Raw genomic sequence first — 72,089 nt, 5'->3', positions numbered from 1 at the left:
GAAAATCACTGGCTGTGCTGTGTGCATTCTGTGGCTGGGTGGCATTGTTGTAATATTCGCTATTGTAGTGTTGGGCTGTCGGCTGTTAACAGCGCATAGCGTTGCGCAGTTGGAGGTGAGCCGCCAGCAGTGGTGGATGTGGGGAGAGAAATGGCGGAGTTTTGAAATTTGTAAGACTGGAAGTCATGAACTGCTATATATATTATGACTTTTGAACACTAGTAAGGTAAATGCATTGTTTGTTCTCTATCAAAATCTTTCATTTGCTAACTATGCATATCAGTAGTTAGTGTCTTCAGTAGTTTGAATCTTTTATTTAGCTGGCAGTAGTGGCGCTCGCTGTATTGCTGTAGCTTGAGTAACGAAGATTTTTGTGAGGTAAGTGATTTGTGAAAGGTATTCTTTTATAGGGATTACTGAAAGTCAGATTGCGTTGCGCTAAAAAAATATTGTGTCAGTTTAAGCGCAGTCATGTATAATTGTGCAAAGGGGACGTTTCATAGTTTCTTCGCCATCATCGAGGGAAACGGATAAACTTGGGCCACGCAATAAGCTTTGCTTAAGACATATGTATCCAGTATTCAGACTTCCTGGAGCAGAGTAAGAGATCGCCTTTCATGCTCTAATATTGCTCCCTGATTTTCTTCCATAACATACTTTTAGTTGAGCGCCGCCATTTTGAGTGGACAAGGATCAGTGAAGATACCGAGAGACGTATGCCGATCCACCGCAGTGGCCCATGGAACAACCGCGTCATCAAAATCTCGCAAGGGAGGAAGCTTGCATTTACCTTCATTGCACCTGAACTCCGACAAAAATCATCGATGACAGCCTTCAGTCGAGGTATCTCACAAGATTGCGAAGTAGAACCATCACGTTATCCGCGTGTGCACGAACAGCTATAGTCCCGCCGGGAAACGTCCAACATGTCAGCTGGGATGCTAGCATCCGAAGTAGGGGCTCCAGAGACAACACAAACAACGTCACTGACAGCGGGCTTCCGCTTCCTTGAGGCACTCCACTACGGATATTTATTGGGGGCTTCAGTTGGCCATTAACAACCACCGAAGCCGAAATACCCGTGAACAGATTTGAGAGCACTCGCCGTGTGTCAACAGTGAAACCAACGGCCTTCAGAATCCGAATCAGAAAGTCGTGATTAACACAATGAAATGCCTCATAGAAGTCTAGAAAAGCAAGGGCACAAGGGACGGACGTTACAGCAGCAACTGAAACCACGTCACGATACTCGACTACAGGGGTAATAATGGTACGACCAGGTACACAGCTTTGATGTTTTGCAACAATCGCATCCATCAGAACCGACATCCTATTATTAACTGACCTCGTCGCAGTCTTATAATTAAAGTTTAACAAAGTATGTGGACGAAAGTCATCACGGGCAGCCGGTCCAGTGCCTTCGGGATTAAAACAATTATTCCCACTTTGAACGAGGGCGGCACTACTCTACCCTGTAACACTTCATTCAAAAGGGAGGTAAAGGTAGCACCCAACAACGGCAAAAGCGCACGTAAAATTCCTTTGGAAGTCAATCTAGACCCAAAGACTTTTGAGAAGGCGATCCCACAATTTTGTAAACTTCCTTGGGATGAAAGGCAGTTAAGAGTATCATTATGTTCAGGTCGAATTGTCGTATCCAAGATGCTGACAAGTGGCTCGTAAAAGGTTCCACTGGACTCATTGATGTCGTAGATGTCTACATAGTACTGGTGTAAGATACGCACTACATCAACTTGCGCCATTACGATACGTCCATCATGTGTCTTGGGAGAATGAATATAAGCGCGTCGGCGATGGGTCTGATGCCGAAGCAAATGATATAAGGAAGTCAGTTCTTCCGTCACCAATGAACGCGGCTTCGATCGGATTTTCCAACCTTTCATTTGTATTCTCTTCAAGGTTAAAAATTTTGCCTTTACATGCTTAACATCCTCAAGTCGCTGTGGGGCGTGATCCGAAGCAGCATGAAGTTCACGCAGGATGGAATAGTAATATTCATAAGTTCTCCGAAAGTATCGCGCTTCGGCAGCACAGAAACGTATCAAAGTTTGCCTGAGCCTCGGTTTTGCTAGCTGTGTCCACCAGCCAAGGGTGGAAGAGTATTTGCCAGTGGACCGTAGAGTACGCTCCCACACGACTCGCACCACGTCATCGAGAGGGGGTCAGCTAGGTGAACGACGTTTAGCATCCACGGAGGGCGAAACAATTTGACTGGCTGCCGGTCAAGATTGAGAGTTGTGGCCACAGCAAAGTGATCCATAAAGGAAGCTGTGATAACTTCAACATTAAGAATACTATTGCTTGGGCAGTCCGATAAGTAAAATCTATCTAACCAGCTACCAAAAGTCGCAGTAAAGTGGGTAAATTTAACTAACGTCGGGCATTTACATATCCAGGCGTCTTTTTGGCGTAAGGAACGGACCAATTCATGTCATTCGCGACAGAAATTAAAATTTGGAGAGTGATCCGCAGGACGCAATACACAGTTAAAATCACTTCCCAACAGAATACCCGAAGGACTCTTACGCAACAGAAAACAATAGCCTCTCTATAAAAGCGCGAACGATCCAATGCGCGAACAGTGCCAGAAGGGGGCCTATAAAAGAACCAAGGTAAGATTAAAAAGTTGACAACCGATGCCGCTGCCAGAATCCAACATTTCCACCCCAGCAATAGGAGTGCCTTCGTGAAAGAATAAGGCGGTCCCCATAGAATATTCGGGTGCTACTGTACATTGAAGATCATGCGAAAACCAGGTAGGGAGAAATTACTAAATAACGCCTCCTGTAAGAAAACTATGTCCGCACATGAATCATAAATGAACTGACGCAGCGAAGCCAATCGCAATTCTGATTCCACACGATGCACGTTTAAGGAAAGGAGGGTGTAGACTAGCGTCATTGATCACAGCTAGACTGGGATGTACGGAACCTCCGATTAGAATTAGGTAGACTGCTGAGAGTCAAGTTCCATTGAGGAATCAACAGAGGAATCAGACATCGGTGGGACCAGAACCTCCGTCATCGCAACCTTTTTTCTTAGATTTCTTACGTGCCACCGCACGGTCAGGTTGTATATGCTGTTTCTGTCGGCTATGTGTCATGGCGGCCTCTGCGGACAGAGGCGTGGGAGGGGTCATAGGCACTGCATCCTCCCCTCCAGAACTAGGGTCATATAATGCAGCCGGCCGAAGTGGCCGTGCGGTTAAAGGCGCTGCAGTCTGGAACCGCAAGACCGCTATGGTCGCAGGTTCGAATCCTGCCTCGGGCATGGATGTTTGTGATGTCAATAGGTTAGTTAGGTTTAACTAATTCTAAGTTCTAGGGGGCCAATGACCTCAGCAGTTGAGTCCCATAGTGCTCAGAGCCATTTGAACCATTTGAACCATATAATGCAGTTCCAGTCACTAAGGCGGAAGCGTGCTGTGGAACTACCAATACAACAGGTGATACTTGGTCGCCTCGGGAGTTGCTGTAGTCGGCAAATGCGGGAAACCGTCGGAGGCTGAAGACGAATGAACAGGAGGACATTGCATCGTCTCAGACTGTAACAGAGGACGCAAAGACGAAGGGGGGGGGGGGGGGGGGGCGGACTCCGCTCCCTCTTCACACACAGGCAGCTCAGAAGGAGCCACTTCGCGAGCAGGAGGGATGCTGGAGATAACTTCTTCGCCACTCACCGTACTACGGATGGGAAGTATCGTAGCATCGAAAGGAGCAGGGGACATAATCGATGCGGAGGAAGTTGGCGCAGAAGGCACAGCCAAATCCTCACCATCACCATCCTGAGTGCGACGTCGCTTGTTTGTTGCCGTTTTAAGTTCTATCCTGGGGCCAATAGGATTCTGAACCTGTCGTGGAGGTAAAGGTGGAAATTCATTGACACGATTATCAGAACTAACTGTTTGTTCATTACAGTCCGAAGCAGAAGTAGGGCCTACGGCGGGAGTAGAAGGAACAAGATCAGCAACCGTCAATTTGCGAGGCTGCACTAATGACGGCTTTAATACAAAAACACTCCGTAGACAATTAGACCGAACGTGTCCACTTTCATTACATAGGAAGCAGGTTCCCTCTTGACCAGTATACGTGACACCGACGCGGTAACCACACACCTGTAAATGTGGTGGAATATTGCGTTTGACATTCATTTCCACGGAACGAATTCCACTATAACACTGTAATCTGTGTTGAGTAGACCAGCGTTCACGACGGACGTTTCTCACGTTACCATAAGGAGTCAATATGTCCTCTAGAAAATTGTCATCAACTTCCGGCGGGAGGTTGAACACTCGAACATTGGTATATTCGATTTCAGCATCTGCGAGTGACACCATACTAACGTAATTATTACGATGCTTGAACGGAAATTGAGAACCATGTCGTGACAGTAATCTTTCAACGTGAAGGGGATCCATAAACTTCACGTAAAACACGCACTTCTCGGCATCAAAATAAGCACTGTGGACCTGATCAGAGTTCACATGAATTGCGTCGATAAGCCAGTCGTGGATTTCTAGAGACCCGGGCTGCACGTGTAGCGTTTTTTTATCGAAAGTAAAGCTCACAGTACCTTTTGGTGCAACACTCGTGGAAACCATGGTAGTCATAGCGGAGCGGCCGACGCCGCTGCAAGTAGACGAATACAAACAGACAGTAAAGGTGGAGCGCTGGCGCTACGACTCACTCGGCAGACAGAACAATACTAACGAGGAAAACTCTACACAAGCGACGCTGCGGCAAGTGAAATAAATAAGAACCTCCCCGCTCGGCGCTCAAAGCGGAACTGACGCGCTCTCGGTTAACCTGGCGGGTAGACCGTGCTGAAATATAACGTTCATAAATATGAATGCTGCAAGACATTAAGTTAGTAAAGTTTTCGTGTGTCACTTTTCATTGCATGATGGCTTTTTTAACACAGTCACCATCCCCAGAATTACGATATTTGATTAGGTTTGAAGCTTAGGCATTAAATGTAAAGAATTAATCTAAAGGTTAAATCTCAGCAGGAAATCTATTAATAGGAGTAGGTGGTCTCACAGTTAGTTTAATTAACTGTATCATCAGAAGAGCTCAGTTAGTTAAAGTCAGACATCCTTGGGACCACAGGCTTCCGCAAGTGGGAGCAAAAGGAACACCTACACTCTCTTGGAATCTGACAACAGACATTTTATTCATTATACAATTCTTGCGCGTCCATATTAATGACTGGCTGCTATTCTACTAAATCGAAGACTTATAACTGCAGAGAGCTGCGGGAAATACTACAGCTTTGAGAATCATTTGTGTGTCAGCTAGGCTGTTCGTAGGAAACTATACCGTGTCGTTGGCGCAGCGACAGTTCAGGTGCAGTCATGGAATCAGACCTTTATAGAACAAACCCGGAATAGTGTCCCGAATACCTTCTTCGTCACTTCCTCGTGCAGTCCTTATCGAGCTGTAGAAAAGGGCCATTCAAGAGCCATGAAGCACAGTCTTTCGCGCCTGCCTCAGCGATGTCTCCTTTGCTTACATCGCAACGTAATTGCAGCAGAAGCTCTCTATTTGTTTGTGGACAAATAAAATCCTCGATAATGTCCTATGCTCCATTCAGTTTTACACTGTTGCAGTAGCCTCTGAATAGCTTTGGGAGATGAAATAGCTAAGGGAGCACAGGATCAAACGAATTGGAATTTGAGAAATCCCACATGTCCATAATTTGACAAAATTGAATTAGTTATGGCTCTGTTCTTCAAACATAAAAACCGATTGTGATATAGAGAAACCCAATATATTCTGTCACCTTCCATGTTTTTATGCACCTAAACTGGAGAGCAACCCCAAATGGACAAAAAGGTACGGGCTTTCTCAAAATTTTAAGTTGACAGCACTGTTGACCATCAATTTTATTTGAAAATTTTCCGTCGATACCTTAATTTAGAATCTGTGTAGCCACAAGTCGATTCGTGTTCCACATGTGAAGAGCTCTGTGTAAAAATTAAAAGTAAATCTCTGAATCATGCTGCTAAAAGGGCAGAAACAGCTGAGTTAATAGTGCACAACAGGCGTACTGATAAATTGTTCACCAAATTCTTCTTCTTCTTCTTTCTTAGCTCTACAGCTCATGATGAGCCTTGGCCTCTTCTACAATTTCCTTCCATTCTTTGCCAATACTCTCCAGTTTCTATAGCCCATCTTCCTACGATCTTCGATTACTCCATCTTCCCATCTGGCTCATGGTCGACGACGTCCTCTCTGCCCTCCTGGCTTCGACTGTAATATTCTTTTTGGTACTTCTGTATCATTCATGCGAGCCACATGTCCAGCCCACCTCAGTTTGATGATTTCACTATCATTCTGATGTGTTGGTCTTTGTATATGATATACAATTCATGGTTGTATCTCCTCCTCCATCTGCCTCTTTCACAGATTGGGCCGATAATTAGCCTAAGTACCTTACTTTCAAATGCAAACAGCGTTTCAATATCTTTAGTTGTTAATGTACAAGCTTCAGAGGCATATGTAAGCACTGGTCGTATAAGTGATTTATACACTCCTGGAAATTGAAATAAGAACACCGTGAATTCATTGTCCCAGGAAGGGGAAACTTTATTGACACTTTCCTGGGGTCAGATACATCACATGATCACACTGACAGAACCACAGGCACATAGACACAGGCAACAGAGCATGCACAATGTCGGCACTAATACAGTGTATATCCACCTTTCACAGCAATGAAGGCTGCTATTCTCCCATGGAGACGATCGTAGAGATGCTGGATGTAGTCCTGTGGAACGGCTTGCCATGCCATTTCCACCTGGCGCCTCAGTTGGACCAGCGTTCGTGCTGGACGTGCAGACCGCGTGAGACGACGCTTCATCCAGTCCCAAACATGCTCAATGGGGGACAGATCCGGAGATCTTGCTGGCCAGGGTAGTTGACTTACACCTTCTAGAGCACGTTGGGTGGCACGGGATACATGCGGACGTGCATTGTCCTGTTGGAACAGCAAGTTCCCTTGCCGGTCTAGGAATGGTAGAACGATGGGTTCGATGACGGTTTGGATGTACCGTGCACTATTCAGTGTCCCCTCGACGATCACCAGTGGTGTACGGCCAGTGTAGGAGATCGCTCCCCACACCATGATGCCGGGTGTTGGCCCTGTGTGCCTCGGTCGTATGCAGTCCTGATTGTGGCGCTCACCTGCACGGCGCCAAACACGCATACGACCATCATTGGCACCAAGGCAGAAGCGACTCTCATCGCTGAAGACGACACGTCTCCATTCGTCCCTCCATTCACGCCTGTCGCGACACCACTGGAGGCGGGCTGCACGATGTTGGGGCGTGAGCGGAAGACGGCCTAACGGTGTGCGGGACCGTAGCCCAGCTTCATGGAGACGGTTGCGAATGGTCCTCGCCGATACCCCAGGAGCAACATTGTCCCTAATTTGCTGGGAAGTGGCGGTGCGGTCCCCTACGGCACTGCGTAGGATCCTACGGTCTTGGCGTGCATCCGTGCGTCGCTGCGGTCCGGTCCCAGGTCGACGGGCACGTGCACCTTCCGCCGACCACTGGCGACAACATCGATGTACTGTGGAGACCTCACGCCCCACGTGTTGAGCAATTCCGCGGTACGTCCACCCGGCCTCCCGCATGCCCACTATACGCCCTCGCTCAAAGTCCGTCAACTGCACATACGGTTCACGTCCACGCTGTCGCGGCATGCTACCAGTGTTAAAGACTGCGATGGAGCTCCGTATGCCACGGCAAACTGGCTGACACTGACGGCGGCGGTGCACAAATGCTGCGCAGCTAGCGCCATTCGACGGCCAACACCGCGGTTCCTGGTGTGTCCGCTGTGCCGTGCGTGTGATCATTGCTTGTACAGCCCTCTCGCAGTGTCCGGAGCAAGTATGGTGGGTCTGACACACCGGTGTCAATGTGTTCTTTTTTCCATTTCCAGGAGTGTAGATAGTTAATTTAGTGGTACGAGTCAGCACTGGTCATATAAGTGATTTATAGATAGTTAATTTGGTGGTAGGAGTCAGGAGCATAGAGGATAGAAATCTTGTTAGGGCATAATAGGCTCTATTGGCTAGTATTAATTTCTGCTTAATTTCATAGGAGGTATCATTTAGGTGCGTAACTGTCGAGCCCAGGTACCTGAAATGTTCAACTGTCTCAAACGTATAATTGCCCATTGTTATTGCATTTGGCATATTTTCTCTATGTGCTTTTCCAGCTGCCATATGTTTTGTTTTTTGTTCATTAATAATTAACCCCATGTTCGTACTAGCCTGTTCGAGAGCTGTAAATTTCTCTTCCATTGCTTTTTGGGTTGTTGCTATTATAGCTATGTAATCCGCGTAGGCCAGTATCTGCACTGATTCGTAGAATATCGTTCTCCTATTCAGAAGGTTTGCGTTTCTCATCACCTTCTCCAGGGCGGCATTAAAGAGAAGACATGCCAATGCATCCCCTTGTCGCACTCCGTTTTTAATAGTCAATGTATCAGACATCATTCCTCCTATTCTTACACTACGTTGTGTTTCGCTCATTGTCATTCTCACCAGCCTTAGCAACTTTCTCGAGATTCCCAGTTCATCTAGAGCTTCATATAACCGCTCTCTATTTATGCTATCATACGTTGCTTTGAAATCTATAAAGAGGTGATGCGTGCCAACCCCGTATTTGTTTGTTTCTTCCACGAAATTACATGTATTTAAAGAGAAAAGAGATCCCACCATTGCAGGCAACTCGTCTGATTTTATACAGAACCTGCAATTGCGTCAGATACTAATGCATGACGTGTTTTACTTTCGTAAGCTTTCAATAAATCTTTGATGTGCGTGATTTGCGGAGAGGAAGAGCCAGGTTTTACCCCTATTGTCGAGTAACAGCGTGAAAAAGCCACGATGAAATCTGTTCATTTATTTTTGATTATATAAATGAAAACGTTGACCAACATGTTACACAGCTTCTCTTGTCCTCCAGTTCTTATGTAGGCCAATATGAAAACCATGCTATGGTGAGATTTTGCTTAATGCTTGCGGCACAGAGAATTACCTTCCAATAAGAGACCACTCTTACCTTCCATGTGACAGAGACTGCAGCGTGGTGAAAATGGAAATTTCTAAGGTGGATCGGATATATTTGCTGAAAGAATATGCATAATTAAAATGGAGTCCAGCAAAAAGATGAATTTTGAAGTGAAAATACAAAAAACAGAATAGGTGCTAAATTATAAGGAATGGTGGCCAAAGCTCTACTAAAATAATGCTACTACTGTTGAAAGGCAAGGAGGCGCTACATAAAAAATAATAACAAACAGCACTTTCATGCAGTTCTGGTATTCAGTGAGAGTCTTAGTGTAGTTAAAGTTAGGCCAGTCACTGATGGGGCAGAACAACACACATTCCAACTGGCTGACCCATCTGCAAATCCACAAAGCCCTCTAAGATCATGTGCCAATAAATGAGAAGAAAATGTATGACCTAAGGCGAGTTCTGCTATTCGTATCAAAAGAAGATTTAACTCAGAACATCCACTCTGACATATATAATTGGCAAACATGTGTGAAAGAATTAACCATATGTGGAGTATAATGTCAAAGAGAATGGAAAATAGGCATAATTCGTTTGATTTTTATCAACATTAGTAATAAAGTATGAGTTAAATGAGGACTGATCCTTATTTATTACAAAACATTTAAAAAAACCACATGTTCACTACACAAATTTTAACATAATATCAAGAAAATATATCAAGATTCTCTACAGTGCATTGACATTCTTCCCTCTAAATTCATTTTAACTAAAATTAGAAGCAAAACGGGATTCAGCATAATTATAAGACCTGAAATGTTTCTTGCATCTCCTGAAAAGTTTAGTCTTTTGGACATATGGGGTTTTTCAATTTCCCATTCAAATAGGGAAAAACACAAGACCTAGTAGAAGGCCGTGGATAACGCAGGATATATCGAATTTAACTGACACTAAGAAAATATATAAAAATGCAGCAAATGAAACAGGCGGAAGGGAATACAGACGTCTAAAAAATTAGACTGACAGAAAGTGCAAAGCGGCTATGCAGGAATGACTATAAGATTAAAAGCAGATTGTAAAAGCATGCATAATTAGGAGACAGATAGATGCAGCTTACAGGAAAAATTGAAGAGCGTTTTCAAGGAAAGACATGCACCCGTATGAATATCAAGAGCTCATATGGCAAGCAAAGTAACGACAGCTGAAAGGCGGAAGGAATGTATAGAAGAGCTATACAAGGGAAATAAACTTTTAGGTAATATTATAGGTAGGGAAGAAGCAGTAAATGAAGATAAGATGGGAGATATAATACTACAAGAAGAATTTTACAGGGCGTTAGGAAATAGAAGTCAAACCAGCGACCCTCGAATTGACGACATTCTCTCAGATTTACTGAGATCCTTACGAGTGCCAGCCATAACAAAATTATTCCATCTGGTGTTCAAGATTCAGGTGGGTGGACAAAAATTCGGGAACGCCAAAAACAAAACATTATCGTGCCTAATACGCTGTAGGACAACTGCTGGTATTCAGAGAAGCTTCCAGCCTTCTCGCAATGGATAAATACAGGCCCTATATGATTTTCAATGGAATTCTGTTATACATCCTGAAAAATAGAGGCAAGTTGAGGTGGATAGCGAAACGCACCCTTCTCAATACTATTGAGTCTATGTGGTCTACTTTGGAGAGGTCTGGTGACCGTGGTGACAAGCAGAGATGCAACAGTTCATACTCGTGCCCGCAAAACCAGTTCTGGATGATGCGAGTTGTGTGAAAAAGGGTCCTGCCGTCTTGGAACACAGCATCACCATTAGGGAACAAACATTGTGCCATGGGATGGACCAGATCAGTAATATATAGTCGCATGACCCTTCACAGTAATGGGACCTTGTAGAGTAAGCATCGTGCCTCTGGAATACCACGATATGGCTGTCAATATCATTATCTAACTCCCGCCATGTTTCACTCATTGGACGCAAATTCGGCCAGAAATTGGAAACAGCGTGAAATAAGAGTCATCTGACCAAATGACATTCTTCCATTGCTCCATCGTCCAGGTTTCATGATTGGTTGGTCAATTTGGGGGGAGGGGACCAAACAGCGAGGTCATCAGTTCCATGGTTTATGGAAGGACAGGGAAGGAAGTCGACCGTACCCTTTCAAAGGACCATCCCGGCATTTGCCTGAAGCGATTTAGGGAAATCATGGAAAACATAAATCGGGATGTCCGGACAAGGGTTTGAACCATCATCCTCCCGAATGCGAGTCCAGTGTGATAACTACTGCTCCACCTCTCTCGGTCCAGGTTTTATGGCTTTGCCTGTTACGGTCATTTGCATCACCGATGAGTGGCTTAGGAATTCCACCTCAGCCTGCAATTCGCCGCTTATGGAGCTACCTTCGTATTGTTTTGTTCAAATGGTTCAAATGGCTATGAGCACTATGGGAGTTAACTGCTGAGGTCATCAGTCCCCTAAAACTTAGAACTACTTAAACCTAAGTAACCTAAGGACATCACACACATCCATGCCCGAGATAGGATTCGAACCTGCGACCGTAGCGGTCGCGCGGTTCCAGACTGTAGCACCTAGAGCCGCTCGGTCACCCAGGCCGGCTATTGTTTTATTACTGACAGGGTTCTCTATAGTGACATTCATTTCTGTAGTGATTTTTGTAGCTGCCATCCTCTTATTTCTTGTCACAATCCTCTTCAATGACCGTCCGTCGTGATCATTTAGCACACAGTTTTGTCTGTGTTGTGACTTGGCGTATGATGTTTTTCCGCTTTCCCTGTATGCGGTATAAATCTTCGATACGGTGCCTCTTGAAACACAAGATACTTCGACTATTTCGGTTATAAAAGCATCCACCATCAAAGCACCAAAAGATTTTCCACGTTCGAATTCACAATTCACAACTACATAGAGCACTGTTCTAATCATGACTGACACAACTTGTTGAGTACATTGCATAGGTGTTGTTCGCGGTCAAAAACAACAGCGCAGCCTGTACCTTGACTGGAATCTGGATTCATATTCAATCATGCATTTCTCGTTGTGTTTCCATATTTTAGTCCAATCCTTGTATGTGAGACACGCGAAATAATCTCAGTCACCCGGAGGAATCTAATAACTCAATTTCCAAAGAAAGCAGTTGCTGGCAGGTGCGAATACTACCGAACATCAGGTTAATAAGTCATGGTTGTATGATACGGCCACGAATTATTTACAGAAGAGTGGAAAGACTGGTGCCGGCCGCGGTGGTCTCGAGGTTCTACGCGCTCAGTCCGGAACCGCGCGACTGCTACGGTCGCAGGTTCGAATCCTGCCTCGGGCATGGATGTGTGTGATGTCCTTAGGTTAGTTAGGTTTAAGTAGTTCTAAGTTCTAGGGGACTGATGACCACAGATGTTAAGTCCCATAGTGCTCAGAGCCATTTGAACCATTTGGAAAGACTGGTAGAGGCAGACCTCAGGGAAGATTAGTTTGGGTCCCTGAGAAATATTGGAACAGGTAAGGAAACGCTAATCCTACTACTTATCTTAGAAGATTTCAAAATTGCGGAGTATAATAAACTCTCAGAAACTCTGAAGGAAGCAAGGGTAAAATACAGAGAGTGAAAATGTATTTACAACTTGTACAGAAAGTTGACTGCAGTATTTCATGACACAATAATGTGTCAAATAGGAACAAGAGTACCGCCGCGGTTCAATTTGGGGCTGCAGAAGTTGGGTTTATGGCCAGTCTGCGTGTGGAATGTTCCCTAAATTCGTATATTCTATATTAGAATGATGGATCTGGGTTGTATTCTAACCAAACTGCTCAATAAATTTACATTTTAACACACATTTTGTTCAACTTTAACAATTAAGTTAATCAGTAGTGAAGAAATAGAAGATATGAAAATAACACAATGAACCCATTAGCATGGTCAGTCGTGATATTTTATAGACAAAAAAAGTGCTATAGATCACTTCAGAGTTAAATAATCGTTAATTTTTCAGTTCATATCCTGTTTCTCCACAGTGATGAGAATTAGTGTGATATGTCCGAAATAACCGACACCACACATGTGAATATGTGCGACTTGACGGCCGAAATATCTTTCCATTGTGGATGCTCTCCCTCTCCTGAATTCTTTCAGGAATCCAGCATGATGCGGCGAGCAGTATGGTGGAGAGGGGACCTAACGTAAGTAGTATATGACAATATGGGAATTTTGGTCGGACGGCCGAAGCAGTTAAGGCGACCGCTCGCGAAAGTGGGAAATCGGGGTTCCAGTCCTGGTCCTACTCAAGTTTTCACCTGTGCGCCGTTGAATTCATTTCAGTGTCCGATTGCGGGCGATGTCAGAATTTATTTATTTTATGTCATGTATACAGGGTGAGTCACCTAACATTACCGCTGGATATATTTCGTAAACCACATCAAATACTGACGAAGCGATTCCACAGACCGAACGTGAGGAGAGGGGCTAGCGTAATTGGTTAATACAGACCATAACAAAATGCACGGAAGTATGTTTTTTAACACAAACCTACGTTTTTTTAAATGGAACCCCGTTAGTTTTGTCAGCACATCTGAACATATAAACAAACACGTAATCAGTGCCGTTTGTTGCATTGTAAAATGTTAATTACATCCGGAGATATTGTAGCCTAAAGTTGACGCTTGAGTACCACTCCTCCGCTGTTCGATCGTGTGTATCGGAGAGCACCGAATTACGTAGGGATCCAAATGGAACGGTGATAGATCGTAGGTGCAGAAGAGACTGGAACAGCACATTACGTCCACATGCTAACACCTTTTTATTGGTCTTTTTCACTGACGCACATGTACATTACCATGAGAGGTGAGGTACACGTACACACGTGGTTTCCGTTTTCAATTACGGAGTGGAATAGAGTGTGTCCCGACATGTCAGGCCAATAGATGTTCAATGTGGTGGCCATCATTTGCTGCACACAATTGCAATTTCTGGCGTAATGAATGTCGTACACGCCGCAGTACATCTGGTGTACTGTCGCCGTAGGCTGCCACAATACGTTGTTTCATTTCCTCTGGGGTTGTAGGCACATCACGGTACACATTCTCCTTTAACGTACCCCACAGAAAGAAGTCCAGAGGTGTAAGATCAGGAGAACGGGCTGGCCAATTTATGCGTCCTCCACGTCCTATGAAACGCCCGTTGAACATCCTGTCAAGGGTCAGCCTAGTGTTAACTGCGGAATGTGCAGGTGCACCATCATGCTGATACGACATACGTCGACGCGTTTCCAGTGGGACATTTTTCGAGCAACGTTGGCAGATCATTCTGCAGAAACGCGATGTAAGTTGCAGCTGTTTGGGCCCCTGCAATGAAGTGAGGACCAATGAGGTTGTCGCCAATGATTCCGCACCATACATTTACAGTCGCTGTCGCTCTACCTGTCTGAGCCAGCGAGGATTGTCCACGGACCAGTAATGCATGTTCCGTAGATTCACTGCCCCGTGGTTTGTGAAACCCGCTTCATCGGTAAACAGGTAAAACTGCAACGCATTCTCTGTTAATGCCCATTGACACAATTGCACTCGATGATTTAAGTCATCACCATGTAATTGCTGATGTAGCGACACATGAAACGGGTGAAAGCGGTGACGATGCAGTATGCGCATGACACTACTTTGACTCAGTCCACCGGCTCTCGCTATGTCCCGTGTACTCATGTGTGGGTTCATGGCAACAGCAGCTAACACACCAACTGCACCCGCTACTCCTGTGACGGGCCTGTTACGGACCCGTTTGTGTGCTACGACCATACCTGTTGCATACAGTTGGCGGTAGATGTTTTGCAATGTGCGGCACGTTGGATGCTCTCTGTCCGGGTACCATTCTGCATACACCCTGCAGGCTTCAGCTGCATTTCGTCGACACTCGCCATAGATGAGTATCATCTCCGCCTTTTCAGAGTTCGAATACACCATGGTCACAGTTCCTACAACACCACAATATCACAGACGTCTGGTAACACGGTGTACTACAGTTGGTCTGCGTGCGGAGACGAATGCAGAATAACAATAGCAGCAAGCGCTACATGCGGACACTGCGACAGCTAGACCAAACCACAACAGTGCACTATAGCCACACTCGTAAACACGGTCGTCATCGTAAACATGTCCCTGCAGATGCTGCTCGCCGACCGTGGCCCGTGTTTGTTACAACACGCAACTGAACGTCGGAGGTTTCAAGCGTCAACTTTAGGTTACAATATCTCCGGATGTAATTAACATTTTGCAATGCAACAAACGGCACTGATTACGTATTTGTTTATATGTTCATATGTGCTAACAAAACTAACGTGGTTCCATTTAAAAAAACGTAGGTTTGTGTTAAAAAACATACTTCCGTGCATTTTTGTATGGTTTGTATTAAACAATTACACTAGCCCCTCTCCTCACGTTCGGTCTGTGGAATCGGTTCGTCAGTATTTGATGTGGTTTACGAAATATATCCAGCGGTAACGTTAGGTGCCTCACCCTGTATATACGGTTACGTGTTGAAGAATGGTATCTCTTCTTTAGGACATGTCGGAAAGAACAGCAACCACACATTTAAATTAGTTTGGTAATTTGCGCTAGTTATTTCCTCAGTCGTGGAGAATGTTTTTTTTTTTAATTTTAAGTTTTTAATATTCAATGATAAATTACTGATATGCAGATAAAAATGTTTTTGTGTGATTACTTTGTACCCTTAACTCCTAGCTCGTTTGGTACACTGGATTTATCTTATGAGGACGTAATATCAGATGGCTCATCAAAAATCTGGCATCGGCACTCATGTTGATAATATTAAAAATACAATTCCCATATACCAATTAAACATGCTTATTGTTCACACATCAAAAAATAAAATAAAAATAAATACTGAGTGGATACCTATTAATCGTTTGCAATAAAACAGTTTTTGTTTACCGCCTTTCAGATTTAATCCTTGGTGTGTCAGACGTTCTCAAATTCATCTATAAAAACGGCAATTTTAGAATGCTACCTCATTTTAATATTTCTATCGACACCCATACCCAAGTCTCATATGTTTCTTGGCCGATACGCATTCACGATCATTTTGTAATAGTCAACATTTAGTATTTCTTACATGAAGCAATAAACTTGAAGAAAGCTTTGAAGAAAAAACAAACAGTTCTATAAAAAAATTAAAAAAACGAGTGTAATAATCACAGAGCATTCACGTGTTTAAAGGTGTGACTATTACCGAGCAAGCAATTTAATAAGTCATAATTGAAAATTACTAACACGCATTGTTTACAGAAGATCGGAAGGGCTTGTAGACGCCGAACTCGTGAAAAATCAGTTTAGACTCCGAAGAAACGTAGAAACTAGATCCTACGATAGACTGAATAAAGGCAAATCTACATTTCTACGGTTTGTGCAGATAGAGAAAAATTTTGACAATACTGACTTGAACCCCTGTTGGCAACTATGAAGATATCAGGGGTAAAATGCAGTGAGTGGAAGGTTATTAACAATGTGAACAGAAGGCAGACTGCAGTTATAAGAATCGAAAGATATAGAGAAGAACAGCTGTTTAGTAGAGAGTGGGACAGGTTTGTAACCTCTGCTCCACAGTATTCAGTCTGCACATTGAATAAGCAGTAAAGAGCACCAAACAAAAATATGGGCATGGGTTTGAAGTTCAGGGATAAGAGACAAAAATCTTAAGGCTTCCCAATGAGACTGCAGTTCTACACAGACAGCGATGTACTTGGAGGAGCAATTGAAGGGAATGGATATGGTCTTGCAAAGAGGGTATAACGTGAGCACAAACGAAAGTAGAAGGTGTGTAATGGTTTGTAGTCGAAAAAGATAAGTCAGTTTGGAAAAAGTTAGACTAGGAAATGGGATATTCAAAGTAGTAGACGAGTTTTGCCATTTGGGCAGAAAAATAAGTGATGATGGCTAAACAGAGACGATATAAAATGCAGACGGCAACAGCAACAAAATCTTTTCTAGAAAATATAAATTTGTTAACATAACGTATAAATTTAATTGTTAGGAAATCTTTCCTGAATTTATGTGTCAGGGGTGTTGCCTTACATCATGGAAGAGAAACGTGAGCGATAAACTCTACAGACAAGAAGAGAGTAGAAGTTTTTGAAATGAGGAGCGACAAAACAGTGCTGAAGATTAGATGGATACATTGGATTACCTGATAAGAGTTGCTGAATCGAATGGAAGAGCCCTGAAATACGAGGTATATGGCAGAAACTAACTAAAAGATGAAAACAACCAATAGGACATGTCCTGGGGCACGATGAAATATTTAATTTGGTAATGTCGGTAATTGTGCCGGCGAGGGGGAGCGGGGGGGGGGGTACATTGGGGAAGGTGACCAAGGCATGATCTGTGAGAGCTGTCTCAAGTGGATGTACAGGCAGGTTGTAATAGTTATGTGGAGAAGGAGAGACTTGCACAGGATAGACTAGTGTGGAGATGCGTATCAAACTAATCAACGCGCTGAAGACCATTGCAGAATACATCAGCTGGAACCTGCTCACTGTAGTCAAACCTCAATCTCCCTCTATAACTTTCTACAATCCTCGTCCCCACCTCCTCCCCAGTCCCCCCTCCCCCTCTTTAAACTTGCATTGCCAAACTGACAGTTTCTTGATGCGTCGGGATGTGTTCTATCGATCGATCCCTTGTTTCGATCCCTTGTTTCAGTCACGTTGTGTCATAAATTTCTTTTCTCCCCAACTCGACTCAATACGTCTTTATTAGTTACCTTGTAACCCGGAGACTTTTCTGATACGTATAAAGAACGTGAAGAAGGCTCTACAGCTGTCCAGTACAGTCCCCTTTAAATGAAAGAGAGTTGAATTAAATTAAAATCACGTTTCCAATCGCAGATTCATGTTGGTTAGGCTATCACGCGTTCACAGATAGCAGTAACGCACCTATAAGTCAATTAATAAAAAAGTTAGTGAAATAAATCAGTCAGTTTATGCATTAAAATCAATTTTCCTTGGGCAACTAAAACCACCTATGGCTCGCCTGAGCAGAGGACCATCGAATGGTGGCGGAGGAGCGATTTTAATATTTAGTGATCGGTTAATTCAGAAAATTCACAGTATGGCTAACATCTGTAGAAGTTAGGGGCTGTTACTTCCACACTCAAGCATCAGCGACGCCGACGCGTAACGGCACTAGTCCCACCCGCGTTCGGAGAATTGGCGTCACCACCTGAGCACTAGGAGTACGAACTACCCCTCAGGTAGAAAGCAGCAGCAACCATTTGCATTGCCAACCCAGTCAAACTGGCTCGAGGGACCTCTTCCTACCGGAGGAAACACACTACTTTGTTGCACCCAAGGTTACAAAACTATGGAGAGACCCACTCCGTCCTTCGTCGGCTTCACTTCATTATTAGTAGTAGTGCGGACATGCCACCATTTTATTGTACAGTCTGGTCCGAAAGTGCTGTCACTCCCCTCTTTCTTGATCATGGTGTGTATTTATTTATTTCGAACATGTTATAGTATATGTGTGGTAAATGTTGATACTTTACGTTCCGGCTTGTTTCGTGATCCAGAACATCAGTAAGGGCACCATCAATGTCGTGCCACAAAATGGTGTGGCGTCAGGCTCTGTGTGAAGCATAGGCAGTGTGACTTCCTTGAATGCCTTCCTAACAGCTTGCTTCAGTTCGTCAACTGTCTGGTATCGTTGTTTCTCGACATGCTGTTAATTATTCCCCGCAGGGAACAGTCGTATGATGTCAGTTCTGGTCTTCTGGGAGGCCACTCGATCGGCGCTGGCAGATGCACTGATCCTCTCCCTATCCACATCTGGGGTAACACCTCATCCAAGAATTCTCGAGAACGGAGAGTGTAGTGGGCAGGAGCTCTATCATGTTTAAGCCAGCTGTCACCAAAAATGTTCAGTCTCTGGAGCTCTGTAAAGCCATTCACTTAACATTTGCCGGCCGCAGTGGTCTCGCGGTTCTAGGCGCGCAGTCCGAAACCGTGCGACTGCTACGGTCACAGGTTCGAATCCTGCCTCGGGCATGGATGTGTGTGATGTCCTTAGGTTAGTTAGGTTTAAGTAGTTCTAAGTTCTAGGGGACTGATGACCACAGCAGTTGGGTACCATAGTGCTCAGAGCCATTTGAACCATTTGAACTTAACATTTGCAGCTAAGAATGTTGATTCACTGAACCGTCAGAAGGAATACAGCACAATGAGGTGCCTACTGGACAATGTAGCCCAGGTAATAAAATGTGGGCGATTATTCTCTGACTCTTCGTAATAATAAGGGTTTTGCATGCTCCAGAAAAATATCCCTATTCCGATAAAATCGATAAAGCGCACATTCGTTTGAGAAGAAAAATTTGCTCTGCTGTGGCAGCATCACAAACACATCGAGTAATCTTAAGCAAGCTGCATGTCTTCGCCGCATATCCTCACCACTCAACTCATTTACAAATGTTGAGCTAAAATGTTTTCGTTCCAAATCTTTTTTCATGTGTCAGCAAAGTCGTTTTTGGAATTGAAAGTTCAGCGGATCTTTTCCGCAATGATTTTATGGGAGATCTGGTCACAGAATAATCCACTACTGCACTTGTTTGTTGTTGTATTGATGGTTGACCTGTCCTCTTTCCATCCAGAGTGGATCCGATTCTGAAGAGTTTCTGTTAGCATCGCAGTATCGTTCGCTTTGGTGGAGCTTCTTTATGGAACAGCGCCGCAAAATTCTGTTGCACATCTCTTATGGTTTTCCCGGTGTGTGCATGTTCATGAGGACGCGCACTTGCCAGAACACATACTTCCACACTGTAGCTACTTGCGTCCGTCGTCTGAAAAAAAAAGAAAAGACATATGGAGTATAAATATACATCATGACCAAAAAAGGGCGGGATCGAAAGGACTTTCGGACCTTATTTTACATGTGTTGGCTTCCAACGCTTTGGAAGTAACAACGTGTGGATTTAATCAGCTTTAGTTAAGATGTTTCGTGATAGGACGCTCATGGCAATTTTGGCGGTGATTAAGATGAAAATACGCTATCTGGACCGTGAGCAACCGGCATTACGATTTCCATCGATGCTATCGCGGTAAGCGTTGCATGATGCCCCTGTCTATCTATTCGTGTTACGTGACTTCTCATGGCTAACTACTTTCTTTCACGAAATTCAATTCCAAAAATTCATCTCAGTTTTTCCTATATCACACTGACTCTAAGGGCTGGAGGTGATAACTTTCTTTCTCATTCGATTTCCATTAGTTATCTTCTCCTACAGCAAGCTGACAGCTCGCCATATAGCCCAGAATTGTGTGTTGGCTATTTTCCATTCTTTCTGATACGACTACCTCGCATTTATGTACGTGGTGAAGGCTGTTACCTCCTGATCTTGCGATCAGAAGATTAGCAAGTGAAATTGTTTTTATCTGCTGAAAGGGAAACAGCAACAGGCAGTACATCTAATTTCCATCCATTAAACGTACAGTCCTAAACCTAACAAAAGTTATGGATCTACTACCCGAACTACCCGTTTAATCTTCAGCATTCGTCTGTAGGGCCAAATTTAAAAGCTTCTATTTTATTCTTGTATGAATTCCTTTCACTTTCGTACAAGGCTAGATACAAATACCTTCACAAAGGGTTTACTAACAATTAAATTTATGTACTAGTTTCAAATATTTTTCTTTTTTAGAAATTCTTTTTTTCTTCTCGAATGCTCCAACTAAGGACCAAGTGCGCATTTCAGATCCTTATTCGTTGTTCTTTTCTTTTCTTCCAGTACTCTTCCTGTCTTCTGACCTCTTGAGACCAGTTTTCTTCACTCTCCTACTATGAATTCCTTCCATATTCAGTACTTTTCCCCTAAACATTTCTTTGTCAGTTGTTCGTTAACTTTTTATATTATTTTTTCTAAATACTTTTTTACTTTGTGGAGCCAGTTTGTTGTTGACTTTGTGACCCACAAATATCTGAAGACTCTTTTGGTTAGTCTACTGTCTTGCATTAGGTCCAAAAAAGCCAGTCTACTTTTTCTCATTATTTCTGAGCAGTTTGCTATATTTCCCTATTTTTTTGCCATTACTTCGCGATTTCCAATCTTCCATAGTTTTCCGTTAGCCTGTTATTTTCCTTGTGATTCACCTTTCTAGTATTTCTATTTTATCTAAACTGTAGCTTAATGCTAGGCATTCTCTTGCCTGTAGACATTCTGGCTTCACTATTGTATAGCAATGCCATACATTTTCTATTTTTAGAAATGCATTTTTTGTCATATAGATCTATAGTTATCCCATATATCCTTCCCACTTTATGTATCTGTCTTCTACACCAGCTGTGTTCCAAACTATTTTCTTGGATTAGTTCCCCAAGGTATTAAAACTTTTTAACGTCCTCTTTTTGTCCAGTATCTGTTTGCACAAAAATCGGTGCATATTTAATATTTGTTAATAATTTACATTTAACTACAATACTTTTAACTACAACACTGCTGGTCATTAAAATTGCTACACCACGAAGATGACGTGCTACAGACGCGAAATTTAACCGACAAGAAGAAGATGCTGTGATATGCAAATGATTAGTTTCTCAGAGCATTCACGCAAGGTTAGCGCCCGTGGCGACACCTACAAAGTGCTGACATGAGAAAAGTTTCCAACCGATTTCTCATACACAAACAGCAGTTGACCGGCATTGCCTGGTGAAACGTTGTTGTGATGCCTCGTGTAAGGAGGAGAAATGCGTACCATCACGTTTCCGACTTTAATAAAGGTCGGATTGTAGCCTATCGCGATTGCGGTTTATCGTATCGCTACATTGCTGCTCGCGTTGGTCGAGATCCAATGACTGTTAGAATATGGAATCGGTGAGTTCAGGAGGGTAATACGGAACGCCGTGCTGGATCCCAACGGCCTCGTATCACTGTCAGTCGAGAGGTGTGTAAGGACGCATTTGAATCTAATTCTCTTGAGCAATTTTGGTATCATTACGCAATTTCATACACTAAATATCGAGAAAACGCCTTGCGCTATCTTACGGTTTTCTCCACAGCTTACTTATGCGAATAATGGTTTTCAGCTTTGCTGGCAATTAAAAAAAGTCCAGGAATCGACTGGAAATGAATGATGATATGCTTGTAGTTTTGAGCATTAATGTTACCGCCAGGACTACTGAACTTGTACGAAAGATGCAAGCTAAAATCTCACACTGATACAAACCAAATTTAATTTTCTACTAAAAATTTTGTGTCTACTATTACGATAGTACTCTTTATCTTCTTTATTTCTGAGTTTAACAAATATATTAAAATTTTTTATATAATTTTTTTTTATTAACTGAGCTTATATTTCTCGAAACGTGTGGTCCATGCTAACAACAAAGAAACCAAAGTGGTCCCTGGTCATAAAAAGTTGAAAGCTCTGTTCTGAAAGACTGATGTGTGTTACAGCAGATGTCACATTTTCATAAAATGTAGCAAACTCGTCTGCAAATGCGGGACAGTTTATTCCACTAGTTCATAAATTCATTTATAGCTATTGCCAGTCTGCATTTTATATCCTCTCTTCTTCGGTCATCGTCAGTTAATTTGCTGGCCAGCTAACATTTGTTTTTGTTTGGGGGAAGAGACCAAACAGCGAGGTCATCGGTCTCATCGGATTAGGGAAGGAAGTCGGCCGTGCCCTTTCAAAGAAACCATCCAAGCATTTGCCTGGAGCGATTTAGGGAAATCACGGAAAACCTAAATCAGGATGGCCAGACGCAGGATTGAACCGTCGTCCTCCCGAATGCGAGTCCAGTGTGCTACCACTGCGCCACCTCGCTCGGTGACAACTAACAAAACTCATCTACTGCTTTTGTGTCTCATTTCCTAAACTAGTTCCCTCTCTGATTTAGTTCGACATTATTCCTTTAGCGTTGTTTTACTTTTGTTGACGTTCATTTAATAACATATTTTTGAAATACTATTCATTCCTTTCAGCTACTCTTCCAAGTCATTTTCCGTCTCTGAAAGAATTACAACGTCATTGGCAACCTCAAAATTTTAATTTCTTCCTCCTGAACTTTAATTCCTCTTCCAAATTCATTCTTGATTTCCTTCACAATTTGCTCAATGTACGGACTAAATAACGTTGGGGTGTGGCTACCAATCTGTCTCACTTCCCTCTGAATTGTTATTTCCACCTCATGTCGTTCGATTTTTATAACTGTAGTCTGGTTTCTGTACAATAAGTAGATAAACTTTCGCTCCCGGTATTTCGTCCCTGCTACCTTCGGAATTTCAAAAATCTAAAAACCTGCAAATGCCATAAACGTAGGATTGTCGTTCTTAATTTTATCTTCTACGATAAGATTTAAGATTAGCGTTGCATCGTGTGTACCACCACTTCTTCGGATTCCAAAATGATTTTCCTCGAAGTCCCATTCTGCAGTTCTGTTTCCATTCTTCTGTAATTATTTCGTGTTAACATTATTTAAACGTGGATCATGAAACTGATGGTTCGGTAAAATTTACACCTGTCAGCGGCTGTCTTCTTAAGAAATGGAATTATTAGATTCTCCTTGAAATCTGAGGGTGCTTCACCTGTTCCATATATCCTGCATAATAGGTGGAATAGTTACGTCATGGCTAGCTCTCCCAAGGATTTCAATATTGCTGCTAACGTCGTCTGCTCCAGATGCCTTGTTTCGACATAGGTGTTTCAGTGTTCTATCAAATTCTTCTAGCAGTACCATATCTCCCATCTGAAATACTTTTTTCCCTTTTGGTATTATTGTGTTAAGTTCGTTTGCCTCGTCTAGCCCTTGTGTATGTTCCATCCACCTTCCAGCCTTCCATTCTTCGCTCGGGGCAGATTCCATCAGAGTTCCTATAATTCATGCAGGTGCTTCTCTTTATTCTAAGGATCTCTTTATTTTCCTGTAAGCGGCATCTATCAGTACCGTAGTTATGCATGTATCTATAGCTTTGCCTTTCTCCTCTCGGACATTTTAACTTTATTTGACTTGTGAATCAAAAGTATTTTGTTTCGAGCAACGAACAGAGTTATATATATTGTATAAATGGTAGGATGGTACCAATTAGCCCATTTCGTTCAGTTAAATTAATTTATGGGAACTAACGTTTCAGAACTGCAAGATGTGGGATCGTCTTTCTTAAGAATTACCCAGTACGTAGAATACGACATGTCGTATGCATAACTGCTAACCCGGATGTTGATGCTAATAGTCCAAGGAAAATCAACGTAGTCTCCATCTTCTTCCTGGATCGCTGTGGCAAACAGATTCACACCTCTACTGCCGCATGAAACGAACAGCAATTACCGATTGCCCAACGACAGCAGCAAATTTTAGGACCTAAGTTGCATACAGTTTGGTACGGCATGAACCATTTGCCGGAGGCTTAGCAACAAACAATGGACGCCGGTAGTCACACCTCGCAGGTGTGGAGCCCACCTACAGTACCGCAGAGAAAAATGCTACTGGAGGGATGGATGGTGGAATATTGTGTTTAGTGATGAGAACAGATTATGCATTTGCTTCAGTGATCGCATATTGGAATGCAGATACATAGTCCATAATCACTGTAAAACTTGATATGAGCCGCGCGGGGTTAGCCGTGCGGTCTATGGCGCTGCAGTCATGGACTGTGCGGCTGGTCCCGGCGGAGGTTCGAGTCCTCCCTCGGGCACGGGTGTGTGTGTTTGTCCTTAGGATAATTTAGGTTAAGTAGTGTGTAAGCTTAGGGACTGATGACCTTAGCAGTTAAGGCCAATAAGATTTCACACACACACACACACACACACACACACACACACACACACACACACACACACACACTCACGATATGATTTAAGAAACTCTTAGCAGTTCACGAGACATCTATAACGTTATCCAGCCCTTTTTGTTGCCTTCTGACAACCACCTCACCTGTATAGCCGAATATACAGCTTACCAGCACCCACCTCCATAGCCATGGTCTCTAAGGCAGGTTTCTGCTTGGCTCTCGACTCGGAGAGTTACTTACTTTTACTTTACTTTACATGTGACAAGGGCCTTATCGACCACATTCCTGCTCTATGAGCCTCTTCCACTTCTCCCTGTTCAAAATGGCTCTGAGCACTATGGGACTCAACTGCTGTGGTCATCAGTCCCCTAGAACTTAGAACTACTTAAACCTAACTAACCTAAGGACATCACACACATCCATGCCCGAGGCAGGATTCGAACCTACGACCGTAGCAGTCGCCCGGACTTCTCCCTGTCCAATGCGCTGTTTGTCAAGTTGCTGTTGCTGTTCATCCTAGTTGTGTCCTCCGAATGTTATCCCGCCATCTGATTCTGGGTCTTCCCCTTCCTCTCGTTCCATCTATTGTTCTGCTGAATGCCATTCTAGGTAGTCTATTCTCTGTCGTTCTTGCTATATTGCCTGCCCAATTCAACCTTCTCCTCTTGAGCACTTCGACGATGTTACGGTGTTTGTACAGCCCTCTTAATTCTTCATTTCTTCTTATTCTCCATTCCACGTAATTTTCGTCGTGTACAGGTCCAAAAATTTTCCTTAGTGCTTTTCTTTCGAATATTAACAGATTTTCTTCATCTTTCTTTCTAAATATTAATGTTTCACATCCATATAGCATCACAGGTCGATTGATATAAGCGGATTTTGAAGTTACTGCTAAGTGATCTTTTTATTAGAATTTTGATGAAACTAAAAAGTGTCTTGTTTGCTGTTGCTAAACGGGCATCTATCTCTATATTTGTTCTGTTGTTATTACTAAAAAGACTACCTAGGTACTTGAAATGGTCAACAGTCTTGAAATTGAATCCATCTATAGTCAAAGGTGCATATTTACTGGTTTTCTTACTTATGGGCAGGTATTCTGTCTTTTCTTAATTGACATGTAATCCTGTTTTCTTAGCAATTTTGTAGTAATTTTGCATCATTTTGATTAATTCTGTTTTGGAACTACTTATTAGTGCTACATCATCTGCATAGGCAAGTCTTGTAAAGTTCACATCCTGTAGCTTGATCCGTTGTAGACTGGAGCCGGCCGAAGTGGCCGTGCGGTTAAAGGCGCTGCAGTCTGGGACCGCAAGACCGCTACGATCGCAGGTTCGAATCCTGCCTCGGGCATGGATGTTTGTGATGTCCTTAGGTTAGTTAGGTTTAACTAGTTCTAAGTTCTAGGGGACTAATGACCTCAGCAGTTGAGTCCCATAGTGCTCAGAGCCATTTGAACCATTTTTTTCGTTGTAGACTGGTTCTAGAAAATTCTCTATCCATCTTCTCTAGGACAAGGTTAAATAAAATAGGTGAAATGGCATCCCCTTATCTCAGTCCAGTGTACACCTTAAAATCGGAGGTTGATGATTCTAATTCTGAAACTGGAAGACATTTTCATTGCTAAAATTTGGCCAGTCAGGGGAGGAGAGGTTATGGTAGTCAGTTACTGAGCATCAGATTTCACAACATTGTCCTGAGTTAAATTCCAAACTTATCACCAGTGCCTCATTGAGTGATGGCACGTGACTCTGTTGATGGTGATCCGTCCGTACGATGGGGACGTTAACATCGGCGATTCTTTTGGTGCTATTCAAGACAGCATTTGTGATGCAGCGTTGAGCGTGACTGTCCAGACTCCTCTTTCAGGTTCTTTCTCCTAGGACCTTCCACACAGGAGTAAGACCATCGTAATGCTGCACGCAGAACCGTCGGAAAATATGATGTGGTGTCACTCCTCCATTTAATGTTTTCACTGGGCGCACCACTGTCGAAGCGACTCACACTGCCGCCGCGTCTAGAGAAGCTAAAACAACGGTCGCCGTGCTGACTGTTCGTGCAGGTCCAGACGTCGCCCCACAGCCCGGGTGGATTCTTGTTCTGGTGCAAACAAGCCAGTTTTCTGATTCAAGGTGTCTGACGTGGCTTTGCGGTCCTTCCCAACCGAGCGAACATGTTCCCCCTGGCACCAGACGCGTGGGGCGTATGCCGTGGAATACGACTCTCCTGAACCCATGGGTTCCATATTCGCCTGACTTTCGGGTGACCTCTAAGATCGCGGACATAAATTTCGCGGAAAGATTGAGCGCAGTCTCGAAAGACAACAGTTCTGCCACCGTCGAATTCCGACACACGCTGTTACACGTTTCTCCTTCTTACACGACGCATAACAAGATCTTCTCACAATCGCTTTTCAAGAACGACTTATGGACGAAAGAACGTGATTAAGGTTTCACATACCGTTGACATCGAGGTCATTGCAGACGGAGCAGAAGCTGGAAATGGGGTTGTTTTGGGGGAGGACACCAGACAGCAAGGTCATCGATCTTATCGGATTAGGGAAGGATGTCGGCCGTAACCTTTGAATGGAACCATCCCGGCATTCGCCTGCAGCGATTTAGGGAAATCACGGAAAACATAAATCATGATGGACGGACGCGGGATTGAACCGTCATCCTTCCGAATGCGAGTCCAGTGTGCTAAGAACTGCGCCACCTCGCTCGGTAAGCTGGAAATGTTTCAAGGGGAAGCGGACCGGCATTTAGGGGAATCACGGAAAACCGAATCCCGTTTTTCTGAGTGAGAGACGCGGTGTGGTTGGTTGGTTGGTTGGTTGTTGTGATGTTTAAGGGGGACTAAAGACGCGGTGTGTAATCGGTCCTTGTACAGTACGTAAGTGATAACTGTTTACAACGTACGACAGTAGTTCGGGTGAAGTCGACAGAAATAATTCGATATAAGACACTTGCGTACTATCAGGCCGGGAAATAACCTCAAATTGGCCTACAAAAGCCACATACTTTCCAGCGCATCAAGCCGCGCGAGGTTTTCAGTATCCTCTCGTTCTCAGGCGCCACTATCTTAGCCCGCTATTTTGCTACTTTTGTATCCCGCCTGGAAGGCGGCGCGTGGGTAGAAGCAGGAAAAGGTGAAAATCTCGAAATGGCTCTGAGCACTATGGGACTTGACATCTGAGGTCATCAGTCCCCTAGAACTTAGAACTACTTAAACCTAACTAACCTAAGGGCATCACACACATCCATGCCCGAGGCAGGATTCGAACCTGCGACCGTAGCAGTCGCGCGGTTCCGGACTGAGCGCCTAGAACCGCTCGGCCAGGTGAAAATCTCTCGGTACTGCAGTGTGAATTAAAATCACCTCCTCTTTAGCAACAAGAGTAATACGTAACTTAGTCCTGAGGTGTGAAGCTGAAGCGAAGTGTCCCGGCCGTCTGCTCTTGATCAAAAGGGCTGAATCTCCAGTGGTGCTCGTAGAGCCGAACAGCGCCTGCTAGAGGGCGCTGTCGTCGTTGTCTGTCGTAGTGCCAACTTAATTGGCAGCTACGCCGTGGCATCCTAGCTATCGATACCACAGTTACCATTGTTAATATAAACTTTCCCGAGAACATAACGAAAGAAAAATACTTTTCTAAACGTTGTTCAAGAACTAATTAACTTGATAATTCGATCTAACCTTAACCCTTTCAAGCCTCGTAGGAAAAAGGCCACATAAATAAAACGATTTAATTGTTAATTTTATGCCTTTAGAGGTCACAATATTTTGAGGTAAAATTGACAGAAACGAAAGTTTTTTATACGTGGAAGAAGAAGGGATTTTTATGTTCAAGGAGGAAATGAGCCAAAATCTTCTGCGGTGCTCATACTCTGTAGCTTTGGTGGTCTTTGTAGGCCAGTTTGATGCTGTTTCCCGGCTTGATAGACCACAAGTGCCGTACATCAATTCCTTCGTCTCGATTTCGCCCTACACACATACCCCACTGTGGTAAACAGTTATCATTTACATCCTGTGTTATAGGGTGTTTCCGTAAGAGCGTGCAAAAATATAACAGGACATAGAGAATGCTCCACTGAACAATTTGAAGCAGGGAACCTGGGGTCACAGAAGCCAACTTACGGAGATATGGAAGTCAACTTGTCTACCGATTTGTCTAACATTACTGTTTTCCACCTTATTTACAACTAACATGCGTAAAGGTTTACACGTACTGTGCTGTTTATTTGCATGTACATTCTTTATTTCCTGCAAGGAAACGAGAAGGACGAGCCTGATTACTAGGAAGTCATGATGCAAGTGTTGTTTACCTTACGTGTCTATAAGGTGGCTCTGTAGTATCGTATTTGCATTGCCCCATGACAGAAAGTGCTATGGATCAACGACAGACCCATTCATTAGTCAGTGCCTTTCAGAGACGTACAATACAATGCGAGAGCAGTGCCGGTAGAATTTCGCAGAACTCAATGACATGCATCTTGTGTATGGGAAAGTATGTTGCAATGCTCTCGCTACTGGAAGGCTGTACAGGGAACGATTTCTTAACAGGCATCATCCGTTACGACGAGTGTTATTTCTCTCTATCAACGAACGTGGGAGACTGGTTCATTGGAAACAAAAAACGATGGGCCTGGCAACATGAGGGCCATTCGCACACCCGAGTTTGAAGAGAAGGTGCTGGAACATGTTGCAGCGCACCGCTGCACCTACTAGCGTGTGACGAGTACTTCAGGAACAACAATTGCGCTCATACCAACCACAATGCGCCCATGCAGTGCTTGTGAGTGACTTTGCACCAAGTGTCACATTGTGTCAGTGGTTACTCCAGCAATGGATTGATCGACCAGATTTCCTCCAAATCGTGCTGTTTACTGACGAGGCCTCAATTTATTGTGATGGTATTTCGAACAGCAGGAATAGCCATGAGTGCGATGAGGAAAGCCCTCACGCTGTAGTAGAGTCACACCGTTATATACGTTTTGCTGTGAATGTATGGGCCAGCATTGTAGGCAACAGTCTCATTAGGCCATATCTTCTACCTGGCAGTCTGAATGGTCACGTGTACTTGAGGTTTGCGCAAAGAGTTCTATCTGAGTTGTTGGAGAACGTATCCTTGGCTGTTCGCGAGTGGATATAGATACAGCGTGACGGTGCACCGCCTCACATCAGTGTGCATGTCCACAACCATTTCAGTGCTGTATTTCCTGGTCTTTGGAGTGGAAGTGGAGGTTCTACAGCATGGCCTGCGAGGTCTCCTGACCCCCTTGATTATATCCTATTGGGATATCTAAAGTCACTTGCTTATGAGATTCCAGTCGATAAGGAGACGGAATTAATTGCCAGAATTGTAGCTGCCTGTGATGTCATTCGTAACACAACAAAGATATTTGTCAGGGTGCATCAGAATCTTGTTCACCGGTGTCATTCTTGCATTGAGACTGATGGCCGTCAATTCAGCACATTTTGTGAGATACAGTACAAATGGTACGTTCATTGTTTCAGTGATGGTATTGGCAGTTAACTGTAATTAATGTAAATAAAAACGTAATCAGTAATGTGATTTTATTCTTATTATCTTCTTAGTCTCGCTTCTCCGACCTCACGTTCCCTGCCTCAAATTGTTCGGTGGACCATCCTCTGCGTCCTGTTAAATCTTTGCACGCTCTTACGGAAACACCCTGTATAGAATGTAAACGGCGTTACTCTTACATAATCTGTGCCGCTGCGCTGAATTTCTAATGACTTGTATTTCCAAGCATGTAATACACTTCTTGCCAACTTAGCGTTTTTTGCATGTTTTCTTCATGGCGTTTTATTTTAATGAGCAGCAGTGCATATAGTTTTGACATTCATCTCGCGGATTAAAAAAAAATGGCTCTGAGCTCTATGGGACTTAACAGCTATGGTCATCAGTCCCCTAGAACTTAGAACTACTTAAACCTAACTAACCTAAGGACATCACACAACACCCAGTCATCACGAGGCAGAGAAAATCCCATCTCACGGATTCTTCGCGAAGAAGTTTTCAAGGATGGTGGGGCAAACATAGGGCAATAAGTAAAGTGCTCATCAACCTGAGGATTAGGTTGAACACCACAAAGCCATAGACTACACAGTTTACCAGTTATGATCATATTGCTGCAAGTAAAGAGTGCAAAATTAGAATTTTACATAGCGACACGTAGAACCAATTGATATATTCATTAATGATAACACCACTAATGAATATATCAATTGGCTCTGTTCAGAAATTCATCGATGGAGTCATAGTAATTGTCAAATAAGTCCTTCGCGCTTTTCTTAAACTGTACTTTGTTTGCAGCTGAACTTTTTGCAGATGCTGAAAAGTTCTTGAAAATATGTGTTCCGTTTGAATTAAAACTTTTTTGAACCAAAGTAAGTGTGGCTCTGAGCACTATGGGACTTAACATCTATGGTCATCAGTCCAAAGTAAGTGTCTTTAAGAATCGTTAATTCGTTCTTTCACCTGCCACTGATATTGTGAACTGATTTGGTGGTAGGATTAATGCATACATAAGTCGCAACGATCTCCATTAAGACATAAGTAGACTGTGGAGTAGCAGTTAGTTTACCCGATTTTTAAACAGGTTTTTGTGAGGCTTTAGTAGATCAACTCTACAAATAATGCGTTTTAAAGGATGTTTGTCTCGTAAAACCTTTGACGTGACCGGAGAAGTTGCACCAAAATATCACACCCTATGACGTTATGGGATGGAAGTAAGCGATGTTTGCTAGCTGTTATTTACTTTTACGTCTTATACGTCGCAGATCAATCGAATTCACATAATTATTTCTCTAGGCTATTCATCAGTTCTGGGGTAAATTCTTCCTAAAAGAACCTTTTGTAAAATAAAAGTTCCAAAAATTTAACGCTGTAAATCCCTTGTATCCGCGCTTCCTCGTATTTTATTATTTGCTGGGTGGGACGTCTTACAGATTCAGATCTGCGTATAGCGATTCTTTTTACTGTTCAAGCACAATTAATTTGCTACATTTTTTTATTAACATCCACGAAAATTTCATTTGCAGATCTTCCTTACTCCACTTGCTATTCGTTTCAGTATCGGTATTATGTGCGAACGAAGTTATCATCTGACAATTTGATCAATGAAAATCAATATTTACAAGAACAGGCAAAGAACTTGCGTTGTAATTATGGGGGACACCACAAGTTATTACTGGATTGCGAATGATGACTTTATACAGGATGTTACAAAAAGGTACTGCCAAACTTTCAGGAAACATTCCTCACACAAAAAAGAAATAAAATATGTTATGTGGACATGTGTCCGGAAACGCTTACTTTCCATGTTAGAGCTCATTTTATTACTTCTCTTCAAATCACATTAATCATGGAATGGAAACACACAGCAACAGAACGTACCAGCGTGACTTGAAACACTTTGTTAAAGGAAATGTTCAAAATGTCCTCCGTTAGCGAGGATACATGCATCCACCCTCCGTCGCATGGAATCCCTGATGCGCTGATGCAGCCCTGGAGAATGGCGTATTGTATCACAGCCGTCCACAATACGAGCACGAAGAGTCTTTACATTTGGTACCGGGGTTGCGTAGACACAAGCTTTCAAATGCCCCCATAAATGTAAGTCAAGAGGGTTGAGGTCAGGGGAGCGTGGAGGCCATGGAATTGGTCCGCCTGTACCAATCCGTCGGTCACCGAATCTGTTGTTGAGAAGCGTACGAATACTTCGACTGAAATGTGCAGGAGCTCCATCGTGCATGGACCACATGTTGTGTCGTACTTGTAAAGGCACATGTTCTAGCAGCACAGGTAGAGTATCCCGTATGAAATCATGATAACGTGCTCCATTGAGCGTAGGTGGAAGAACATGGGGCCCAATCAAGACATCACTAACAATGCCTGGCCAAACGTTCACAGAAAATCTGTGTTGATGACGTGATTGCACAATTTCGTGCGGATTCTCGTCAGCCCACACATGTTGATTGTGAAAATTTACAATTTGACCACATGCTAACGAAACTAAAATGAGCTCTAACATGGAAATTAAGCGTTTCCGGACACATGTCCACATAACATCTTTTGTTTATTTGTGTGTGAGGAATGTTTCCTGAAAGTTTGGCCATACCTTTTTGTAACACCCTGTATATGGCTCTTTCATATTGATACCCTTTAATTTCAGATTGAGAGATATGATCTTTTACAACAAACCTTTGTGTTCTTCTTAGAACAAAAAATCAAAATTTGTAATTTATAAATTAATGTTTCCATCACAAATAATATTTTTATTAGTGGCTAGTTTCGAATTTTTCGTTCATTCTCAAACCTTTACTTATAGTATACGTTACAATATTATTAACAAAATATGAAATACAACATTTTCAAACATTTTTTGTGGATATATTACAGCAGTGCAATAAATCTTTTGTGAGATACCTGCATTTGTAATGTTTCATTGTACATAATGCATTTGTTTTTACATCAGATCAGTATAATAAAAGTTACATGATTCTATTACGGTTGCGTGTCTTTATGGTCTGTTCCTCAGAGATCATAATACACTACTGGCCATTAAAATTGCTTCACCACGAAGATGACGTGCTACAGACGGGAAATTTAACCGACAGGAAGAAGATGCTGTGATATGCAAATGATTAGCTTTTCAGAGTATTCACACAAGGTTGGCGCCGGTAGCGGCACCTACAACGTGCTGACATGAGGAAAGTTTCCAACCGATTTCTCATACACAAACAGCAGTTGACCGGCGTTGCCTGGTGAAACGTTGTTGTGATGCCTCGTGTAAGGAGGAGAAATGCGTACTATCACGTTTCCGACTTGGATAAAGGTCGGATTGTAGCCTATCGCGATTGCGGTTTATCGTATCGCGACATAGCAGCTCACGTTATTCGAGATCCAATGGCTGTTAGCAGAATATGGAATTGGTGGGTTCAGGAGGGTAATACGGAACGCCATGCTGGATCCCAACGGCCACGTATCACTAGCAGTCGAGATAACAGACATCTTATCCGCATCGCTGTAACGGATCTTGCAGCCACGTCTCGATCCCTGAGTCAACAGGACGTTTGCAAGACAACAACCATCTGCACGAACAGTTCGACGACGTTTACAGCAGCATGGACTATCAGCTCGGAGACCATGGCTGCGGTTACACTTGACGCTGCATCACAGACAGGAGCGCCTGCGATGGTGTACTCAACGACGATCCTGGGTGCACGAATGGCGAAACGTCATATTTCGGGTGAATCCAGATTCTGTTTACAGCATCATGATGGTCGCATCCGTGTTTGGCGACATCGCGGTGAACGCACATTGGAAGCGTGTATTCGTCATCGCCATACTGGCGTATCAGCCTGCGTGATAGTATGGGGTGCCATTAGTTACACGTCTCGGTCACGTCTTGTTCGCATTGACAGCACTTTAAACAGTGGACGATACATTTCAGAAGTGTTACAACCCGTGGCTCTACCCTTCATTCGATCCCTGCGAAACCCTACATTTCAGCAGGATAATGCATGACCGCATGTTGCAAGTCCTGTACGGGCCTTTCTGGATACAGAAAATGTTCGATTTCTGCCCTGGCCAGCACATTCTCCAGATCTCTCACCAATTGAAAACGTCTGGTCAATGGTGGCCGAGCAACTGGCTCGTCACAATACGCCAGTCACTACTCTTGATGAACTGTGGTATCGTGTTGAAGCTGCATGGGCAGCTGTACCTGTACACGCCATCCAAGGTCTGTTTGAATCAATGCCCAGGCGTATCAAGGCCGTTATTACGGCCAGAGGTGGTTGCTCTCGGTACTGATTTCTCAGGATCTATGCACCCAAATTGCGTGAGAATGTAATCACACGTCAGTTCTAGTATAATATATTTGTCCAATGAATACCCGTTTATTATCTGCATTTCTTCTTGGTGTAGCAATTTTAATGGCCAGCAGTGTATTACAGCTAAATACATAGACGCTGCATTGATACAGGTCTCAGACACTATCACACTATTTTATAAATTACTGGTATCTCATACTGAATAATGGATCATTTTTAAAAAGAGCCAAAAAGAAAACTATTTGTATTCGGAATGTTCGTTCGTCAGCTATAAAAAGAGTCTGAGACCTTTACCAATACATCTTCTACGTATTTAGTTGTAACATTATGATCTCTGAGAAACAGAGCATATGGACGCACAGTCGTAATGCAGTGATGTAACTTTTATTATATTGATCTCACCTAAAACAAACGTGTTCTGTACAGTGAAACATTGCAAATGCTGGTATAACACAAAAGGTTTATTACACTGCTGTAATCTATGCACAAAAAAGTTTAAAAATGTTGTATTTCACATTTTGTTAATAACGTTGTATCTTCTAATAGAGGTAATGACTTGAGAATGGACGAAAATTTCGAAATCAGTCGCAAATAAAATTATTATTTGCAACTCTGAGGGAAACCTCAATTTATAAAGTACAGTTATATTGAGTTGCTGATCCTGATCCTAAACCAATGTTGGGTAAATTTCTGTCTGAACAGTATATCAAGTAGCTATCGCAAGTTGGCCACGAAACGACGACTCCTACGAGGAAAGGGTTTTTGCTGTTTTCCCTCTTGTCTGTCACAGAGAAAATTCGTGCACGGAGGGAGAGGACTGCGGGCGTGGGTGAAGCTTCCTTCCGCGGCGACCTTGCGGCTGCGACTGCTGCTGCGGCGCGACCCTGGCGCGGCCGCGCTCAGGAATGCCGGGAATGCGTGCCGTGGGCCGCTGCAGCCGCCTGCCCGATATTGTGGGCGGCCCTGGCGCCTCGCGCTCCTGCTCGCTCTCGGACTTCGCTCTCCACCCATCCTCCGCTACGAATGCACCTCTCGGATTGTCCCTGCCACACAGAACATTCTTAAAGGTTCACAAACTGAGGCACTGGCGTGGGAAAGATGGTAACTCCAAACAAATCATTTTTCAAATTTTTTTATCCGAAAGGTAGTAAGACATGTCGCTAGTGGCATAAAAGTTGCAAAATGTCAAAGTTGTGAACGACGCAAGAAGGCATTTGTGGTACCATCACGTGAGCTAGCATCGATATTGGTGTAAGTCAACAAGCCACCGAGTTACGAGCTATTACTCTGTGGCTGTTGTGTGCATAGTTCCACGTAGTCAGCGCGTACACAACTTTCCCACTAGAGCGCGTCCGTCTAAGCACAACAGCGCAGGCGCAGCGCTCGTCCGTCTCCGCTCTACGAGATGGCGCTGTCTTAGAGACGGACCAAATTCTGCTTCCGCCGATCCGCTTATTAATATGTCACGCAGCCAATGAGATTGCTGCTAACGTAGAACCTTTTCTCCTCACGGACCACAATCGCGCAGTGATACCTGAACGCGCGAGGTATTATAACGAGTGTACAGACCTCCGATTAGTAAGTCTGCATTAGTCTGCGTTTGTCTGTAGTCAAGTTTCAGTCTGCGCCTAATAAGATTATCATATTCCTGTACATAGCCATGAAGAGAAATGAATAGACACTTTGTCAAGTATCAGAGATATGTGAGAATAAGATTAACTTACCAAGACCAAAGGAACTTCAGACTGTCAATTGTAAACAGCATCCACATTCAAGTTACGTAATATCTATGTTTTTACACTCCCGGAAATTGAAATAAGAACACCGTGAATTCATTGTCCCAGAAAGGGGAAACTTTATTGACACATTCCTGGGGTCAGATACATCACATGATCACACTGACAAAACCACAGGCACATAGACACAGGCAACAGAGCATGCACAATGTCGGCACTAGTACAGTGTATATCCACCTTTCGCAGCAATGCAGGCTGCTATTCTCCCATGGAGACGATCGTAGAGATGCTGGATGTAGTCCTGTGGAACGGCTTGCCATGCCATTTCCACCTGGCGCCTCAGTTGGACCAGCGTTCGTGCTGGACGTGCAGACCGCGTGAGACGACGCTTCATCCAGTCCCAAACATGCTCAATGGGGGACAGATCCGGAGATCTTGCTGGCCAGGGTAGTTGACTTACACCTTCTAGAGCACGTTGGGTGGCACGGGATACATGCGGACGTGCATTGTCCTGTTGGAACAGCAAGTTCCCTTGCCGGTCTAGGAATGGTAGAACGATGGGTTCGATGACGGTTTGGATGTACCGTGCACTATTCAGTGTCCCCTCGACGATCACCAGTGGTGTACGGCCAGTGTAGGAGATCGCTCCCCACACCATGATGCCGGGTGTTGGCCCTGTGTGCCTCGGTCGTATGCAGTCCTGATTGTGGCGCTCACCTGCACGGCGCCAAACACGCATACGACCATCATTGGCACCAAGGCAGAAGCGACTCTCATCGCTGAAGACGACACGTCTCCATTCGTCCCTCCATTCACGCCTGTCGCGACACCACTGGAGGCGGGCTGCACGATGTTGGGGCGTGAGCGGAAGACGGCCTAACGGTGTGCGGGACCGTAGCCCAGCTTCATGGAGACGGTTGCGAATGGTTCTCGCCGATACCCCAGGAGCAACAGTGTCCCTAATTTGCTGGGAAGTGGCGGTGCGGTCCCCTACGGCACTGCGTAGGATCCTACGGTCTTGGCGTGCATCCGTGCGTCGCTGCGGTCCGGTCCCAGGTCGACGGGCACGTGCAACTTCCGCCGACCACTGGCGACAACATCGATGTACTGTGGAGACCTCACGCCCCACGTGTTGAGCAATTCGGCGGTACGTCCACCCGGCCTCCCGCATGCCCACTATACGCCCTCGCTCAAAGTCCGTCAACTGCACATACGGTTCACGTCCACGCTGTCACGGCATGCTACCAGTGTTAAAGACTGCGATGGAGCTCCGTATGCCACGGCAAACCGGCTGACACTGACGGTGGCGGTGCACAAATGCTGCGCAGCTAGCGCCATTCGACGGCCAACACCGCGGTTCCTGGTGTGTCCGCTGTGCCGTGCGTGTGATCATTGCTTGTACAGCCCTCTCGCAGTGTCCGGAGCAAGTATGGTGGGTCTGACACACCGGTGTCAATGTGTTCTTTTTTCCATTTCCAGGAGTGTATTATTTTAATAAATGTGTGTGAAAATTAATCAAGTTCTGTTTAAAGTTGGTCACCGTCAATCTGCTACTCTAAACATGTAAGTGGCATTTCTATCGTCTGACCTAACGGCAGAAGATAAACACGCCACGATAAGGCCACGAGACATATTGCTGACACTCGCCTACTTCGTTAGAGCGACAATAATCTGATGGTGTGTGTACCGAAGGTCTTACAGTACGCACACCACTGTGGCCAACCGCTTATTACTGTGTTTTCGATTCATCTACATCCACACCTACATAGTTACTCTGCAAATCACACTTAGGTGCCTGGTAGAGGGTTCATCGAACCACATTCACAATAATTCTCTATTATTCCAATCTCGAACAGTGCGCGGAAGAAACGAACAACTATATCTTTCCATGTTTAAAATACCACCACTTGCAAAGTAAGTGAGAAATCAGATTAATAATGTTGGTTACGCAGCATATGTTCGCTTTATCGGGCAACAACAAAGTTATTGACTGTGGATGGTATCGTCAAAATGGAAATAATGAAGTCACTGTAAAAAAGTCATTAATTTTGGCACTTACCTTGAATGGATTCCCACATAGATTTCGTCCAAGTTGTTATGACTCATCTTGTTGATTCTACGGTGTTTCCACTTTGACTGTTAGAAGGTCCAGATCTGTATTTTAGCAATATTTGAAGACCGAACAAATGCGTTTCAGGAAATTCTTAATGATCAACCAATCCCAGATCAGAACAATGGTATGGTAGAAATAATTTTTGACTTGGTGTTCACGATCCACATTTTTATTAAACTTCTTGTAAATTCACATATACTTCTTAATTGTCACATCATCAAGAAAACAGTTTTGTATCAATCTTCATATATTTAATTCCCACTTTAACCAAACACAAGACTTGACTGTTCTTTTACAAAGCGAAATAACAACTTAACTCCTGCAAAGTGAAACAGTCTGCTCTGTGAGCATTCGCGCCAAAACGGTTACAAGTAAGTCAAAGATTATGACAGTCTCGCAGAAATGAATACAGACAAGAACCATATCACTATAATATATCGATAGATCGGAGTACCTATACATTAATAAAGCCAAACGTGAATATTGTCACAAATATATGTCTGTTACTTCGCAGAAAAGTAGTACGATATTATTGGTATCGAGAACTGAGGTTGGAGTGTCGTAATGGTCACGTAAATAAAGAACCATTACACATGCGAGCTCTGATTTTCCTTATTCTATTATGACGATCGTTTCTCCCTATGTAGGTCGGCGTCAACAAAATATTTTCGCATTCGGAGGAGAAAGTTACCGGTTCCCGTGAGATCACCGAAGTTAAGCGCTGTCGGGCTGGACTAGCACTTGGATGGGTGACCATCCGGTCTGACGAGCGCTGTTGGCAAGCGGGGTGCACTCAGCCCTTGTGAGGCAAACTGAGGAGCTACTTGATTGAGAAGTAGCGGCTCCGGTCTCGGAAACTGGCATACGGTCGGGAGAACGGTGTGCTGACCACTTGCTCCTCAGCCGGACGCGGTGGCCGAGCGGTTCTAGGCGTTTCAGTCTGGAACCACGCGGCTGCTGCGGTCGCAGGTTCGAATCCTGTCTTGGGCATGGATGTGGGTGATGCCCTTAGGTTAGTTAGATTTAAGTAGTTCTAAGTCTAGGGGACTGATGACCTCAGATATTAAGTCCCATAGTGCTTAGAGCCATTTGAACCATTTTGAACTTGCTCCTCCTTATCCTCATCTCGTGACGCTTGTGGTTGTGGATGACACGGCGGCCGGTCGGTACCCTTGGACCTCCCAAGGCCTGTTCGAACGGAGAGGAGAAAGTTGGTGATTGAAATTTTGCGAGAAGATTCCACCGCAACGAAGAACGCCTTTGTTTTAAGAGTGTCCATCCCAAATCCTGTATCATGTCAGTGACGCTCTCTCCCCTATTTCGTGGTAATACAAAACGTGCCGCCCTTCTTTGAACTTTCTCGATGTACTCCGTTAATCCGATTTGGTAGGCATCCCAGACAGCGCAGCAGTACCCCAGAGGACGGACAAGTCTAGTGCAGGCAGTCTCTTTAGTAGACCTGTTACATTTTCTAAGTGTTCTGCCAACAAAACGCAGTCTTTGGTTTGTCTTCCTCACAACATTTTCTATGTGTTCTATACAATTTAAACTTTTCGTAACTGTAATTCCTAGGCGTTTAGAATTGACTGATTTATCGTGTAACGGAAGTTTAACGGATTTCTTTTAGCACACATATGAACGACCTCTTGCTTTTCATTATTTAGGGTCAGTTGTCAATTTTCGCACCATTCAGATATCTTTTCTAAATCTTTTGCAATTTGTTTTGACCTTCTGATGAGTCTGCTTGACGATAAACGACAGCATCATGTGAAAACAACCCAAGACGGCTGCTCAGATTGTTTCCTAAATCAATTATTTAGATAAGGAGCAGCAGAGTGTGTATAACACTACCTTGGGAGATGCCATAAATCACGTCTGTTTTACTCGATGACTTTCCGTCAATTGCTACGAACTGTGACCTCTCTGACAGGAAATCACGAATCCAGTCACATAACTGAGACGATATTCCATAAGCGCACAATTTCAGTACAAGCCGCTTGTGTCGTACAGTGGCAAAAGCCTTTTGGAAATCTAGAAATACGGAATCAATTTGAAGTCCCATGTCAACTGCACTCAACACTTCGTGTGTGCAAAGAGCTAGTTGTGCTTTACAAAACTATGTTTTCTAAATCTGTGTTGACTGTGTGTAATGTTCGAACATAATACAGTATGTTTCAAAATTCTGCTGCATAGTGACGTTGATGATATGGGTCTGTAAATTAGTGGATAACTCCTACTACCTTTCTTGAATATTTCTGTGATCTGTGCAACTTTCTAGTCTTTGGGTACGGATCTTTCGCAGAGCTAGCGGTTGTATATGATTGTTCAATATGGAGCTATTGCATCAGCATTTGCTTCATTACTCCGAGGGTATCTACTTCTAAGTTACTCATGTTGGCAGTACATTCGGTAGTAACGTTATTAGGATTTGTTAGTGCGAGAAAATGCCTTGGAAATCTGTTCCGTACAAAGTCATATTTTCCGTCTGCAAATGAAATTTACTCGATTACATTCTGTGGTAACTCCTAGTATTGTGTTCTATTATCACCTAACCGATCTGTATACCTCCTTTGTGCAGGCTACTTGTAAATGCAAATATAACTGCCGTAGTCTTCAGGAGAGTGACGTACGGAAGCTGCACTCAGAGTTTTCAAATCTTGTTAAGTCAAGGTAATTTTCTTCGCGATTTAATCAACGTGGTGCAGATAAACAAAGAAAGCTTCGTAATGTCGACGATCATGCTTTGAGCAGAAAACAGATATCAGTCACTGACTGACTGTCTGATGTGACAACTGAGCGGTCGAGAATGAAAATTGGGTGGTTTTAATAGCTTTAATTTACTCAGTAGTAAACAGTATAGTTGATAATGTAATTTTGAAATTTCTAGTGTCGGGGAATTCGTACATGCGTGGTGACCGAGAATTTGGCATAATAGAGAAGAGAAAGAAGATATCACAATCAATGATTGCTAACGAAATAGCTGATAAGATTAGAGAAATGTACAACCATTCAATATTGGTAAGATGACGGAGGAAGGTTTTTACATTTCGCATCGCTATGCGATACAATATTGCATACAGCATCAGTGAACATCGGTTCCGCTTCTTGGATTAGAACTGTAAGGGATTAAGTGTCCATCATAGAAATAAATGATTCGTTCAATCAAATGGAACCATAAAGGGAGCAGAACATTTTGAAAAAGGGTAAATCTGTCAATATCATGGATTTTACTGCACTCTGTATACAGCATAATCATATTTCGTATACAGAGGTGACAGATAGCTGTAATTATAACTGTAAAGTTAATTTGGTGTTTCTGTAACTATTTTATAAATACAACTTTGTATTTTGTACTGTCAAAACCGTTTTTTGCTTTTTCTGTCAAAGTAGCCTTTCATGACTTACTCTCTTCCCCCCCGTCAACTCCTCGTATTGTCGTCCGTCTTCTCCCGAAATCGAGCGATGTACCAGTTACTTGGACAACCGACACTCTTTGGCAGTATCCAGATTTGAACTGCAAGTCATTCAATGTGATTTGCCACCCAGATATTTGGAACACCCAGTGCAATTACTTTTATTGCAATTAGACAAGTGCAACGAGCGACGTCACTGGATGAATAAATCTGGATCTTTACTTTCTGAAAATTATTAGCCCAAAAATTGGAAAATAAAACATTTCTAGTAGAGTTACACTCTACCAGAACTACGTTTCGGTAGTTTTGCTACACTACTTGTGTAAATGACATTGTAAATGGTAGGATTACCGGTAGTGTTGGTATCACTGGTGGAGAAAGAAAAATAAATGAATGTGTAAGAGAGGAACTGGTAGCCGATGATTTCTTTCTCTTTTTTTTGTTTATTTTACACATAATTAGACCGCACATCATTCAGTTTAGACCATTATGTTGTTGATATCCTTACAGAATATAAATCGTATTTTACAAGTAATAAAAATTAATTGATCGCGTAACTTCTACGTTTTTATGTAACCAAAGCAACTGATTTTAGTGCAAGTACATGCAAAAACATAAAAAGTCTACATAATTATTGTTGATATTTTTTACTCAATAGAACTATGTTCATCATGATTTCCTGTTTTATTGATATATGCGAAAGCTGTTTACGGTTAACTGAAACGACTTTTATAAGTTCGACGATGTATTGAAGCGATGCTTGATACGGCCGAAGTGGCCGTGCGGTTAAAGGCGCTGCAGTCTGGAACCGCAAGACCGCTACGGTCGCAGGTTCGAATCCTGCCTCGGGCATGGATGTTTGTGATGTCCTTAGGTTAGTTAGGTTTAACTAGTTCTAAGTTCTAGGGGACTAATGACCTCAGCAGTTGAGTCCCATAGTGCTCCGAGCCATTTGAACCATTTTTCGATGCTTGATATATTTCTGTTTCGCGTGGTTTTTATTTTTTGTTGAGGAAACTGCGTTTTCTAGCGCTTTATAATAAATCTGTATTTTCCTTTTTACTGTAACATTCCTCTATTTCACGCTACAAATACACATTTTTCGAAAAACCCTGAATTAAACACTGACCGTTTAAATTTTGCTATAAATACTGTTTACTTTTAAGTAACAGACAGGAGGATAAATGTGGGAGAAAATAGCTCCTTAGGGTACCTGGTCCTTTATACATCCTTCACTCAGTTCCTAGATGGTCCACCACTCCCGGTTTCTAGGGGAATCTAGTAAATAGCGGAGAGAGCGTCACTGACAGGATTTAGGGTGGACACTGTTAAAACAAAGGCATTCTTCGTTGCGGCGGAATCTTCTCACGAAATTTCAATCACCAACTTTCTCCTCTCCGTCCGAACAGGTTTCAGAAGGCCCAACAGTACTGACCGACTGACCGACTGCCGACTTGACTGGATTCAGAGAAAGAGGGGCATGTAGTCAGCACACGGCTCTCCCGGCCGTTGTCAGTTTTAGTGACAGGAGCCGCTACTTCTCAGTCAAGTAGCTCATTAGTTGGTCCCACAAGGGCCGAGTGCACGGCGCTTTCCAACAGTGCTCACCAGCCTGGACGGTCACCCGTTCAGTTGCTAGCCAAGCCTGACAGCGCTTGACTGCCGTGATCTGACGGGAACCGGTGTTACCACTGAGGCAAGGCCGTTGGCAATTTGGTAAGACACTGGTGATATATGTAAAGAACACGATCGGTATGAGGGAATGCCTAGTAGGTATGCAACACTCCTAAAACACAAGTATCGCAGGTATGACCTTACTGACAATATCTACTAGGAAAACTACTGTAGTCTATAGTTACTTATTATAGTCTATGGTAGCATACAGTAGTCTTACAACTCCAATTTCTAGTGCAGCTCATGGTGTATAAGAGATATCCATTAAGGGGCTCCGGAAAGGCTCAAAATCATGAAAAGTTCAATTTTTACTTTTTTGCGTTTTCTGAATCTGCAGACTATTACCTTTTAATAGAAATATAATTTATTAAATTCCGAAGACTACAACTATTTTTAAATTTGTTTTAAAATGTGTTCTACATGGGCGTGACCCACTGTTGCGCTGTTAAACTGCTGTCAAATGGTGTTATTATTAACGTCCGTGTTCATCAGGTACATTTTAGTGATGTGAGATAAAGTATGTGTTGTGGCTAACCTGTGATGGTTCAATATATATCGCTGGTGTGATTGTCGATTGTTTCATGTTTATTTACTCTGTCGTTATCTCGAAAATATTCGTAATTAATTCTGTTTCTTGAGTCTCTGTTTTGTTGAAGTATAATAATGAGTAAAAGTAAAGTTATTAGAAATCCTCTGAAGGCATTTAAGAAAAGGAGAAATGTTGGAAAGCCAAAGGTATTTAGAAATATGGGAATGAAGATAGGTTCTAACATGGTACGAGCGATGCTTGCTTTAGACAAGGAACGCCTTCGGGCTGCAGACAGGGCTGTAAAGAGTCTAGAAATACAAGCAAGAGTAAACAGGAGGAGGAACAAGAGGAAGCTGGAGGAGGAGTTTGCAGAGGATGAAGATAATCCATCCTATGGACCTGGAATGCACTAAAAAGTTAATCCAATCTTTGTCGCTCGATTCCCAAAACTTTTATTTTCTCATACTAATTACATGTTTTCTAAGGATCTTCCGAACATATTTGTTTCAAACTTTCAGTAAATGTTACACAGTACCTTCTGCATAATTTAACACAGCCTTTTTCCAAAAAACTGTATATTTTTGAATATATAAATAAAAAATTGCAAAAAATGTTGTGAATTTTCATTACAATTTAAAAAAATCATCTTTAATAACTGAACTAAAATTTTGTAAAATCCCTGTGTTAAGTTGTAGCCCATATTCCAATAAATAATCTGTAAAAAGTTCAACTTCCTACCTCAAATACTTTGTGAGGAAAGATGTAATTTATAAGCGTTATTTTAACATTGCTAGTATAGGGCGTTCCGGAGCCCCTTAATAAACCAGTGGTCTGGTGTGAGTTGAGTTCACAGGCTTCATTTAACTATTCAACAGAATCATTTCCACTTACAGCTGTCAAAAAGTGATGTACATTATACTTACTGTGATTGCAATTTCGTGTATTACTCATTATTGGCTAGATGGTAGTATACTACACATGAGTTAGAGTGGTCCCCAAAAATGAGCAAATGCTGATCCATACATATTATAAAAAGTGTGTGTATATGTGTATATGTGTCTATGTTCCACATCTTCTCCTAAACCAAACGTCGTACGCGTATCACTTAGTGTCTGGGAAGAACCGCTGTGGGCATAAAAACCACCTACCTATCAAAGGGGTGGGGATGGGGGTGAAAAAGGAGTGTAGCCCCGGACGCGCGAATAGGCAGACTTTATTAATCTAGTATTTGAAATTAGAGCACTTAGTCACTTGTAACAAACTTCACACACAATATAAAACCATTAATAAACTTTTCTCGTTGACGATTCCAACAAATTGATGAAAGACAAATGTTTATTACTTACTAAATTATCGCTGTTCGTATAGATGCTGCCGTATCAGGCATAGCGTTTTAATTTAGTAACTCTTTACTAGTAACTGTAGACGCAATATTTTTACAGACAGGATTCATATGTACCACTGAAAGTAACTGCAAAATTATTTCATTGTACGACATTACATATGACGTCATAAACACTGGGATGCGTGAAAAATTGCCGCATCATACATGACGTTTAAATTCATTACTTCTTTGTTACTAATTCTATTCGCAACACAATTCATAGGCAGTATTCACATATGCCACTGAATATAATCTACAAAATTATATCGTTATGCCACACATAGTTCAGGAGATATCGTAAATTTAGAGCTGCGATACACGTGAAATGTGTGTACAAATGTGTGTGAAATATATATCACATGTGCTTTTGTGGACAAAGTCATGGGTAAAAAACTCCTTCTAAACTTCTGGATCAATTTAAATCACTCTAGATACACATATACGAGGGTAAGTCAATTATTATCCGCAAAGTAGTTTTAAAATTTATTGTAATCAAATAGGAAACTTACAAGAACATAATTTCTCGACATAGTCTCCTTGCGTTTTAAAGCACTTCGTTCATCGTTGTAAAATCTGCCTGATGTCCTCATAAAAGAAGGTTCTCGGTTGAGCTGCGAGCCAGGAATGCACCACTTCTTTCACTGCTTCGTCCGAGGCAAATCGACGGCCCCCAGATGCCTGTTTGAGTGGACCAGACAAGTGATAGTCAGAAGGGGCAAGATCGGGACTATATGGAGGATGATCCAGTATTTCAAATTTAAGTTTCTGGAGCGTTTCAGCAGTGTGGGCAGCAGTATGCGGACGGGCATTGTCGTGCAACAACACAATACCTTTTGAAAGCTATCCTCAGCGTTTGCTTCAAATTGCAGGCTTTATCCTGGCAGTAAGCATCTCACTGCAACGTACACTGTTTATTGTTGTGCCCCTTTCCCCATAATGTTCCAGTACTTGACCTTCTGCGTCCCAAAAAACCGTAAGCATCAGTTTTCCTGCGGACAGTTGTTTCTTGAACTTTTTCTTGCACGGCGAATTTGGATGTTTCCATTCCATACTCTGCCGTTTACTCTCCGGCTCGTAATGATGGATCCATGTTTCGTCACCAGTAATGACCTTGTCTAAGAAGTTGTCCCCTTCATTACCATAGCGATCCAAATGTTTTTTTGCAGATGTCCAAGCGCGTTTGTTTACGCAACTGTGTGTGTTGTTTTGGGACCCATCTTGCACAAACTTTATGAAACCCAAGTCTGTTGTGGATGATTTTGTAGGCAGAACCGTGACTAATTTGCAGATGATGTGCCACTTCGTCAATAGTTAACTGTCTGTCTAAGAGAATCATTTCACGTGAACGTTCAATGGTTTCTTAATTTGTGGCGGTAAACGGTCGTCCGGCTCCTTCATCGCGCGTAACACTTGTGCGACCGTTTAGAAATTTTCCAATCCATTCGTAGACACTTCGTTGTGGCAAAACACTGTTCCCATACTGTACCGAAAGTCTTCGATGAATTTCGGCCCTCATACGCCTTCCAACCACAAAAAATGGGTCACTGAACGTTGCTCTTCTTTGGTGCAAATAGACAGCGGAGCAGCCATGATTAACAGCATGGCAGCGATAACGAAACTAACCTAGCAGCTTGAAAATTTCTAAGATATAACAACAAATAAACAAAGCATTCGTCATCAACGTAAAACGACAGTAGTACTAAAATAAACAAAAATATGACTAAATGGCGGATAATAATTGACTTACCCTCGTATCTTGTTATCTGGAAAGAAATACTGTGGTGGTAAGAACCGGACCTTCTGTTACGGTAGGGTTGGTAGGTGGAGTCAGAATGGGAAGGAAGAGATGGAGAGACAGATAGGAAGAAGGTGGACACAGATATAGGGGGGGGGGATGCACAGTGAAAGGGGTAGGGGGAAATGGACAGAGAAGGGCAACTGGAGGAGATGTACAGAGAGGGGGAGGGGGAGAAGGAGATGGACAGAGGAAGGAAAGATGAGGAGATGGACAGAGAAAGTAAAGAGGAGGAGGTAGAGAGAGGGGGAACAAGATGGACTAAGAGAGTGGGCAGAGGAGATGGACTGAAAGATGGGGAAAAAGAAATGCGCAGAGAAATGGAAGAAGAGATGGGCTGAGAGAGAGGGGAGGAGATGACCAGAGAGAGGGGGATGAGTAGATGGAAAGAGAGAAGAGAAAGAGATAGAGGGAGTGAGAGGGAGATAGAGGGGATAAGAGGAAATGGAAGGAGGGGGAAGGAGCAAGTAGAGAGAGGAGGTGGAACAGATGGACCGAGAGAGTGGAGAATAACAGATGGACAGAGAGACAGATCGACGGAGTCAGAGTAGGAGGACAGAAAGTGGGGGACTGGAGGAGGTGGTCAGAGAGAGTAGGGTGCAACAGATGGCAGAGAGAGAGAGAGAGAGAGAGAGAGAGAGAGAGAGAGAGAGAGAGTGAGAGAGTGAGAGAGGGGGGGGGGGAGGAGCAGATGGACAGAGAGAGAAGCATAAAGAAATGTACAGAGAGTGTGCGGTGGAGGAGGTGGACAGCGAGAGGGGATAGAAGGAAAAGGACAGGAGGCATAAAATGGATTGAGAGAGGGGGAGGGAGAGGGACTAATAGATTGGGATGAATACACACCTGGACAAAGGCAGGTATAAAAAAAATTAGAGTGAATTAATGGAATTCAAAAATCTCAAAAGAAAATAGGCACACAGGCATAAACAGAGCGGTTATTATATCCATCGAGTACACACGGTGGTCAGTGGATACATTTCACAAATAAACAAAAAACTAAAGAAAACCTACGGTAGTGATAGAAGCTCACTCAACAATATGTTAGTCACCCTTTCAAAGACGCGTGCTGGTCCCCTTGGAGGGCTGTAGACGGCGGAAAGCTACTACCAGGCTGACAATGTGGTGCTTCTGTGCCAGTTGCTTGTAGAGAACAGCGCAGTAAGATGGACCGCATTACAGAGCCTCCACCAGCTTGAACAGTCCCCTACTGGCATGCAGGGTTCATGGATTCATGAGGTTGCCTCCATACCTATACACGTCCATCCGCTCGGTACAATCTGAAACGAGACTCGTCCGACCAGGCATCAACAGTCCAATGTCGCTGTTGATGGGCCCAGGCGAGGCGTAAAGCTTTGTGTCGTGCACTCATCAAGGGTACACGAGTGGTCCTTCGGATCCGAAAGTCCATATCGATGATTTTTCGTCGAATGGTTCGCACGCTAACAGTTGTTGATGACCCAGCATTGATATCTGCAGCAGTTTGCGGAAAGGTTGCACTTCTGTGAGATTGAACGATTCACTTCAGTCGTCGTTGGTCTCGTTATTGCATTATGTTATTTCGGCCGCAGTGATGGAGATCAGATGATTTACCGGATTACTAATATTCATGGTACACTCGTCAAACTGTCTTACGGGAAAATCCCCACTTCATCGCTACTTCGGAGATGCTGTGTTCCATCGCTCGTGCTCCTACTATAGCACCACGTTGAAACTCACTTAAATCTTGATAACCTGCCATTGTAGCAGAAGTAATCGATCTAATAACTGTGCCAGATACTTGTTGCCTTATATAGGCGTTGCCGTCCGCAGCGCCCTATTCTACCAGTTTACATATATCTGTATTTGAATAAGCGTGGATATACCAGTTTCTTTGGCGCTTCAGTGTATTACATAGATATTTAACAAATTTCACGCGTATTTGTACATATATTTGACCTGTATGTCTAGCAAATTACCCCATGTGGTTTCATTTTCACGCAGTTTGACGTTTAGGGCGTCGTATCTCCTGAACTGTGTGCCGTACAATGATCTAATATGGAAGGTACGTCCAACGTGCCTACTGCCTACGAAAAGTGTTGTGAATAGCATTAGTAGTAAAGAAGTAATAAATTAGAACGTGATACATGATCTGCTAGTTTCTCACGCGTCTCTGTCTATATAACGTCATACCTCTTGAACTGTGTGTCGTACAATGTTATATTTTTATAGGTACATTCAGCGGCATATGTGAATGCTGTCTGCGAATCGTGTTGCGAATAGAGTCAGTAGCTAAGAAATTATAAATTAAAACGTCACGCATAATGTGCCAGTTTTTCTCGCATCTCGGTGTTTGACGTCATATCCTCTGAACTATATGTCTTACAATGGTATGTCTTTGTTGGTTTATTGAGCGGCAAATGTGGATACTGCCGGCGAAAATTATTGTGGACAGAGTTAGTAGCCACAAAATAAAAAGTTTAAAAGGCTTGCATGATACGGTAGTTTCTGCAGCGTTCAATGCTGATGACGTCGTTTCTCCTGAACTAAGTGTCGTACAGTGATGTAAATTTTGTGGTACATTCAGTGGTATATGCGAATACAGCTAGTTGTATGAGCGGGATTAGCTGAGCGGTCTAAGGCGCTGCAGTCACGGACTGTGCGGCTGGTCCCGGCGGAGATTCGAGTCCACCCTCGGGCATGGGTGTGTGTGTGTTTGTCCTTAGGATAATTTAGGTTAAGTAGTGTGTAAGCTAGCAGCCGGCACAGTAGTTCAGCGTGTTCGGTCAGAGAGCCGGCTGGCCTCTGTAATAAAAAACTGAGTGGAAAGATCAACCACCGAACTTGAACAGGATGTCTTGCGACGTCCGCAACGACCAAACACAACGATTAAAAAAAAAAAAAGCGGTCTAAGGCGCTGCAGTCACGGACTGTGCGGCTGGTCCCGGCGGCGGTTCGAGTCCTCTCTCGGGCATATGTGTGTGTGTGTGTGTGTGTGTGTGTGTGTGTGTGTGTGTGTGTTTGTCCTTAGGATAATTTAGGTTAAGTAGTGTGTAAGCTTAGGGACTGATGACCTTAGCAGTTAAGTCCCATAAGATTTCACACACATTTGAACATTTTTATGAGTATTCTCGCGTCATGGGCTACACTGTATTTTCACCCCAACCCCTTTGTAGGTGGGTGGTTCTCACCCCCCACAGTGATTCTTTCCAGACAGCAAATAACATGTGTACCAAGTTTAGTTGAAATCGGTCCATTGCTTTAGGAGGCTATGTGGAACATAGATACGTACATTCATTTTTATAATTTATATGAATAGTATTTTCTACCCACCAGGTTATCCGAGGGCGCTAATGCAGTGCCTCCTGGACTCGGATAGGCGCGCCAACCCCGGATCGAATACGCCCGGCGGATTAAGGACGAGGGCCGGTGTGCCAGCCAGGCTGGAAGTGGTTTTTAGGCGCTTTTTCACATCCCCCTAGCTGGATACTGTGCTGGTCCCCACCTTTCACCGAAGTTACACGACTCGCAGAAACTTGAAAACGTTCATACTCTTTCATGGCTTACACTAGACTAATTGCGTCCTGGGGGTACGGGGTGGCGACAGAAATGGCGTCTGGCCATCCTCTGTCACTAACATCGCCAAATGCATAGTAACAAGGCCGACCCCGCGTTGAAGTGGGACAAAGGTCCGAAGGAAATGATGGTGATATGAATAGTATTTTGTCCATCTGCAGCAACTGTAGTCTTCTATAATGAAATAATAATAAGCGCTAGATGCATATAAGAATTTTTATATAGAGACTGTGAATATATTCTTCTGAAGAAGGGCACTGAGTGCCCAAAACTGGTCAAGGAATTAAATTTCTTACCTGCAATGATGCTTTTTGTTTCATTATTTGTCTGGATGTTATGAAATTTGATGTTTTCTTCTCTTTAATCACGTTTGTGTCTATTTTGAACACCACAGATCTGCATCTACGTCTATATTGTACAAACCACTGTGAAGTGCATGGTAGAGGATACTGTTCATTGTAATTCGTAGACAGGTTTCTTCCCATTTCATTCGCGTGCGGAGGCAGGAAGAATGATTATGTGAAGAGTTTAAATTTCACATTTCACATTTTTTAGGAGAATAAAAAACCTGTTTATCTCTTTTTGTACATAGGTTCTGGGTACTCCAAAAATTGTGGTATTCCGACACTACCTAACTATGCTCCTCAACTCACCACAGCAAAAAATGAGACAAATTAGAAAATAACTAATTTATTTGGAACGTTCTGGGTGCCACACCAGGCAACTGATTGCTTCTAACTGGCATTAATACTGAGCCGCTACATTTTATTTGTGATAATGCGGTTACAGAACTAAAGCAGCGATGTTCTAAATATTTCTCGTACCTTTCAAATTGTATAAAAGAGACTAAAAAATTAAATGCAAGGGAAAAATGTTTTAGTATTGTCATCTGTTTCTTACACGACTCCGTTCCTGGGATCAGATGTTGCAGAGTTGACTGTGGAACTAGCTGCGTTGTTGGTGAAGAAATGTCCTTTTATAACATTTCTCAGACACAAGTTGTTTCTTCTGTTGACTTCTCCTACTTATTTACTGTTTTTTTTGACAACAGGACTACCTCCTTCCGTTACAAAGATGTATTACTGACACAAACAAATGCTTACATGCACTCTGCTGACCACAAAATCTGTCCAGCAACTAAATGGAGGAGATCTTGACGCATGGCACTGGGAACTGGAAGGGGAAGCGCTTGTTTGGCAAAAAGAACACGTCACATGTAGTAATGAATGTTTTCAACATTTTTTCCATGATTTGGCACTTGGTACAAGTCTTGGGACGTGTGGCAGTGTACCGAGAATACAACAATACTGAATATGCGTTTTGTGAAGAAATATCTCTTACAGTGTGTGAGATTTCCACTCTTCATTTGAATGTCACTGCACACGCTATAATTAGTCGGATCTTGTCTTCACATTTTACTGAAACTTTGTAAGTAAGCTTTAGCGTCATAGATTGTATCTATCTTCAAGCACCTGCTAGTTCTAGTTTTCTAGCATCTCAGTGACTCTTTGCTGTGAGTCAAACCAACCTGTGACCGTTCGTGCTGGCCTTCTTTGTATTTTGATATGCATCAGTTAGGTTTGGACAGATGCGTGTCATATATCATTACTGTTGTAGCAATTCATCAAAAGATTCGTATGAGGGTTGTACTATTTGATAGATACACTATATGCGTTGATATCATGGAGGATGCCAATGAATGCAAAGACTGAGTCGTTAATGAAGGAAGGCAGATTTTTAGCACGCAGAGCCTGTCAACGAGTATCTCGAAAACTGCGAAGCTGGTCGGATATTCACGTGCTACTGCCGTAAGCATCTACGGAAAGAGGTAGGACAGTGAAACTACCACTAAATGCTAAGTACACTCCTGGAAATGGAAAAAAGAACACATTGACACTGGTGTGTCAGACCCACCATACTTGCTCCGGACACTGCGAGAGGGCTGTACAAGCAATGATCACACGCACGGCACAGCGGACACACCAGGAACCGCGGTGTTGGCCGTCGAATGGCGCTAGCTGCGCAGCATTTGTGCACCGCCGCCGTCAGTGTCAGCCAGTTTGCCGTGGCATACGGAGCTCCATCGCAGTCTTTAACACTGGTATCACGCCGCGACAGCGTGGACGTGAACCGTATGTGCAGTTGACGGACTTTGAGCGAGGGCGTATAGTGGGCATGCGGGAGGCCGGGTGGACGTACCGCCGAATTGCTCAACACGTGGGGCGTGAGGTCTCCACAGTACATCGATGTTGTCGCCAGTGGTCGGCGGAAGTTGCACGTGCCCGTCGACCTGGGACCGGACCGCAGCGACGCATGGATGCACCCCAAGACCGTAGGATCCTACGCAGTGCCGTAGGGGACCGCACCGCCACTTCCCAGCAAATTAGGGACACTGTTGCTCCTGGGGTATCGGCGAGGACCATTCGCAACCGTCTCCATGAAGCTGGGCTACGGTCCCGCACACCGTTAGGCCGTCTTCCGCTCACGCCACAACATCGTGCAGCCCGCCTCCAGTGGTGTCGCGACAGGCGTGAATGGAGGGACGAATGGAGACGTGTCGTCTTCAGCGATGAGAGTCGCTTCTGCCTTGGTGCCAATGATGGTCGTATGCGTGTTTGGCGCCGTGCAGGTGAGCGCCACAATCAGGACTGCATACGACCGAGGCACACAGGGCCAACACCCGGCATCATGGTGTGGGGAGCGATCTCCTACACTGGCCGTACACCACTGGTGATCGTCGAGGGGACACTGAATAGTGCACGGTACATCCAAACCGTCATCGAACCCATCGTTCTACCATTCCTAGACCGGCAAGGGATCTTGCTGTTCCAACAGGACAATGCACGTCCGCATGTATCCCGTGCCACCCAACGTGCTCTAGAAGGTGTAAGTCAACTACCCTGGCCAGCAAGATCTCCGGATCTGTCCCCCATTGAGCATGTTTGGGAATGGATGAAGCGTCGTCTCACGCAGTCTGCACGTCCAGCACGAACGCTGGTCCAACTGAGGCGCCAGGTGGAAATGGCATGGCAAGCCGTTCCACAGGACTACATCCAGCATCTCTACGATCGTCTCCATGGGAGAATAGCAGCCTGAATTGCTGCGAAAGGTGGATATACACTGTACTAGTGCCGACATTGTGCATGCTCTGTTGCCTGTGTCTATGTGCCTGTGGTTCTGTCAGTGTGATCATGTGATGTATCTGACCCCAGGAATGTGTCAATAAAGTTTCCCCTTCCTGGGACAATGAATTCACGGTGTTCTTATTTCAATTTCCAGGAGTGTAGTTGGACGCCCATGATTCTTCACAGAACGTGGGATTCGGAGGCTTGTCTGCTCTGTCAAGTGAGGTAGATGGTGATCTGTGACATCTCTGTCGAAAGAGCACAATGCTGGTGCACTCACAATGATTTCGGAGCACACTGTTTTTCGTACTTCGTTGAACACGGAGCTCCGCAGCGGACCACACCTATGTGTTCACATGTTGACCCAACGACACCGTCAATTACGACTGTAGCGGGCAGGGGACCATCGGATACTGACCGTCGATCAATGGAAACCTGTCGGCTCTTCGGGTGAATCACATTTTTGCTACACTATGTCGATGGTCGTCTCCACAAACGCCGTTACAGAGGTGAATGGCGGCTCGAAACGTGCAGCGTGCCTCGGACGTAGGCTGGTGAGAGCAGTATTATGATATGGGAGACATTCTCCTGCGCTTGCAAGGGACCTGTGGTAGTAATCGAAGACACGCTGACAGCTGCAAACCATCAAATGGCTCTGAGCACTATGGGACTTAACATCTGAGGACATCAGTCCCCTAGAACTCAGAACTACTTAAACCTAACTAACTTAAGGACATAACACGCATCCATGCCCGAGGCAGGATTCGAACCTGCGACCGTAGCGGTCGCGTGGTTCCAGACTGAAGCGCCTAGAACCGCTAGGTCACATCTGCCGGCTGCAAACCATCTGCATCCCTTCATGCTTGATGTCATCATTCAGCAGTATAATTGTCCGTGTCTTGGAGCCACCACCGTGCTACAGTGTTTTGGGGAGCATTATAGTGAACTCAGGTTGTTGTCTCGGCGACCAAATTCACCTGATGTAAATCCTATGGTACCTATCCGGATCGGTATCGGGCACCATCACTGCATATGCAAATCAGCGGCCAGTTGTTTACGCGAATTACATGATCTGCGCGTAGATATCTAATGAGACGTGCCTCCATAAACCTTCCACCAAACTGTTGGATCCCTGATATGCAGAATGAGTTATGTATTACGTTCCAAAGATGGACAAACGAGCTATTAAGGAGATGGTCATAATGCTTTGGCTCCACAGTGTACGTCAGGCACGAGGGGAAACTGGTCATGGGCAGCAGCGAGATCTATGGAGTGGAGAGGGGGGTGAAAAAAAGAGCAGCTAGAAGCAAGGACCATTGATTCGCCCACTGCCTCTCCGTGGCAGGTAAACTGCACAAGACGTACAATATTGTCTGCTACGGCGCCAAGCCCACGTGGGCACAAAACTATACAGGACTGCAGTCCCCATGGTGAGTGGGCAGGAACCTCTTCTAAAAAAGCTCGAACTGAAAGCCAACGACTCACATCTGGGCTAATGCAAAATATGTTACCTTATGAGTTGGAATCTCTACTCAAAGAACTTCTGGGTGTTATATTTTTACCGACCAGCCTTCCAAGAACGCCGGCCGCGGTGGTCTAGCGGTTCTAGGCGCGCAGTCCGGAACCGCGCGACTGCTACGGTCGCAGGTTCGAATCCTGCCTCGGGCATGGATGGGTGTGACGTCCTTAGGTTAGTTAGGTTTAAGTAGTTCTAAGTTCTAGGGGACTGATGACCACAGATGTTAAGTCCCATAGTGCTCAGAGCCATTTGAACCATTTTTCTTCCAAGAACAATGAGAGGAACCGCACTCTCTGAGTGATATACATCTTGTTACCTTCACGTGAGAAGCTATATGGCAGTCATTGTCAAAAAAAAAAATTTCTCATTCTTATGGGTAAGGTATGGCTGCATCATGATGCCACTCTACATGGATTGCGTATTTCGTCTGCTTATAATGTGGGAAGGCAACTTGTTGGTTGACTAACTTATATCAGCTAGGCAGGAGTTTGGAGCTCTCGTACTCAAAATTTCATGCGTGGAAAGGCAGCTCATTGGCCGACAAAAAAGGTATTTGACAGATGGGATGCCGGAGAGCAGTTGCGAAACATTTAGTGGTTAATCATTTGCCAAGCCATTCCCATTGGCGGAAGCTCGTTTTACAGATTTTGTACAGAGCGGAGAGGAGGTGTAGAATTTTGAACACTCTGGACGGGGATGCGGAAGAGGACACTATGGCTTGAGATATGGAAGGAGTCTGGGCGAAGATGCGGAGGCAGACGGTCTCTCTGCATGGAAGCGTGGAAGCAGACAGACTTTGCTGAGAACTGCAGCCTGTTATCTCGAGAATCAGCTCATTACACCATCATTGACTAGTTGCCACCACCAGCAGGACACAGCAATGCAGGTCCTGTCACAATGAGTCGTTGATTCAGGTGAGAACAGCTTGCAGCATAAGTTGTCATAGGAAGGGTCATGGTTACATATTTTCGATTCATTTCATAGGGAACAAGTTTAGCCAACACAATGCACTTTCTTGTCTCGTCGTTGAGAGCTCATCCATGACTGAGTGGGTTTAGTCATTTTGTCTACTGGTAGGCTTGGAGCAATCACTGCACACCCAACTGTGAGTATACGTGTTGTAGAACGATTTGTTGAGACTTGGGTCACCCACATCTTAAATATTCCTAGCAGGCCTTGCAAATCTGATTTAGTAGTCACTTAAATCATTTCAGTGTCATCCTATTTGTTTGTTCTTCTATCCATATTATTCCTGTTAATGCATAGTCTACTTTTTTATGTGTGTGCTTGTGAAGAGCAAATAAAAACTGAGCTTACTTGGGCAAAGTGTTTCAGTTCAGTAGATAGCTGACCATATCCAATTATTATTCCTTAATGCCGGCCGAAGTGGCCGAGTGGTTCTAGGCGCGACAGTCTGGCACCGCACGACCGCTACGGTCGCAGGTTAGAATCCTGCCTCGGGCATGGATGTGTGAGATGTCCTTAGGTTAGTTAGGTATAAGTAGTTGTAAGTTCTAGGGGACTGTTGACCTCAGAAGTTAAGTCCCATAGTGCTCAGAGCCATTTGAACCATTTGTATTCCTTAATGATTTTGTGGGAACTGCCATCAAGGACTAATTTCGTTCAAATGGCTCTGAGTACTACGGGGCTTAACTGCTGAGGTTATCAGTCCCCTATAACTTAGAACTACTTAAACCTAACTAACCTAAGGACATCACACACATCCATGCCCGAGGCAGGATTCGAACCTGCGACCGTAGCGGTCGCGCGGTTCCAGACTGTAGCGCCTAGAACCGCTCGGCCACTCCGGCCGGCAGGACTAATTTATGAGGGGTCAGTTGTTATCATTATATGATCCGTTGCACAACAGTTTCATTTCTGTATCTGAGTTCACGGGGAGCAATGTGTCTCTTGATCGTTCCAGCTGGACCAGATTATTAAAACGGCCAAACCGAAGGTTAGCTCGAGTCAGCGTCTTGCCAATGTTCAATATTCCCTGTAAGTGCTATTTGGCATGGCTCTCATACATGGGAACAGTATTGTAGGAAGAGTCGCACAGGTGTTTCTTAAGCATCATCATATTCATCATCAACTGTTTTCAGTCCCTGGCTGGGTCTTTTTGGAACATAAGCCTCGAGGATATAGCCCTGTTTTCCCACCATCTTTTCGTGTTCATTCTGGTCCAGTCCTCGCCTCGTTTTTCAACACACACTTCCACATCTTTCGGCAATCTCTCCCTTGGTCTTCTTCTTGGTCGTTTCCTTCAGATCTCCATTTCGTGTATCTTCCTGGAAATCCTCTTGTTTTCCATTCTCTTTAGTGCCCATACCATGTTCGCCTTGATGTTTCTGTCTTGCTCTACAAGGGATCCTCTTTCTCTGGAAACTCATTGCATTTCCCTAGTATGTTACCAGTAAACATGCTTTACCTATGGTTGAGCCTATGTGGTCGTTCCATTTCATATGCTTGAAATTGTTACACCTAGGTATCCGAATGAGTTGACTTACTCAGATCGTGACGCACTGAAACTGTAGTAGTCGTAAGACACACACACACACACACACACACACACACACACACACACACACACAATGAATATCGGTTCGTTGCCGTCATCTAATTAATCTTTTTAGTTTGGAATGATGATGATGATGATGATGATGATTGGTTTGTAGGGCGCTCAACTGCGCGGTTATCAGCGCCTGTACAAATTCCCAACCTTTGCTCATCCCAATCTCACCAAATTCATGAATGATGATGAAATGATGTGGACAACACAAACACCCAGTCATCTCGAGGCAGGTGAAAATGCCTGACCCCGCCGGGAATCGAACCCGGGACCCCGTGCTCGGAACGCGAGAACGCGACCGCGTGACCACGAGCTGCGGAGTCGGTTGGAATGGATGAGACCCCGCTCTCTTAAGAAGGTGATATGCTGGTGAGACAAAATTATTTGCAAATTTTTCTCGGTGAGGATTCCCTGGTTAATCACACTGCCTGACAGAGAAAGTGAAACACTAAGAAGACATGATGGGATGTCAATGTTAGTGTATACGTGTACACAGCATTGGGTCAGTGTGTAAACGATTCGATTTACCATTCTCTTTGACAGGTAGAATGGACACGAGAGTGCATTAGCATTTTCCTTGTTTAGCGTTGTTGCCAGGCCTGGTAGGGTATATATGGGGCTTGAACAGCCCCTTATGTTGAGTGATCACTATGAAGGCTACGGAAATGCTATGTACTCATGAGACAATGTTATAACCACCTGACAAAGTTTTAAAGGGGTCTCTTTGTGGGTCTCCATTCGGGCCAGGAGGTCGAATGGCACAGTATGAAGAGTTTGGGGGCATTCAGACGTGACAGTGGCCGAGCAGTGGACTCATGAGAAGATGAGGGCAGGCAAACGTATCGTTAAAGTTCTGGTCGCCACGTCTGATCACGGAAAGGCAGGATCGCCATATTGTGCACCAAGCACAATGTAACCCCTTCGTATCAGTGCCTGCTATACGAGAACAAGTAATGTACTCACTGCAGTATTCTGTGTCTTCACGCACCATTGGTCAGAGACTAGTGACAGCCAAACTAGAGAATTCCTGTCCCAAACGTAGTATGCCGTTAGCACCAAAACACAAAGAGCGGCGTTTAGAGTGTTGCCATGACCGAGATGCATTGCCATGCTGAATCGCTGTTCTTCACGAGCCCCGACGATCATCGTCAGCGAGCATGGCGGTGACGTGGGCAGATGTCCCATTCTTCTAACGTTTTGGAGAAGCACAGAGGTGTTACTTCTCGCGTCACTCAGTGGGACGCCAACGGATATGAATTCAGGCCACGGCTGGTGGCGACTAAGAGGACTCTGACAGCACAACGGTGAGTCGTGGACGTCCTGTATCCTCATGAGTTCCCTCTCATGCGAGACGGTATTGTGGTGTCATTTTGCAAGAGGATATTGCTCGTTGAAACATATCACGTCCCTCTCTGAACTGTGTGCGTGATGTTGAGATACCCCAGTGACAAGCAAGATCACCAGACTTGTCACCAATAGAACATGTGGAGACCATCTCAGACCTCAACTCCGTCCCAGTGCCAGTAAACATAATATAATGGATCTGTTACAACTTTTGTGGGCCTGCTTGCCTCAGGGAAGGATGCACTGGGGTTTATGACATCCTTCCCACCCGAATCAGTACATGCATCCAGGCCAGAGGGGGTGGAACTTCATACCGTCACGTGGGCTCATATTGCCAATTTCCTTGTAAATATGACTCGATTTTGTAATCACAGAAATAAAATCACATACCCTCTCAGTCCCCTTGTGGGTGCTTTAATTTTTTGTCGGATAGTGTATTTTAAAGGCTTTGTTTAGTTTATTGTTGGGTTGGGCAATTCCAAATAATGACAAGTGTTGATCCAACAGCAATGGAATGGAGTTGCAGGCCATACCATCATTGGACAGGTTTGTGTTCCGAAGTTAAACTGGACATTGGAGATGGAGGACTGAGATAGTATGTAGGACGGTAGGAACAGGTCGGATGCGTAGTAGCCTGAGAGATCTCTCGCGGTTGATCAACCACGTAACTCAAACCTCGATACTTCTCTCGAGCCGGCCGGGGTGGCCGAGTGGTTCTAGGTGCTACAGTCTGGAACCGCGCGACCGCTACGGTCGCAAGGTTCGAATCCTGCCTCGGGCATGGATGTGTGTGATGTCCTTAGGTTAGTTAGGTTTAAGTAGTTGTAAGTTCTAGGGGACTGATGACCTCAGAAGTTAAGTCCATTTGAACCATTTTGAACTTCTCTCGACTACATTAACGTATTTTCACCGTAAGTATATCTGCTTCATTGTAGCTGAGTCGGATGAGTGTTTGTGTTCTACTTCTTGTGTTGTTATGAAGAAAAGAAGGGAGATAGCCAGTAGCATTCAAATCCCGGTCGCTAGAGACGGACCATCAGCAGCTCTCATTTACAGTGATCCGGAAGGAAATCGTCCATAGCCTTTTTGAAAGAACAATCAATGCATTCACCGCATTTGGGAAAACTGTGGTGAATCTAAGTTCGGGTAAGCGGTCGGGTATATGAAACTTGAACTCTCGTACGCTAACAACGGCGTCCCTCTCCTAAGTTTGCTGGGAAAAAAGATAATTATGAAATCCGATTCCATCTAGTAGTTTACGTTTTTCAAACAGCAAATAAGATGTCGCCGACCTAAAAGTTCCTCTCAATAAACGGTTGCCTCTTCGTCTCCTTCTTGATAAATTCCAAAAACGAAAACACATTATCTCGTCGCGGAGACCCTGAACTATAGACCAGTAACCATCAGTTGGCTGATTGGGAGGCACAGGCACTTCTATTAGACATTGTGAGTCACAGTGTGGTTGTAGTTTTATGTTTCAAATCTAGGTACTTACCGAGTGACATGATAGAGTTTCTTTTTTCAGCGTTTGCTGTACGTAACAACCAGGCAGCACCTAATTACAATGGTGGGCAAAAGTTAAATACAAAATTAGCTTTCGCATAATGTATCACTGCCGAGTAATATAGCTCGATGAACTTGGATCATTTATAGGAAGAACAGCCAAAGTATTATACAGAAGGTAACTGAAAGAAATATGGAATGAGACGAATAGAGATGACACTTTTATTCGAAGACAGTAATTACACTGAAGTCACCGCGATTCATGATGGTCCGCTAGACATTACAAATGGCGGGACATGGTTCTTAATAGAGTGTCATCACCACAGGCGACATTGCATGCTCAGCAATGTGCTCCCATGCCGGCCACAAGATTAGCAAGGTGTTCTTGTGGTAGAGCGTTCCATTCTTCCACCAATGCGGTTGAAAACTGCTGAATGCTCATTGGTGCATGTGGACGTGCTGCAATGCGTCCCCCCAACGCAACCCACATTCGCTCGATGGGATTCAAGTTGGAGAAATTGGCAGTCCAGTCTCTTCCTTTCGTTCCAAAAGCTCCTCTACCTGCGTTGTTCGGTGTGATCGTGCATTGTAAGCCACAAAAATGAAATTAGGCACTGTGAGATGACATCCGCCGACAGCCGACAATGTTACTGCTTCGCCCGGCCTCGCACATCAGACCACACTGGGTTCCTACACTGCTCTGATCACTAAGTGCATTTGACATTTAGGTGCATGTGGTCATATTTCAACACATTTTAATGAAGTGAAAATGCACCTCTATTTATAGAAAGGAATTGTCAATGTGGACGTTACTATCTATTTTTAAAACTGAACACTTTACTCGGTTGTGTTATATATATACACACACACACACACACACATCAAAAAAAGTTTTACTTTACCCCAGTTCCTAGAACTGCTGAAGACAGACTTTGACTGTGGGTACTGTATCACAGATATAGTCGCTTTGACTGTTCAGAGATGTCACTAAACCCGCCCAAAGATGCAAACAACCATGCATGAGCCGCGCCTATTAGACGGAGGGGGTCCGACAGCCGATCAGTTCCAGTCATTCCACCAGGAAGGAGGTACAAAGCTCGTCTTGTCTGTAATTCAAACATGCATAGACGGTCAATACCGCTGTTGGATTGCGTCCGCATTGATACTTTGTGCCAGGAAGGTCTCTCAACAAGGGAAGTGTCCTGGCGTCACGAAGTGAACCAAAGCAATGTTGTTCGGACATGGAAATAAAGAGACACATGAACTGTAGATGACATGCCTCGCTCAGGCCGCCCAAGGGCTACTACTACAGTGGATAACCGCTACCTACGGATTGTGGCTCGGAGGAACCCTGACAGCAACGCCACCATGTTGAATAATGCTTTTCGTGCAGCCACAGGAAGTCGTGTTACGACTCAAACTGTATGCAATAGGCTGGTTCAAAATGGTTCACATGGCTCTGAGCACTATGGGACTTAACAGCTGAGGTCATCAGTCCCTTGTAACTTAGAACTACTTAAACCTAACTAACCTAAGGACATCACACACACCCATGCCCGAGGCAGGATTCGAACCTGCGACCGGAGCGGTCGCGCGGTTCCAGACTGAAGAGCCTAGAACCGCTCGGTCACACCGCTCGGTCACTCCGGCCGGCGCAATAGGCTGCATGACGCACAACTTCACTTCCGAGTGCATGGCGAGGTCCATTTTTGCAACCACAACACCATGCAGCGCGGTACAGATGGACCCAACAACATACCGATTGGACCGCTCAGGATTGGCATCACGTTCTCTTCACCGCTGAGTGTCACATACGTCTTCAACCAGACAATCGTCGGAGACGTATTTGGAGGCAACCCTGTCAGCCTGAACGCCTTAGACACACTGTCCAGCGAGTGCAGCAAGGTGGAAGTTTCCTGATGTTTTAGGGCGGCATTATGTAGGGCCGACTTACACCACTGGTGGTCATGGAAGGCGCCGTATCGGCTGTACGATACGCGAATGCCATCCTCCGACCGATAGTGCAACCGTATCGTCAGCATATTTGGGAGGCAATCGTCTTCATGGACGACAATTTGCGCTCCCATCGGGCACATCTTGTGAACGACTCCCTTCAGGATAACGACATCGTTCGACTAGGGTGGCCATAACGTTCTCCAGACATGAATTCTATCGAACATGCCTGGGATAGATTGAATAGGGCTGTTTATGGACGACGTGACCCACCAACTACTCTGAGGGATCTGCGCCGAATCGCCGTTGAGGAGTGGAAGAATCTGAACCAACAGTGCCTTGATGAAGTTGTGGATAGTACACCACGACGAATACAGGCATGCATCAACGCAAGAGGACGTGCTACTGGGTATTAGAGCTACCTGTGTGTGTACAGCAGTCTGGACCACCACCTCTGAAGGTCTCCCTGTATGATGGTACAACATGTAATGTGTGGTTTTCATGAGGAATAAAAAGGGCGGAAATGATGTTTATGTTGATCTCTATTCCAATTTTCTGTACACGTTCCGGAACTCTCGGAACTGAGGTGATGCAAAACTAATAGTAAACTAGATTCATTGGTTCATCAAAATAGACTTCAGATACTACGTTTCCTAACCAAAGATGTGTACTTCCCCAACAGTTCATTTTCGCATAATATATATGTTTCAACACAGAGAAAACAATGTGTGTCACATGTTGGATTTTACGTAATATCTGTCTCAACACAGCAAAAAGAAACTAGGTAGAAAACTGTGTATACAACTTATACAACCAATAAGTGAAAAATGTACGGAAATATAGGTACAAAATGTCCCACAGGTTAATATTTTTTTCTACGGTTGATGCACTTTATTCTTCTAACAGCTTGGAATACTCACAGCACAATTTATAAACAGTTAATGCATTTATACATTTTTCTCCGAACAGCTTGGAATAGTTGTAGTTTATAAAGTTGTAGTGTAACTGGGAGACTTGTACGTATTTTGCTCTTTAACTACACTTCACATGTAATATTTATTTACGGTTCCCCTCTTAGACAAACACTTAACTAAATGCAATCTCTTTTGGTATGGCCAGCAGAGGTGAAAATTAACCTATTGTTCAGACAGTACTCACATAGAGTGAAAAAAAAAAGGAATTTACAGTATGCGCTCACACGGTGTTAAAACACAGTGTAGCTTGCATAAACAGTACGCACTCATATGCGCATGCAGTCACAGATGTGTACACCCACATACACAATGATAAATGGGTGATATTATTCCACATACACACGTACATTTTCACCATATATATAACCTGCAAGAGGAGTTTTCGCAAACTCTAATGGAACTGGTATATGTGGACTTCATATGTGTCTAATATACTTTATCGAAATCTTAGGCAGCTCCACAGAGACGAAATCTTTGTTGAAGATTGTGGTCCGTTTAAAATTGAGCCTGTCTATGTAATTTGCTGCACTATAACGCTCCTTCAGATGGGTAACTAAGTGAATTTCACGATGTTCTGTGGCATTTTAAATAGTTTTGTCGTAAACTGCATTATTCGTAAGTTTTTAAAAATCTTACTCAAATGTACACATCGCAAGAGACCTCTTTTTTGGTGTTTAAATCAACATAATCTTTGAACTAGGGATGCTGCATGAAGAAAATGATATGAATGACTATCAAGTTTCAATCCCAACTTGAGACATTGATGGAGATAACGAAGAAATGGCGTGTACCCTGTTTTTCCCTGAAGTGTTATCAGATTTGGGTGGAAAACATTTTCCAGAACTTGGTGCATCAAGAAAACTAATAGGGTGCATTAATTCTACCTTTGAAACGTACCCAATTACAGACTGCCAAGAAAAGCTTGATTTTTTACCCAGTTTGGTGATTTCCTGATCAGAGAGCCATCGAAGCTTTGAAAGAGGTGGAGGTTGCATGGGATGCCCATTTAAGTTGTTTACCTCTGAGCACATGATTAACTGAAATCACTAGATGTATTGAATTTTCATGAGGATTATTTTATTAGGCATGCCTACAGACACATTGGTAAAGTCCCCCGTGAATCATTCTTTCGAAAAACAATTGCGTGCCAACATCAGTTCAAATGGCTCTGAGCACTATGGGACTCAACTGCTGAGGTCATTAGTCCCCTAGAACTTAGAACTAGTTAAACCTAACTAACCTAAGGACATCACAAATATCCATGCCCGAGGCAGGATTCGAACCTGCGACCGTAGTGGTCTTGCGGTTCCAGACTGCAGCGCCTTTAACCGCACGGCCACTTCGGCCGGCGCCAACATCAGTGATAAGTTTAATGCAGACACATGTCTGTTTCAACCTGGTGTCCCACGAAATCCTTGATGCTGTGTAGTTGTAGACAGGATCCAGGTCGTATGTTTCCAGGCACACGCTCTAGAGCTGTTCGAAAATTTGTACAAGTAAGCACACATCTGTGTCCATTTAAAGCCTTGCATATTACTTTAAATTACGGATTTAGAACTCATGCCATAATGCATGCCCATACTCTGCACCTGATGTGGCAGTGCCTGAAATTTTTCTGGGCAGTGTGATTTTACTGAGTTACTTCCACGAATCCAGATATTCGTATGAGAAAACCCTCTTCTTTATTAGGAGTTGGAACTTAGCGTTATCGGGAAATTCAACTCGAGTGAGAAGTAAATCCTCTTGATACACGGTTTCTTCAAATTTTTCTGGTGGTACCTTCATAAATCTCTGTCAGTGAAGAAACTGCAGCTTAACTTTGTTGGTGATACTCTTCGAAAACGAATATATCTCTCAGTGGTGTCAGGCAGGACACTTACCCGTCCGTATCTTAGCTCATTCCATAATCAGCGAAAGGTTTACTAGGATGTCAAATCAAACCCGCTTAAATAGTGGATGAAAACAGGTATGTTTCCTGGGATTGGGTACATCAAGTTGCTTGCAGCACCATGGAGTTTGCTGGAAAGAAGGTAATGATCCCAATATGGATCTTCTGCTTCTTTATCTAAAGGATATCCACAAATTATTCTCTTGCATTTTGGTCATAGGAGACATCCTCAGGTGACGAAATAAACCCACAGCATGTCATGGCACTGCACTCAATGGCGGGATACTGTGAGTCGTTTAAGATCTTGGAAAGTTCCATTTCCGGTGTGTGTAAGCACCCATTCATGAAAGGTATCGGATCTCAGTACCTGACGTCTTATGGCTATGGGTAAACGAGATCCTGTCTCAAAGTGTGTCTCAAATCAATGAAAATGGTAATTCTGTGCAGCATACCTGAATGTGCCCATCTTCACTCTCAGAACAGGCAGACGGGCTGCTGCTGAGCAATAGTTGATCGCCACTAATGCTATAGAGATCACATCCCACTGGTCCAGGTGCTGTCGATGGTAGTGCTGCTGCTGCTGCTCGTTGCAGTGGTGACACTGACATCGATGGCGCTGCTGCTGCTGTTATCACGATAGTCTGGCTACCAGTGCTGCTGACAGGCTGGCCACATGCTGTCATGGCCGCTGGCAGTGCAGGCTCAAATGGCTCTGAGCACTATGGGACTTAACTTCTGTGGTCATCAGTCCCCTAGAACTTACAACTACTTAAACCTAACTAACCTAAGGACATCACACACATCCATGCCCGAGGCAGGATTCGAACCTGCGACCATAGCAATCGCGCGGTTCCAGACTGTAGCGCCTAGAACCGCTCGGCCACAGCGGCCGGCGCAGTGCAGGCATGAGCACTTGTAATGATGCTGGTGCTGTGAGAGGGGTGGCAGCTGCAGTTAATCAAATATTTCTGAAAAAGCAGAACAGTCCGTAAGTATCAGAAAATTTGTGGACACACACACACACACACACACACACACACACACACACACACACACACACACACAGTCGGGAGCCGCGAGGCCACTACGGTCGTAGGTTGGAATCCTGCCTCGGGTATGGATGTGTGTGATGTCCTTAGGTTAGCTCTAAGTTCTAGGGGACTGATGATCTCAGACGTTGAGTCCCATAGTGCTCAGAGCCATTGATTGACATACAGACAGACAGACACACACACACACACACACACACACACACACACACACACACAAAGAAGAGCTATAGAAACATATTTACACATAAATTCTGTCTCATCTGAATGAGTCAAGGGGATGCATCCCTCATCAAGCCCCTCATTCAGCTCCTTCAAGCGCTCATCTTGGTCTGCTCGTCACCTCATTGGTGGCATTACTGGTGTGGATGATATAGGTGGTATCTCCAATGCATTGAGCATCTCTGAAAAAAAAGACAGTGCAACACTCTATGATAATCAGAAAATTTACACACACACAGAAGGTAAGAGGGATATCCAGCAACAAAAGCAACAACACACCATGAAGGAATTATCTGAATGGGACGGATATAAATGATGTGATTTACATGTACAGCCAATCAAATTTCAGAGAAATTGAATGATTTATTCAGGTGAAAGAACTTAAAAAACTGAGCAAGTCAATAATACATTGGTCCAACTCTGGTCCTAATGAAAGCAGTTATTCGGCTTGGCATTGATTGATAGAGTTGTTGGGTGTCATTCTGAAGGATATTGTGACAGATTCTGTCGAACTGGCAGGTTAGATTGTCAAAATCCCGAAATGGTTGGAGGGCCCTGCCCATTATGCTACAAACTTTCGCAATTCGGGAGCGATCTGGCCAACTTATGGTCTGGCAAGCACAAAGACAAGCAGTTGAAACTCACGCCATGTATGGGCAGGGATTTTTTGCTGAAATGTAACCCTAGGATGGCTTCCCACGAAGGACAACAAATTGGGACGTACAATATCGATGATGTTCCACTGTGCTATAAGAATGTCATGGATGGTAACCAAAAACGTCTTGCTGTGGAATTAAATGGCACCCCAGATCATAACTGTTGGTTGTTGGGCTGCATAGTGGGTGACAGTCAGGTTGCGCTAACACAGAAATGTATAAGTGATACAAATCCTGAGCTGGTGTAGCCAACATCTTAATTCATGTAGTGATCCTTACTCACCACCCCTCTAATACTGTCAAAGCTGTGATTAGTGTTGGTGGTATAATGTTTTAATTGATCGGTTCTGAAACAGCATGAGTGACAGTGACTAAGCAAAATGTGAAAATAAAGTACAGACACTAACACATTTAGAGAGAGTGAGATATCATCATCATCTTCAGGATTCTGCGGTGGTATAGTTAAATGAGTCACATGAGGCTCCTGTGGTGGTATACCCACAGGGGTTCTCCTTAATGTACAGGGTGATTCGAAAAGAATACCACAACTTTAAAAATGTGTATTTAATGAAAGAAACATAATATAACCTTCCGTTATACATCATTACAAAGAGTATTTAAAAAGGTTTTTTTTTTCACTCAAAAACAAGTTCAGAGATGTTCAATATGGCCCCCTCCAGACACACGAGCAATATCAACCCGATACTCCAACTCGTTCCACACTCTCTGTAGCATATCAGGCGTAACAGTTTGGATAGCTGCTGTTATTTCTCGTTTCAAATCATCAATGCTGGCTGGGAGAGGTGTCCGAAACACCATATCCTTAACATACCCCCATAAGAAAAAATCGCAGGGGGTAAGATCAGGGCTTCTTGGAGGCGAGTGATGAAGTGCTCTGTCACGGGCTGCCTGGCGGCCGATCCATCACCTCGGGTAGTTGACGTTCAGGTAGTTACGGACAGATAAGTGCCAATGTGGTGGCGCTCCATCCTGCTGAAATATGAATTGTTGTGCTTCTTGTTCGAGCTGAGGGAACAGCCAATTCTCTAACATCTCCAGATACTGTAGTCCAGTTACAGTAGCACCTTCGAAGAAAAAGGGACCAAAAACTTTATTGGCTGAAATGGCACAGAAAACGTTCACCTTAGGCGAGTCACGTTCATACTGAGTTGTTTCCCGCGGATTTCGTTCGAAATGCACGCTGAACAACTGTCGTCGATTCACTTCTGCCGTACTCAATAACACAAAAAGCTTTCTGTTGAGCGGTCGCCATCTTAGCATCAACTGACGCTGACGCCTAGTCAACAGCGCCTCAAGCGAACAAATGTACAACTAAATGAAACTTTATAGCTCCCTTAATTCGCCGACAGATAGTGCTTAGCTCTGCCTTTTGTCGTTGCAGAGTTTTAAATTCCTAAACTTGTGGTAATTATTTGAATCACCCTGTATAATCATGCAGCAACCCTAACACAATATAACCGCCAAAAAGTATCGAAAATAGCGATACATACGCACAGAAAATAACTGAAACTTACATGCATTACACTGCCTTTAGTATGTAAACATCTCATCATCAAAGAGGTTAGTTAGATGGACCACTGTCATCATATACGCCACTTCAAAACAAGGGCACTTGTTGCTCGTGCTGTTGCTATCAATGTCGCTGGCTGACCGCTTCATGATAGATGCTAAGGGTGGCACAAATGACACCTTTAAATGCTGGTGGTACAGTGATGTGAGACTCGGCCCGTTCCAGCATCCACAGCGACTAGACGCATATCACACTGCCACTTTGGGTGGAGTGCTACTGATGAGTTTGTGAAATAAGAAGACATGAGTGATAGTTCTGATATTCATTTATAACTCAGTTAAAGCGAACTTTTACATTATGTAATGCACATACGAAACAACTCTTATTCTTCTCCTTCTTTTCCTTCAGCCTAAGGCGATGCAATGGAGGACATCCATATTTTTCTAGATCGAAAAAAAGTATCTAGTAAACATCACATATCCATAAAGATTCCTCACTACATTTCATGTAAACACTTGTGTCTATATGATTAAACATTCGGAGTGGTAACTACTTTCAAAAACTATTCCGCTTTTCCAGTTGATTCCATGATAATATCGCCTCCACTAGAACAAACGTTTACCCATTTTGAGGCATTTGATGTCTTTGAAAGGTTTACTTGTAGCTATAATTGTTCAAATTGTTGTGATAACTGGCACCTCGTCTAGAAGGCGATAAACGCAATGTTTTTAAATACCAAATGTTAATGTTCATTGAGGAAGCCTTGGATATCTATAATAATGTTAGCAGTTTGATGTGTCATCATGAACTGGTATTAATTTATACAGGTCTCTGTGCATTTCCAGTAAGTGGGCATTAATTGATGATTCGAACATATAGTATTAATAGGAATACTGCTATGTTTTCTGGGAAGTTTTTAGAGGCTTCATATTCAATACAAACGTCAATAAGACGCATGTTCACTGATTCACATTATTTTGAACAATCTATAATGACAGTTGGAGTTACTTCCTGAAATTTCCTTAGACTGACTGGACATCCCTCATTCTCATCACTGACACATTATGCAGGGAAAAACCTATCGTACAATTCAATAGCAGACTGTACATATCATTAGGCCACTCTTTCTGTAAATTGTCACATAGGAAGAATTCAAAATTTAAGTAAACTCTGTCAGTTGTTAAATTACAATTTCATATTCACTCAAATCACACTTGAGGTTCACTTTCTCATCGGTTTGAAATGGAAGGATGATAACTCGAAATGTCTCTAATAGTAATGATCTCTTAATAGTCCATGATTGTCTATATGAGCTTGGAAATAAAGGATTTTCAAACAGCTCCCATGATCTGAAATTTAAAGGCAGCTGAATTCCAGACCCACGCTATTTTAAAAGCTTCAAATGTTCTTGATCAGATACAGAGACGGGACAGTCACAAAAGTAATTTCATGAGCACAGTCATGGCCACTTTTCCATTGGCACCTTCTATATACGCGTTACCATCTGTTCCACTTCTCACTAACTTAAGTTCCTGCTTAAAATTCACTATACTCCTCCATATATTATCAAATTATCCAATAAGCATGCTGAGATATATGCGTGGAAATTGTTAGTTGTTTGTTGACTTCTACATAACATTTTGTAAGCTGTTGAACTCAGCTTTTGAAACTGAAATGTGTGTTTTTTAGGTTGATGTAACACCTACACCCCTATTGCCGTCAACCTCAACACCATTCAGCTCGTATCTTATATCCTGAAGATGGAAGGCGGATGCGTTACATGTAAGAGGAACTCCTACCGTTTTTCGAGAATTTATGCTCCAAGTATTGGAAACTCCATCTTGGAATGGTCAAAGCTTCCTGGTTTGGATCACAATGTAGACCTCATCATTGTTCTCGAACATCACTAAAGCAAAAGGTTTGTGTGAGAGGTATTCCTGGCGAATGATTCATTCGTCTTACTCAACTGGAGTGGTCATGTTGAGTGATGAAATTGTTCTTGCATAGTTTCAATCCTAGCAAACTAGGGAACTGATGTTTGTTTGGTCTTAACACGTCGAGTTGCGGTTGTAAAGTGAATTGCTGCTGGCTGTGTTTGCTGTTTTTATACCGTACATCCATCCTGCTTAAAATGAGGGCGTATTACGATCTCTTCACCGCGAAAATCGACAAGACTGTCACTCCTGTTGTCCCGACAAAACACATACGGGATGTGATTGTCCCATTTCTCACAAGCTGTCCTGCATATTTTGAAATCGCGTATTTTTCTGAGTAGCGTGTTGCATAAGCAAATGGAGAACATATGTGGTCATACCCAAAAAATATATACTCTTTGACTGCACCAAACTCATCAAACTGAATGAGGTCTATCATTTTAAACTTTCTTGCATCTGATGAAAGAATTTGCATCTCACCACTGCGTTTATGCCAGTTCCACCTGGCACTAAAGCTGCTGTAGAAAGAATACAAATAAACGTTTCTGCGTCAGTGACTTGTATAACAATTTGCAGCCCTCATAATGCCGTCCTTTATGGACGCTTTATAAACTGATGAAAGGAAGAGGTATCGTGTGGAAACTTACGTAAATAATTATAGCTAAGACTCTTTTTCAGTATACTCCTGAATGACATAGACACTTCTGTAAAATATAACGAAAAGAAAAAGATGTCTCAGAAACTACCCACAGTGAAATTTCCAGGTCAATTGAGAGTGCAAAATAAGTAAATGTGTGTAAATAAGGACAAGTATGTAAGTGATAATCATTTTCTATCTTAGTTAGAGACCTCATTACATTAGAGTGATATATTGTGTTTGCAGAGGACATCAATAAAATATTTACGCAATTAGTAATGCATGGCATTC

The sequence above is a fragment of the Schistocerca nitens genome, chromosome 3, assembly GCF_023898315.1.
Source record: "Schistocerca nitens isolate TAMUIC-IGC-003100 chromosome 3, iqSchNite1.1, whole genome shotgun sequence".
In the NCBI taxonomy this organism is placed as follows: domain Eukaryota; kingdom Metazoa; phylum Arthropoda; class Insecta; order Orthoptera; family Acrididae; genus Schistocerca; species Schistocerca nitens.
The sequence above is the reverse complement of the archived record's forward strand: the minus strand, read 5'-3'. Positions refer to the sequence as shown.